The sequence below is a fragment of the Phyllostomus discolor genome, chromosome 4, assembly GCF_004126475.2.
Source record: "Phyllostomus discolor isolate MPI-MPIP mPhyDis1 chromosome 4, mPhyDis1.pri.v3, whole genome shotgun sequence".
In the NCBI taxonomy this organism is placed as follows: domain Eukaryota; kingdom Metazoa; phylum Chordata; class Mammalia; order Chiroptera; family Phyllostomidae; genus Phyllostomus; species Phyllostomus discolor.
In genome coordinates, this window is record NC_040906.2 from 50066699 (window position 1) to 50138787 (window position 72089).

The window sequence follows — 72089 nt, forward strand, 5'->3', positions numbered from 1 at the left end:
AAATAAAGCCCTGGCATAGCTCAGTGCATTGAGCGCGGGCTGCTAACCAAAGCATCGCAGGTTCGATTCCCAGCCAGGGTACATGCCTGGGTTGCAGGCCACGGCCCCCAGCAACCACACATTGATGTGTGTGTGTCTCTCTCTCTATCTCCCTCCCTCCCCTCTCTAAAAATAAATAAATAAAATCTTTTAAAAAAATAAAATAAAAAACAAAAATAAAATACATTATATAATGTGGTCTTAAGACCACAACAGTTCTCACCTTCATGACCATGAGAAGCTCATGAGCTTTGTGAGGAAGCCAAAGTTTGCAAGTGGGCCTTGCTAGGGAAGTCAGAGGCTGTCCTGACGTGCTGTGGGCCTTCCAACAGCAGCCCGTTGCCAGCAGCCTGACACAGGGGCATTTGAGCGGGTGACGAGCCCTTCTCCTCAGCAGTGGTCTTTTCTCACCTTCAGTTCTCGGGCAGTAAGATTTCCTGGATTCAGGAAAGGATCCAGAATTTTGTCGACTTCTGTGTTCACCTCAGAGACAGAGAATTCTTTCCATTTTTATCCCCATATTTCAATGGCCTAAGTTAAATACTAGCCTCTCTTCCTTAATATTCATTATTTTGCCATGAAATGATATATGCGAGTTAGGGTTCAAGTCTGAATTCTCACCAGCTAGAAAAGGCTCATACTGTATCCTTGGGTCAAAGACAGGAAACTTGCGCACAATTAGCCATGGCAACTGCATCAAAAGACCACTGGGTTCTATTTCAAATAAGCCTGCACTTCTTGTTACATCTGCGGTTCGCTGCAGGACTGAAATCTGTAGCTTTTCAACATAATATATGTCTAGATCAAACAGTATTAAATAATCATTAAAACCTGCTTTGTCCTTCCTGAAGAGCTGCTCATAGCCTCGCATTGTGCTGTGGGTACCCATGGAACACTGGGTATCATAGAAAGCGTGAATGGCAACAGCCTTGTGTGGTAGACAGTTTACTAAAGTATTATCCAGAACACATGCTATCTGATTTACTAACTTATTATCCATTAAAAAAATCCCTGGGTAAATAAATGTGTAACTAAAAGAATTGTTACTCTATATAATCAGATGAATAGATACAAACAGGGAAGATTGCTGTCATTATGTTGTATATTGTGCTAAACAGATGCGCATGATTTTTGTCAAAGAGTGTGCTACAGCAAACTGCTTCCTTCCGTCTAGGCTTTGCTTTTATCAATAAGATGTTTTATATTTCAAATCAATCGTTGTTCTCGGAGAAGATCGTTCCTCTCCCCCTCTGCTCCTTCTCCACTCTCCTGCCTTGCTGCTCCGCCCCAAATCCCTCAGCCAAGGGGCTTGGTGCAAAGTAGAAATGACTGGAAACATCAGGACGTGACTGTGTTGCTAAGCACAGGGTCTGCCCTTGCCCTAAAGAACATATCATGCCACCTGGCACAGCAAATACTCGATTCTAACCACGGTGACCAGAAACTGAGTCCTTGGAAGGTTGCCACTGCCCCAGATATCTGCTGTGACAGTAACGAGCAAAGTGTATCAACATCGTTTGTGTTTGGGATCTTTCCGTGGATAAACACGGAGCTCTACTGACCCAACCAGTCCTCGTTTTTGTTCTCTCCATTGGCACGAATATTTTGCGTAATTGGTAGCATTCTAAGAGCAGTCCGGAGTTTGGGGAGAGACAATCGCTGGCCTTCTCCTTCCATCCGTACCCCGCCTCCCATCCCATTCATGCCAGAAACCTTCTTGGGCGCCTACAGCATCAGGCAGCATGCGAGGGATGGAGGTGGAAGGCCCCCAGAGACCTGCCAGCAGGACTTCATTTATGACATGGAATGATGAGCAGTGCCTGGCTCCTGTCTGAGATGCTTTCGGAGCGCAGGGCAGGGGCACCGGACCCACACTGAGGCCCAACCGCTGCGCTATAGTCGGAATCAAGGGAAGGAGGTAAACACCAAAGCAAAAGAGGTGGAGAGGTCAGGGTGAATTCCAGAGTCTGGGTTTGGCAAAATGAGTACAGAGTGGTGGCATTTATCAAGACAGACAGTTGAGGAGGATACGTCGTCTGCCACGTCTTCACCCCTCCTACACCGCTCAAGTAGCACGAGTAAAGCAGGGAAGAGCCTGGAGGACGGCAAGGTAAACAGTGGCAGCCGGGCCAAAAGCACACCAACACCTGGTGTCAAGGTTGCTACAGCTGCTCTGGGTCCCACTTTCCGTGACCCACCGTGGTTTCTCTTCTCCCGAAGCCTGGCTTTGTTTTATTTATTTTTTTTGTTTGTTTGATTGTTTGTTTCAGCTTTAACAGGTTTTCTCATATGCATTCTTACATAAAACTGCCATTACTTGAAATGATTCAAATGTACTTAAAACAGAACGCAGCTAAGAGGGACAGAGGAACGATGCTTCAGTACAGGGTGTGCTATGGTACGAGGAGTGGGGCTTCCAGCTGGCGTTGGGAGCAGAAACGGGCTGCAGGAGGGGAGTCGGGGCTGTGAACAGAAGCCTGCAGAGGAGAGAGTGAGCAGGGGCAGCCCAGGAGCTGGGCGCAGAGCCAGGAGACAGTGACTGTGGACCGAGTCACAACTCTGGTCTCGTGTTCCAACCTAGACGCCAGCAACCTTTGCGATAAGGCTGCCGGTGTCTTCACTTATTTCTTCCGCCTGCTTAGGAAAGCAAACTGATTTCCCCACTCTGAACTCTGATTTCCGTTTAACTCAATGAACCGTTATTGAAGACCGAAGTAGGCTACAGGTAACATCAACATGAGGGTGGGGGTGGGGGTCTTGATTAGGTCCCTAGACTCAGGGTAAAGGAGAGGAGTCCTAGTGTTTACTGTGAGCTTACCAGGGGTCAGTATGACACCCCACAAGATACTTGTTTATTTCCTTACTTAAATTTCTCAACAACTAATGCAGAAACTGTGAGCAATCATGGGCTAAAAATAGACAAAACATGGCTTTCGACACAAGCAGCATCAATCAGTGATTGAAAAACCCTGCTCTAAGCTCCACTGCAAAGTGGGATAATAACAGATGTCTCTGGGGTTCCTGTGAGTATTTCGTAAGTTCTGTAGACTGAATGATCTTGTTGCCACACAATTCATATGTGGAAAACTAATCCCCAGAGTGATGAGCTTTGGAGGTGGGGCCTCTGAGAGGTGATTAGGGCATGAGGGCGGAGTCTTCACGAATGGGGTCTGTGCCCTTATGGAAGAGACCCCAGAGAGCTCTCTTGCCCTTTCAGCCACCTCAAGACACACCTGGGAAGACAGCTGTCTGGCTATGAACCAGGAAGCAGGTTCTCGCCAGACATGGAACCTGTCAGTGCCTTGATCTTGGACTTTGCAGCCTCCAGAACTGTGGGAGAGAAATCTCTGCTGTTTATAAGCCACCCAGTCTATGGTATGTTGTTATAGGAGCCTGAACAGAATAAGGCACTGAGATAATGTGTGTGCAATTCCTCATACACACCAAGCACTGAACACACAGAGGCTGTTGCTATCAGCATCACCACTGCTTGTAAGGGGCAGACCTAGTTTCACCCCCGGTTTCCAGACCGAATACTTGTCCACGATGCCGTAGTGCAGGCTGTGAGGATGAGGGACGTGTCCACCAATACCTACAACACAAAGCAGAGGGCAGGGCTGGGGGGGTCAGAAGAACCAGCTCTGGCCCTGCCACCACTTCTGCACACACACTGACACACTGTGCAAGTCGTCTGCCCTGCCTCCCTCCTCTCCCCGACTCCACCCAGTTATTTGATGGCTCTGCTAACACTGTGCACAACAGCATTTTGTGTATTGTAAAATGTTGTGCGAAGGTTACAGTTTGAGAGAACTGGGAAGGACCTCTGCATAGTCAAGATCAGTTTTTCATGCAAGTGTATCCTTGGGAGGGGTCCCACTGTAATATTTATCAGCCCCCGCCTTACATAGGCAATAACCTTGTAGGAGGGAACACCCAAGTTGGACTCCAGGATGAACGGAGGGGCAAGGATGCCAGGAGAGGAGGGGGAGGGGGCAGAGACCAGCGTCCACACCCTGGGTGCTCACTTCCCTGCCTGTCTGTCTAAAGGAGCCCAGGCCCCACAAATCCTCTCTAGGCCACCTGGGGCGTTGGTGCCTTCTGTGGCCACATGGAACTGACTGAAACTCTCATAATTAGCCACAAACTAGAAAAACAGAAAGCCCAGAAAAACACATCAGTGGAAGTTGCCTTTGGAGATGAATTCAGACCACCCAGAAAGGCACTTAATTCTGTGGGGTTCAACACTTCTCAGTGCTCAACATATCAATAACAAGTAGTGAGAAGTAAGCCCCAAATCAGACTCTCTAGTTCCGAAATGGACAGAAACTAACCGGCACGAAAATACTGGACACAGCAGACAGTTGTGAGCACATGCTGCACGAGACTTCCCATCAGCTCCAAACACACCCTGTAACTCCGAGGTGTGCAGACCTGTCATCTGAGGGATTCCCAGAACCCTGCTGTGATTCGCTGAGATTTGGTGAATTGTGTTCAGAGAGGCACCACAGGCAAAGAAAAGAGTGTTAGGGCGTAACCCCTGATTTTGTGAATATGAACCCCAGCAACAAGGCAGGAGGATATAATGAGTGCTAAATTGTGTGACTTTCAACACTAAGAGTTCACCATTCAGCGGGTATCAGTGAGGCTGGAAATGTCAGGGAGGGCTCCAGAGACGAGCCAGAACTTGAGTCAGGGTTTGGAAGGAAGATTTTCTATTTGATGGGAATAAGCGCCCAGCATATTGTAGGTACTCAATTAATTTTCATTGTATTTTCTCGATATTGTTGAACAAGGGCATGCAGATGGCCATAAGCAAGATGGATGTCCAGTATAATGTCATACTGCAAAACCCAGTCCCCCATTTCCGTATCTTCTTCCTGATACAACTGATCAATAGCCCCAAAGAAAGGCATTCAAGGTAATTCCATTCCCAGGTGAAGGAGAGGTGGGGATTTGGGGAAGAAGCAGAAAGGCCCTTCTAGCACAACAGATCTGCTCACTCTAAGCACAGTCCCTCAGAGCTACTTAGGAATAAACCTTCAGGTGTACGCTTTCTAACTCACACCCGTTCCTTAATGTTGTTCTCACTGCCACCAGCAGGCACTTGTTCAGAGGAGCCTGTAAGTCCTTACAGTCTGTGGAAGCCTGTTAGAATTCTGGGTAAATGTCCTCAGCAAGTTAAGTTCATGTATTTCATGAATGAAAACAAAACCCTTGAAGTCTTGCACAGGAACAGCAGAGAACCAGGCATGCAACTATGCCACAGAGTAAGCAAAGGGGACAGATAAAGACAGAGGAGGAGTCACAGGACTAGTGCGCTTTATAAACCAAGTACAAAGAGAGAGAAATATTGCTTCCTCGCATCATATGGTTTTTGTCCATGTTGTCTGTTCATAGACCAACTCGACCACTTACTTTCAATATATATGAGTGATCAATGTCCATCTTCAGAAGCACAGGTTTTAGGAATTCGATGTATCTGAACAGCCAGGAACCATGTGGATGTGTAGAACCAGGGGACTCTTTACTTCACAGAAGAGGAAACAGGCCCAGAGAGGCTAAGTGACCCTTCAAAAATCATAGCAACAGTCAGATTCAAAGTCAATCCACAGAAACACGCAAGTTTCTTCACCCCTCGTATCTGCGCTCAGCATTTCTCAAAGTGTGCTCCAAAGAGCACAGTGCCGAGGTGTCAGCGCTCCCTGGAGAGGAAAAACACTCCATGGTCAGATAAATTACCGAAATACAGGGTTAAAGAAAATTAAGTGGTTTTTTTCCCATTTGTTCATTTAAACTGTAGAATTCCTAGGACTTGTAACAAACTTTCTGGCCACAAAAAAATTGGGGAAGTGGGGAGAGACTGTACATGGATAATACGTACAACCTCTTAAACTGTGTGACCGCAGAACTTTTAGCCGGAGATACCTAGGGGTTCCCTTGGGACCGCAATGCTGCGTACAACACAGCTTGGAATCTGCTGCTGCAGACCCTGCTGCTTCGCAGGTATTGCATAGGCTGCAATGGTCTGTGTGGCGCATGGCTGGTGTGGTGGAGCTTCCTGCAGAACCGTCTGTACCAAGCACAGCAGAGATGGGAAGTGGAGTCTCTCGGCCTGGTATAGTTACTGTTTAAGGGTTTTGCTTCACCTTCCAGGAAACCCGCAGTGAAAGCAACAGGGACCCAGAAGTGACCTACAGCTGGTTGAAGGCATAGAGAAACCTGGTTCACCCCAGCCACAGGCGGCTCACACAACCTGGCCTGGATCCCCCGGTAAATGCATCTTCAGCGCGTCCTATCACACTGCGGTCCCTGGTGGAGAAACAACAGCGCCTGGCGGTGGAGGAAGAGAAGAGAGGAGGCAGAAGGGGCTTCTCCGGCCCTTCTGTTTTTGGAAGACTTTGGTCACTCACCTCTAAAATGTCTCTTTTACACATCCAGGGGCCTCAGTTTCTACAAAGGTGTTAACTGCTTTCCTCGTCCAGGGACAGTGCAATGAGAGACCTTTATTTCTGGTTCAGCAACATCACCTGTGGGTCTTGTTACCGACCTCTGCGACCTCAGAGCTCTGACAGAACTATCAGGTCCAGAGCCGGTAAACAGCTTTCATTGACCACGGACGCGTTTCCAGAGTTAGAGCTCCCCCTGCTGGCAACTAACGCACTTCGTAACCTTGCCTGGAATCCTTTCATTTCTGCAAGAGCGGGAGAAAGCCCTGATTGAGTGAGTTTTCAGTCAACCACTTTATTTTCATATATTGACATTTTCCAAAGACTCGAACTGATATCAGTATTCAGCCATCTGATATTCTTACTATTCCTTTGCTATTTCCCCTTAACTGAAAGATACTCATTGTTTCCAGCCCGGGCTGGGAATTTAGGTTTGGGCAATTTCCCAAATTAAAACATGGAAGTCCTTGTAGGACAAGTTTCTCAATAGTAAAATTACGTTTCTCAAACATCAGAGCCTTTGCATTGCCCATCTAGATGGAAAAAGGAAGGAAGGAAGGAAGGAAGGAAGGAAGGAAGGAAGGAAGGAAGGGAGGGAGGAAGGGAGGGAGGAAGGAAAGAAGCCTTGCTTTTCTGTCAAGGGAAAAAGACATGTCTAAAAAAAAATGTTTCCCTTAATTGGGACCCAGGGGATGAAGGGTGGAAACATACCTCGAGAGAGTTTCCCTTTGGAGTGAGGTCTCCAGCACAAACGCTGGGAATCTGATTTCACTCTGCTCTGATTGCTAAGCCTTTCCCTGCTATGGGACCCTGTGGTTTCTGCCGAGAAGAATAAACAGTAAACCTTCCCTCATTTCCAACTTCATCGTCAGAGACCAGACTCTCCAGGATCCCTGGTGGCTGAGTAATTTCATGTTCCTTGATGTGGGGAATTCCTGCTAGATAAAGCTTTAATAAGCACCATCCTATTTAAAATTGAGAACTCTGTGCCTCTTTTTATATTCCAAAGGAGAAAATGAAGGGCAAGAAGGAAGGGATGGTCTGAAATGCCTACCTAGCTTGATGGTGCGGGGCAGGAGCATGGATTTCTACTGCATATATGTGTGTTTTTAAATCAGATGATGACGTATTATTGGTAAGCATTTGAAGTCTTGAGGACCTGAGAATGGGAGAGCGTGTTTGCTGTGTTTCCTTCCTCTGAAGGTGTTCCATGTGCCCATCTGGGGGCTCATTGAAAATAGGAAATGGAAAGACACCAAATGCAAAAAACCTAAATAAAAACATACCTCCTTCAACCCAATGAATAATTATTCAGATTTACAAAACTGAATAATAAGGGAGTAAAGCTTCATTTTACAGAAGGCTGCACCATGGGATTCCTTTACATTCCAAGTTCCCCTGATGCATAAAACATATGATTAGATTTACAAAAACTTGATTTACATGGTTTTTTAGGAAAACATCTTTGCAGAAAGATTAGGTGTGATTAGATGCAAGAGCTCTTCTCTCAGGAAGGAAAACAAATGAGCTTAGTTTGCAGGAGATGGTTAGGAAAACTCTTCATGCCATTTTGGAGAGTTGATTTCAATTTTGTGAAAAGTTCTTAGAGATTTCTTAGGCACCTCTTATGGCTGTTTACAAGGATAAGACTAGGACTCCTCTAATGGACTGCCTCATGCACTAGGTGGTGTTCAACCTTTCTGAACTCGTAAGTTCTAGAAAAGTATGAACATTGCAGCTGAAAAATTGTGAAGTCTGTCCCCCTGTGAGACAAAGAACTCTGCGCATTGTCCGTGATAACTGACATACTCCCCTCTCCTTCTGAACTGTTGTTCTTCCATTGCTGTGAGGCAACACATGAGAGAGAGAGAGAGAGAGAGAGAGAGAGAGAGAGAGAGAGAGAGACTGACTTGTGTGGCTGAGGCTAAAAGGAGAAATCTGTTATTCTAAATTAACCAGTTTGCTCCAGGGAGGTCTCAGATTCTCAGAGCTTGCAGAATAGAGTTGGGTTTTCTAGTTGCAATTTCCATTATTTCCACAGACCAGTCTTCCCATGAAGTCCAGCCACATAAAGGGCAAACAATATGGCCAAGCGGGTGATACGTATGTAGGATGATCTCTCATCTTGCTCCTTGGATGGTCAGAATCCACTTCATTTTTAAATTTAAATTCAGGATAATTAGCCATTCTAACCTTAAAGGAAGAAAATATTCAGTTCAGATACTATCTTTCTAGTACAGAAATACTACCCTGAAATTCCTGTCACATGGTGGTCTGTACTGCTTTTAGCCTTCCGGTCTGAGCAGGAGCTGTGAGAATCTATATCCAGGTTTCTTTTTCTCCTTTTATTCTCCCAACGGCAGCACTTCAGGATTGTTAGGAAAGAGAGTGTCCTCTCCTCTCTCTCTCTCTCTCTCTCTCTCTCTCTCTCTCACACACACACACACACACACACACACACACTCCAGGCCACAATAACCGTGAAAATTAACTCGGACGTCCGTTAACTCCATCCCTGTCCATGCCGCAGTGCCTAGGATTTTGCAGGGCTCCTGGTGATGCAGCACAATTGCAGCTCATGAATATTTGATACCGAATTATACCATTTGTCATTCTATTACATAAAGAACACAACTTAGTTCAGAGCAAACCATTGAAAGAGAACTCATTATTATGATACCACAATTTTATTTTATTTTATTGGAGTGTTTTGATTGTTAAATAGACAATATGCCTTTTCTCTCTTATAATGTTTTTTTGTCTAAAAGAAGAAATCCTGCCTTTTACTTTGCAAACTACATTACTTGTTTTCATTTAAATAAGAAAAAGTATTTTCTAAAATATTGTTTGACTTGGAACAAGTGGAATAATAATGTTTTGCCATGAGACAGTGCTTCAAAAATTAGAAAGGGAATATGTGCCTCCTTTCAAGAGAAAGGCCATGTATTTAATATCAATTCAGCTAAAAGACAGTTCAGAGAACCAGCAGCAGCTGAGTCAGAATGTTTGTCAATGAAGAATCCATAATTGAGTTTTGTGCATGTTGTTCTGATGACATGGATTCATTTAGATGTGCACGGACACATTATAAATGTTGGGTCATTGTCAACGTGACTGCTACAACAGAATCACTGGCTTGTGCATCTGATCAGGACACCTACTGTGAGCAATGATGAAACTAGAGTTTTGTTAAGTGAGCTGGACAGGCAACAGGTTCTTACCCTCCCCACCCTGCTTTGTGGTAGCTTCTTGCAGCTGACCTAGGTGCATGGATGAAAGACTTCATCAGGAGGACCTGACCCTGCATGCCCTGCACCCTCAGGCAGCGATTGACGTCCTGACAATGACATTGAGTAGCCTGTTCTACAGCCTGGGTACCCAGCATTGGTGAGAGGACATCACAGGCAGGAAACAGACATGCTCAGAGACAAAGACCCATAAACATGCAGAGATGGAAAACTGTTCGCAGCCCTGACCTGTGTGGCTCAGTTGGTTGGGCGTCATCCCACAAAGCCAAAGGTCGCTGGTTGGATTCCCAGTCAGGGCACATGCCCGGGTTGTGGGTTCAGTCCCCAGTTGGGCCGTGTGAGAGGCAAGCAATCAATGTTTCTCTCTCACACCGATGTTCCTCTCCCTCTTTTGCTCCCTCCCTTTAGCTCCCTCTAAAATAAATAAATAAGTAAATAAATAAATAAAAATCTTGTTTTAAAAAAAGAAAATTGCTCACAAAAATGGCAAGGCTTATGTGTTCGTTGATGATGGTCATCGATTTCATTTAACATAGCTATTTCCTTGTGTGCTTCTGAATTGATCGAATATGATGCCCAGATCATTACAATTGGTGTTTTTATATTAGTTGCCCATTACTGACCAAAAGGTAGATTTTATTTTTTAAAGACTAGTAATAACAAAAGCTGAACTCATGGAGTTGGTTAAAACGAAATATTGTGTCTGCACTCTTTGACTGTATTTTTTGTTTCATGGTTTGGTTGGTTGGTTGTTTGGTTTTGAAAATTCGAGGGCTCAGAGTCCTCAGCTGCAAAATGAGGAAGATGTATTACCTCAGCTCTGGGTTTCTTAGAATTCTGTTTCAATTTAAGGACCGGCTTATAAAGCAGAGCTTTTTAGGGTAAAATAAATAACCTAAGCTTACTCCTCTGTGTGCTCTCAGCACCCGCCCGGCACCACTGTCAGATCGCCCAGCGAGTGGGGCCGGCCTCACAGAGTGTGGTGCAGGGCAGGGCTCTGATCTCTCGGCTTTGATGTTGTTGCTCACTTTCGGTTGTTGCCTTTTTTTTTTTTTTGCTTTTCCACTCATCATTTGATTAATTTGATTTCTTTCCTTGGCCTTCTTATTCATTCTCTCTGTCTCTCTCTCTGTCTCTCTGTCTGTCTCTCTCTCTCAGTACCCAGTGCTGGGTACTCAGGCTGAACAGACTTTCTGTTCATTCACCATTTTCCTCAACTGCCTGTTTCTAAATTATTTCAGATGTACACCCTCCTGAAATTTTCCTGGTTTGCCTCACTGCTCCTGAGGGCTAAGTGGTCTCATATCCTGTAATGGCATCAGGATGCTGCCAGGGTAGAAAAGGTAGAGATGGATTGTATTTGAAGAATGTGGCTGTCTCTGGTCGCGAAGGGGAAGAGCAAGAAAAAACTAGAAGATATCATTGTGATGTCTTCATAGGAATTCAGACATATCCAAGAAGACTTCATAAGCTAAAGACTGGCCCCAAAGAGAAGGAGTCAGTTTTTATCTCAGAAGTCACCTAAATGTGGGGAAACCCAGTATCTGCTCTCCTCTGTGGGCTGGCTAAAGGCTTCCCAGCGTCTTTGAAGGCACCAGATTAGTGACTATGTCATCTGATTGTGTCCTTCCCGCTGACAAGACACACAGATGGAGCTTGTCTCATTTTTCATGAGACCCAGGCTCAGTCGGAATCCTGTTCTTCTTCTTTTTTTTTTTTTTTTTTTGAATCTTCAGGGATCAGTCCCACAACCCTTTGGTATAGAGGGCGATGCTCCAACCAACAGAGCCACCTGGCCAGGGCCAGAATACTATTTTTGAGATGCACACTGAACAAAACCTCCAGTGCCTCTGGATTAGCCATGTTCAGCAAGCATTTGTTGAACGCACACTCCAGGTGCAGACCCAGAGGAGAGCAGCCTGACCCCAGGCTCAGCAAATGCAGCAGACCCTAGAAATCCAGAACCACCTCTACCCAGGCCAGAGGAGCCTTGTCACCTGCTAGATGTTGTCCATTTTGCCATGGGCAGGAGACCCTACAGTGTACTTTGAGGGCACTGGGAATGCTGCAAGAATGCAGGGTCAGCAAGGAAACAGCTGCTACCTACAGGTGCTATGTGGACATCAGTTGTCTGTCAAATGATTTTCATCTCCAAATGCAACCTGTGCACTATACATCAACTGCCACAATATAGCTCTGGAAAAAAGCCTGCAATGACGACCAGAAATCACTTGAAATTGGTGTCATCCCCACAACTGATGAAGGGTAACAGTGGCTGCAGTTGTGGGTAAAGTCTCCCTGGGGTCAGTTTCCCATTTGGATACACTCCTGTTCCTCCAGTTTGTTTCAGAACTCCATAATAAATGCCCTCTGTGAGTCCAACACACAACGCCATTCCTGGGGCTCTGCCAGACCCAGACCCCACTCTGGGTGTTGTGGGGACAGTAGGTTTTTGCCAGTTCCGTTTTGCTCCATTGTAGACTGTGTCTTCTTGTGCAAGTACCAGTAATCAGTGGTCACAGCAAAGCAACTAGGGAAAAGGAACGAAAGCGGGGGAAGGCATGTTAATAAGTCCAATGTCTCTCAAAGCCATTGACAACATGGGTTAGAGAACTGACACTGTCATCTGAGATATCTGCGGGCACTTTGTGGTTCAAGCAGCTCGCCTTCTCAAAATAAACAAGCCTCGTCAATTGTGCCCGCTGAGGTTTTCTCGGCACTTCGTGATTTAGCTACCTTATGTGTTTTTATGGCAACCTCCCTCTCCCACCCCGACCCCACCATTTATCACGTCATCTTATCACAGTTGCTCTCCCTGAGACACAAATAGCACACTAATGTTTCCTTTTGTTAGGGTGAGTTGTCAGTCTCTTCAGAAAAGGAACAACTGCAGACAGCTCGCTTTGGATAATCTTCCTGACACTTGCTTGAGCCCCAGCTGATCCATCGCAAAAAGCCTGGCTCCATGGAGAGGCACATGCCCACAGTCAGTCAGCATGGATGGCACAGGGTGTCCATCAGGAAAATATGGAATGTGAACTACTGTGCATTTTGTTATAGTAAATAGCCCCCTAAACCTTGTGTGTTCCCGTGGGCTGACAGCACAAACACAACACACACAATCTGCCCTTCTGATGTGCAAGTGCAAAAGCTGTCCTCTCTGTGCAGTTTCCAGCTTATCGACGTGCTCTGTCATTTTCGATGACAACGGAGGGGGAGCACAAATGGGAAGGTTCAAAATGCCATGGGCTGGGCTCACAAGCACCTTATTGGAACTGGGAAACCTGGGTTTGGTGTGAAATTGCTGCAAAGCTACATCACCAGCCATAACCCATCAGCCACTGGAAATCTTCTCCTAGACAACAGTTATTGCTTCCCAAATGCGAAACAATCCAGAGAACTTGTAGGAGAAAAGGAGAAATATGAGGCCAGAAAAATGTAGCACAGTCATCTCTCCAAACGAATTTGTGTACATCACCCTCGTGCAAGTCCAAAACTTTCTCTTAAAACCTTTTTTTTTTCCCATCTGACAGGTGGAGGAAGGAAGAAAGCACCTAGGAGGAAGGAGCTGGGGGAGCCAGATGGAAAAGGAGGAAGAAAGAGACAGCACAGGCGCTTGGGCCCAGGAATGAAAAAATAGCAGGTGGCCCGGAAGCCAGGGTAAGACCAGGTGGCCAGAAGATGTTGAAACCACTGTTCCACGTGCACAGCTGGTCGAGGTTTGGCCACTGTGTGACCACCCTTCCTGGGTGGTGATGAGCAGTGCCACCACCTCGCCCCCACAGGGAAGGCCTGGAGATAGTTGGCAAGCCTCGCTACAGAAGAAGGATTTAACACCACCTTGAAATGGAAAATTCCACTCCCCAAACTTCACAAGCCCCACTTTTTGCAAGACCGCTTCATCCCCAGCTTATGAAAGCAGCCAGGCAGAGCCAGCCCCAATCCCGTTCAAAGGACCTGCCTTTCCTCTGTGTTGCCTCCTTTGTGCTCAAGCATGAACTTGATAAAATCTGTCTGGAAATTTCTCTGGAGTTTCCTCTCAATTTCTGTCTTGAGAAACCCAAGAACCCTCATGCTGGTAACAGGAAGAGGTTTTATATGTACATGTGTGTCCTGGGTAGGCAGGCCAATTGCTGGCTGTGGATTGTCCCACTCCTTCTTTCCTGGGAATAGAAGTGGATGAAAACAATCACCGACCAATCTTGACTATCCCCACCTGGCTGGGATCTGTGGCTAGAACTTTAGCTGGACCTGTGAGATACTTAGATTCAATAAATAGGCTTTTAAATAGAAAACTCTGTAGCAAACCTAGATGTCCACTGATAGAAAATGATTTTAAAAATTGTAGAAATTCGCACTATGGAAACTCCTGCTGCTGTTCAAGAACGAAGCAAGCCTTTGTGTTCTGCCACAGAACGGTATATAGTGGAGTGTGGGGTGAAATGGCTTTTGGTGCTGTGCTGTGGATAATGCAATCCCATCTTTTATTTCTAAAGCATGACACAAACATCAGCTATTAACAATGATTAGCCCTGGCTGGGGTGGCTCAGTGGACTGAGCGCCAGCCTGTGAACCAAAGGGTTGGTGGTTCAATTCCCAGTCAGGGCACATGCCAGGGTTATGGGCCAGGTCCCCGGTAGGGAGCATGCAAGAAGCAACCACACATTGATGTTTCTCTCCCTTTCTCCCTCCCTTCCCCTCTCTCTAAAAATAAATATATAAAATCTTTAAAAAATAATTTTAGAAAAACAATGATTAACCCTGAGGTAATGAGACCATAGGAGGTAAAGTTTTACTTTTTAAATTTTACTTGAAAAGATGTTTGTTTCAATTTTTTTAAAAAAGAAATTTATTTGCTTGCCTCTTTCTTTTACGCCTGTAAAAACTATTTTCTTTCTTTCACACAACAGGCCAGGAGGGGTTTTAGGAAAGAAACATCATGTGCCTTTATTGCTTTGGAGATGTCTTTTTTTTTCTGGACATACACCCACAAAAATTAAAATAATTTTTAAAATCCATGTTTAAAAAACTCCCAGGCAGATTTTGCTCTCCTTGGCTGAGAAAACTAAGATTTTAGCGTGCTCTGCCAATGCGGGTGGATTGAATGGACCTTGCTTAAATGGAAGAGAAACTGGTTCTCTCAGGCCTCCCACAAAGATCTAGGGATCCCATGACAAAGAACTAATAACCCCTGTGGCTTCCAAACTAAAAAGAATTCTGTAGAGTTGTAAACAAGCATCCTAATAAAAACCCCTTTTACTTTAAATACATATCTCTAAGAATTATTTTTACTTGTCTCTTTGACTGAATATAAAAGATATCTTTTAAAAAATCAGTTAAATAACTGACCAGGAAAATGAACCACTGATTTGAAAATTCAGCAGACATGCCAGCATTGAAACAACATTGCCAGCAGACGAAACAACATTGGAGTTTCGTACAAGAGAATGTAACTCCTTCTAAAGATCATGCAATATTGCGCCAAAAGCCTGGGGTGGGGGCTGAGAACCAGGGGCAGTGATATTCATGGATGAGAACAGACAGAAATGCCCTGGGCGCATTCATGAAGGTGCTTTCCAGTCAAGCGGAAGGGGTGGCATTACAATAATTTGCAAGTATCAGAGGATTTGAGTCAGTGCAGGATTTTTTTTGTTTGTTTTGACCCTGTGTATTGAAAGAATAGAATAATCTGTGAAGAAATGAAATGGAACCTAATGAAAATTTTTAAATGACTTTTGAAGCCTCATGACATGGTGCGTGGACCCAAACCCACTTCCTGTCTCCTGCTCCAAGGCCGGGCTGCTGGGGGGTCCTCTGGCGGAACGCAACAGCCACACTCACCCTGCCCTGCAGCGCGCGCTGGGAGAGCCGTGCCTGCTGGACAAGGAGCAAATGCGGGGAAAAGAGGTGCACGGTACAAAAATGCAGTTAAGAATACTCACCTTAATAACCATTAAATTAGGATTATAAAATTTTTGGAATGGATTTGCTCAGAGATGTTGCCCTAATGGTATTTCTTAAATATAATCACAAGGGAACAATGCTGCATCCCCATCACAGGAAAGTAGTTTACAAGCTATGCTACATGTAATAATGGCATGCAGCCATTACAAATGATGATACAGTTTTATATTTACTGACATAAAAAGTACCATATAAAGTAACAATTATATAATTATACATTCCTATATAATATAAATGTTACTATAATATAAAATATAAATTTTATTGATGTTACATAGTGATATTATATAAATATTTATCATATAAATATTACATAATAAAATTTGTATTTTATTGTATTATATAAAGTGGGACCAGATTGCAATATTCTATGAAGAGTTCAATCCACTTTGGCAAAAATGTATGGCATACATAAAACAAATATGAAAGGTACAATACAGAGAGAACAAAGTGTAACACTGTGATCTGTATACTACGTGTGTCAGGGGAGAGACCTCTGGGAGGGCACTGACCGGAGGGGACAGGGCGGTTTGCTGTGGTATGCGACACTTGATCAAGGGGGTGGTGACATGAACATACACTACTTAAAATGTTTTAAAATCCTTACATGTGTACTTATGATCTGTGCACTTTTCTATATGTATGTTATACTTTGATGTAAAAAAAAAATGCATAGGACCAAGATAGTAATGATACTCTCTTTGGAAAATATGGTTGATTTGTATTTTGCTTAGTCTTTTTCTGTTAAATGTTTTATAACTGTTACATCTGGAAAAAACCTATAAAGGGGTTACTTAGAAAACAAATAAAGCTGTAAAGACCAGGATTGTAGTGATTTTTCAGAATCAAGGTAGAGTACCCCTCTACCAGTCACCTTTCTCATTTGTGGTAGGTATATATTATCCAAATCATGTTGTCCATACAGTGTACAAATTGCCTCCAATCCCAACTAAATCAACTGTTTTTCCTTCATGGTGGAAAGTGTAGGGAACATGGAGACCTAATCCTCCTGCCTCATTAGGAAAATATCCAACCAAAAGAGGTCATAAACCAGAGCAGTGTCCAGCCCGGGAGGGAAGTGAATGAGAGGGGAGATGAAGGAAACCCTGTCTCAGCTTCCTGCAGCTCTGGCCTCCAAGTTGAAGGGCTCCGTTGAGGTATGTTGCTGTGTACGTGCCAGGTTATGTTTATTTCATGTTCTGAATGATTCCTTTTTAACCTACCAAGTATTTATAGCCCATAGAAACTCAGAGATGAAAGTTTTCCAACGTGCAAAAACCACAAATGACAAAATCTTGTTAGAGTGGCCGAAGCCAGGAGGGCTCTCAAGCTCATGTGTGTGTCTGTCCGTCTGAAGCCCCGTTCATTACGACTGAGCTTTTCTGGGCTGGTCCTCAGTGGAGAATGGGTGACCCTAGGAAACCATTGCAACCACTGTGTTGTGAGCTGAAGGAGAGCCATTGAACACAACAAAAAGAATGCTTCAAGGACGCATTGCAACACAATCAGAACCATGCCACAGGCTCTGATGGCTAGGAGGTGACAGCAGGAGTGACACAATTAGGGACAGGAGTGGTTCAATTTAGGGGGGAAAACCAATAGAAGTGTGCTGTTTGCGGGACAAAGAGGCTGAGTTCTAACGTACCCCCAATAAGCAGCGTCCACAAAGAGCTGACCATGAGCATGTGGCAGCTCTGCAGATGGCTCTTTCAGCCACACTCAGACCTGGCACTCTCAAAAGGGTTCAGGGGCAGCAGGCTTGCAGGCAAGGGAGAGTGGAGCTGCGTGAGAATGTGCGTGTGCCCTCGCATGCCACAGACAGTCTGGGCCAAACAAAGCCACACCTGGCAGGACTGGGGAGTCTCCAGCCTGCTTCTGCTCTCCTCCTGCTTCTTCCCATCCTCCCCTCCCAGAACTCCCTGGTTTGTGCATTTGGAAGTGATAAGCCAGTTTAGAATTCCCACATCTCATTTGTTCAGCCATTTTGGCTACAAATCTCAGTCAGCCCATCAGTGAATGCTTTTCTTTTAGACAAAAATTCTTAGAAAATAAAAGCTTTATCATCTTCTGGAAAGACAGGTTGGACAAAGCTGCATCTTACCAAGCATGAATACTAATGATGTAAATGATACCCTCAATGACAGTGACTAAATATCAAGAATAACTAGGGGGCTAATATTAATGAAAAAGGCAAGCAGGAGCCCTGGCTGGGTAGCTCAGCTGGTTAGAGCACCATCCCCCTGCTCCAAGGTGGCGGGGTGGATGCCTGGTCAGGACACATGCCAAAATTAACCCATGGATGCATAAATAAGTGGAACAACAAATCCATGTTTCAATGTCTCTCTCTCTCTCTTTCTCTCTCTCTCTCCCCCTTCCCCTCCCCTTTCTCTCTCACTCAAATCAATTTTTAAAAAGAGACAAATGGAATAAAATATGAGCCTAATCAAATTCTTCCCCTAGAATACCAGGCCCAGGTTAATCTTATAAATGTGTCCACAACCCACCTGCTCCAAATGGATCTCCCCAGCATATCCTGTGCTTCAGGGTAGGGGCAATGAGGAAACTCTCTAGCAGTTGACCCTACCACACGGCTCCTGAGTTTGGAGTGGCAAAGAGCCAACTCTACGTACTCTAAACATCGATATCTTTGACCTCTGGGAGGGCTGTGGGTACAGGTTTTTAACTTCTCTTGGAATTCTCATGGGAAAATTTCCTTCTTCAATTGTGCATGCAGTTTACAATAACACTACTGAGAGAAACGCACATGCATCTTTGAGAAAAGTTAGTCCCTGTAAGCCCTATCAGTTTCAGGAAACAGACTTTCTGTATTGGTAGGCACAGGAGTAGTCTCCCTTAGGGAAAAGACGGACTTCAAATTTACCACTTTGTCAGCATTCGAAGAACAGGATATGGGACTCGAGGCTTCTCAGTGTGGTTGCACAGTTGGTGTTCGGAACAAATAAACTACAAAGTGCAAGTTGACCTGCCATATGTGGAGGTGTTGCTTGATGCAGACAAAGTAGAAGAATGTTCATTCTGGGATATTGTTTATCCTGAATCAGTCCTAGTACTTGCTCTTCTGGTCTCTTCTGCATCCTCACTCAGGTACAAGGGCAGTGCCATGCCTCCGCATGCCTTTACTTTGTCTATCCTATGCCCCCAAAGTCCATCTACAGGAGGATGAGTGCTGGGCGTCTTCACATTGCCACACAGCAATAAGCTCACCAGCTGCCCTGGGTGATGGTAATGATACTCCCTGTGCACCGAATTTCCATGATCTGCACGACATGCCAGGGCCTGTGCTGAGGGCTTTACAGATGATATTGCTTGGTCCCTTGCAACTCAGAGAGACAGACTGACCCAGTTTCAAACTCAGGTCTGTCTGCTCCCGGGGTCACATGCTTTTACACAGTGACTGTGGGGCCACTGCTTCCCTTCAGTCCCTTTGACCGTCCATCAGTTTCCACCGGCTCTAAGCACTCTCCCACCCAGGAATGCAGCCTCCTGTGCATCAAATGCTCCTCTACCCTCCCTCACCTTCCTCTCATCATTTCCCTCCTCTTTCCTATCCTTTGATTTTCAGCTTCAATATCACTTCTCCAAATCAGTCAGGCTTCTCCCTCCCCAGCACTTATCCCAGATGCTGGGTGTTAGTTTGCACTTGTGTTTATTCAGCGTCTGCACTGCTGCTCTCACATTGGAGCCTGGGGCCTGGAAGGTGCCTGGCACACACTAGGGCTTATTGACATCTGATGAATGAATGAATGAGTGGCCAAGGAAGACTTAAGCAAGGCAGACGCTGAAAATAACACTGCAGCTTGGACTGAGTCCTCTACAAATTGCTTCTAGTTTAGCCACATGTGATTTTAATTGTGAAGAAAACTCACAATTATCATTTACTCTTTCCTTCAAAAACCATTTCCTGAGCACATATCAGTGCTTCAATCAACCTGCCTGAGGAGCTCCTGCCTTCCTTCTGCTCCGGCCTCCCCTGCACAGCCCTTGGCTCTCCAGCCTCGCCACTGTGGCACCAGCCTCTCCAAAGAGGGCTCTTGACCTTCCCTGGATGGTGAAATTCCGGTCTCACGTCCGGAGCAGCCATCTTTCCTAGGTTTTCCTGGTGAAATGCAAAACTGCTCACGATTTTTACCGTTAATGTGACTCAGTCCCACCACTAAGTACAATATTACTCATTAGTTTCGTGTACAATGATCATATTATAGTGGTATAATACACTGTGACAATCTTGATACTTTAGTCTGACAAGCCAACAAACCTGACAATCTCATTTTAAGGCATCTGCAATTTAAGGGAAAAATGTACACTCTAATGTCATCGCGCCCTCCCCACGAGAGGAGGGGTCGAACCCACTTGGAGTACGACATTCTGAGATGCTGTCAGAATTCTTAAAGTTAAACAAAAATCCTCTTGGTGTTAGAAGTGAGAAGACAATAGCAGCCACCACCTGAATAGATAGCTGTCACTTCAGACGACAGGTTGCCTGCTGCTCAGACATGTTGCTTTCTGAGGGGGACGCGATGCTGAGGCTTGGCGGGAGTTTCTGCAGGCGACCAGATTCCTGCTGCCGGTGGGTGGGAGGCCCTCACCTCCTTGACCAGCCAGCCAGCTGTGGTTCTGCCTGGGAAACAGAGGCTGCCTTGTGAACTGACAGTGTAGCCCTGTTATGGGGTAAGGCTGCTATCCCCCATCAATATTAATGCAGAAAACTGTAGTGTGAAGCCGTGTTGAATCATATCTTGTCAAGGTTTAATGTTACCACTTAACTCCGTGAATGTATTTTTTAAAAACTCTGCCTGCCCTCAAATCAATATGTTCTGACTTTTTACATATAGGCTCTCAATCAAAATTAATTATAATAGCCTAGCTCCATGCTATAAATAGAAGAGCAAAAATCCTAGCAGGTTCTGAGCCTTCAGCAGAGGAAGAAACCAAACTCCCCAGGAGCTTGGAAAAACCATCAGCTGAGCTTGCATTAGAGCAGGCACCAAGCTCAGTGGCGGTGTTCAAAGTGTGAGCCGAAACTGCACCTCCGTGGTCAGAGAGGAGCCCCCAGACTTGAAGGGCCGTGTGTGTCTGGAATCATTTCCCAGCCTTAATAAGGAGCTCTGTCTTTCCCCGGCATCAGATTAGTGCTCCTCTGTGACCCCAGCACGCCGGCAACTCCGAGGCACTAAGATGACGCTCACCTTTGGGGAAAAGAATGCTCTAATCTTGGTCCTGTTCCAAGAGTACCACCCTGGTCGCCTGTCCTTGGTCTTGTTTTCTAGTTTGCTTTTGTGGTCTGGGGATACGGATCCTTTCCTGCCTGGGTGAGAGAGCTGTGCGGGGCCTGTGGGGCTCCCTCCCTCGCCTCCTCATCTGGGGAGCAGGCTTTCTCAACCCCCAGTCCTTCTTCACAGGTAGGAAGCACATCACAACTCATTAGTAATTTACTGCTACAGTAATTTTTATAATTACTGCCAGGAGGCCTCATTAAATTTGATCTAATGAATAAATATTGTATTTTTCAACGTGATTACCAGAACAGCTTAAGCTGAGTGCCATAAACAATTATTTTCCTCACTACTCAGGATGTTGGTGACTATTGATTTTTATTTCAGAAAGAATTTTACCGTAGTAATACCAATAAAAATGACTTCAGGAATAGACAATATACCCCACGTCAATTCATAAGCAGCATTGCGGCCCCAGGAAGCAGCCGAAGGGGAAGGCTGGATGTCAGAAGGAAAGACAAATCGGCCTGGAATGAAGGTCTGCTGAGAGTCTGGGGACAAGGGAGGCGAGGTAGGGACAGGCTGGTGCTGTTCCGACTTGTCATGAGCCGAGATCAAGCTTGTGACTCTGAACACGGTGGTGGCGAGCTCCAGGGAGGAACAATAATTCTGGCAGTGGATTTCTTTTCTGCATTTTTGTAAAATAGAGTCACTAAATTCTGCTCAGTTAGAAATAGCCGAAGTAAAACATGAAAATTGGACTATAACAGAAGAGTCTCACACCAAGCCTGAGTTATGCTCTTGTGCTTCTTCACTTCCCCGAACCTGTGCTTTCCTGCTTTCTCTTTTTTTTAGCTTCTAATGTCGGGTAATGGACTTTCACCTCTTAACTAGTGAGATGGGTATTTCCCTACATCTTCTGGTTTTTACTGCACTTAGCACTCCATCCTCTTCATACCTAAGCTACTGTGAAATGTGAAGGGATTCTCTGATTTTTTTCTCTTCCTCTAACCAAAGCAACACTTTGCTGCCCCAGGTGACCCTGACTCCCCCGGCTCATCTCTCCTCAGACCTCTCTTCCACCCCAGAGCAGTCACCCTCAGCCCTGGCTGCGTATCAGAATCACACAGGAACTTTTGAGACATGCTGATGCCTATGCCCTGCCCCATGGATTCTGAGTTAAGTGATCTAGGACGGGGACCGCAGCAACCATTCTTTTTTGAACTCACCCAGTGACTCTGATGTGTAGCCAAGGTTTGATCCTACTGCCCTGGAAGGTAAGTAAGTGAAATCAGGGGGTAGATAAGATGGGAGCCAGAGCTCCAGGCCCAAAACAACCAGAACTGGCCCGAGGGTAGTTGTTACAGGCTGAATTGTCCTCTCAAAATTCCTGTTGCAGTCCTAAGCCCCCTGTACCTTGAAATAGGACTGTATCTGGAAACAGGGCCCTTGAGGAATGAGGTAAAATGACATCATATGACTGGGCCCTAATCCAGTATGACTGGTGCCCTCCAGAGAAGAGGAGATTCAAGCACAGACAGGCACAAAAGGAAGACCCTGTGAAGACACAGTGAGAAGGTGGCATCTGCAAGCCAAGGAGAGAGGCCTCAGAAGATATTAACCCTGCCAGTGCTTTGATGTCAGACTTCTGGTCCAGAATTGTAAGAAATTACAGTTCTGTTGTGCAAACCACCAGTCTGTGGTACCTTGTTATGGCAGCCCCAGCAAACGGGCCTGGTGGCTAAAAGCAGAGATTCTGAAGGTAGGCAGAGCTAGGTTCAAATCCAGTCTATCACTTACCAGTTGTACAGGGTGGGCAAAAGTATGTTTACAGTGGACCTGGCTGGGTGGCTCAGTTTGTTGCAGTGTTGTCCCATATACCAAAAGGTTGTGGGTTCCATCCCTAGTCGGAGCACACACCTAGGTTACAGGTTTGACCCCTGCTGGGGCATGTACGGGAGGCAACTGATGGATGTTTCTCTCTCTCCCTCTCTCTTCCTTCACCTCTCTCTAAAATCAATAAATGTATCCTTAGACAAGGATTTAAAAAAGTAGGTTTACAGTTGTGAGTACATGAAATACAGAGTTAATAAAGCTATTATAATAATCAAACCTGCATGTTTTTTTTAAATTTTGCTTAAGAATATATTTATTTATTTTTAGAGAGAGAGGAAGGGAGGGAGAAAGAGAGGGAGAGAAACATCAATGTGTGGTTGCCTTTCACACACCCCCTGCTGGGGACCTGGCCTGCAACCCAGGCATGTGCCCCGACTGAGAATCAAACCACCAACCTTTGGGTTCGCAGGCCAGCACTCAATCCACTGAGCCACATCAGCCAGGGCTGCACATCTTTTTCCATATGAACAACAGTAAACCTAGTTTTGCCCATCCCTGTATATGCCTTGATATTCTGGTGATCTACACTGTGTATTGAATTACCTCAAAGCTTAGTGGCATGAAACAACTCTTTATCATGGGTTCTGTGGGTCAGGAATTTGGACAGGGCATAACAGAGACTATTTGTCTCTGTTCTGAAATGTCTGGGGCCTCAGCTGGAAAACTGGAAGGATGACTGGTTCTATGGCTGGAATCTAGAATCACCAGACAGCTTGTTTTCACACATGTTTGGTGATTGATACAAGCAACTGGCCAGGACCTAAGTTGGCACTATTAGCCAAAAAACCTACATGTGGGCCTCTTCATGGAGCCTGGGCTTCCTCACTACATGGGGTTGGATTCCACGGGCAAGAAGCCACAGAAAGAGAGACACTAAGAAGCTGTTTCACCTTTTAAAGCCCAGCCTTACAAGCCGTGCAGCAGCAATATTGCTGCAGCGTTCTATTGGTTGAGGCAGGCAATTAGGCTTCCCAGTCTCTAAGAGAAAGGAAATAGACTCCAAGGCAAGGGGGAATGGCAGCGTTCTGGAAAAGTGAGGGGGACCCAAAATACTGTTGTGGCCATGTTTTGGGAAATGCTATCTGTCACACTTGGACAAGTTTCTTAACCTCTTTGAACCTCTGTTTCCTCATCCTTAAATTAGAATAATGTAAACTGACTCCTTTGGTTGTTATAAGGATTAACAGGGCAACTTGAGAGCAGAGCCCCTGGCACGTAGTTAAGTGCTCAGGAAATTCAAGCTGCTCTCAATACCTGGGGCCAATGTGCTTATTCTGGTCAGGCTTTGAGGGGTGATGAGAAAGATGGGGGAAAGGATCAGGGGGTCAAAAGATAGTGTGTAAAATAAATAAATCAAGAAGTGTCAGGAAAGAAATATTCAGAATACGGGGGCTATTCCCCAAAAGCAATAAAAACTTGAGTTAAAATTGTTGTCCCCTGGTAAGTAGGACTGGGGCCCTAAGATTCTAGAAAAGTGTGTGGGGGGGGGAGATATCTGTGCTTTTGATTATGAATCCTTCAGAACTATTTGATTGTTTTAACCAAATGCATGTGATACTTTAACTTTAAAAAAGAAAAAGAAGGACCCATAAAAACGATATGTCAAAGGTGGCTGTCCCAAATAAATGTAAAGAAATTACTACTAGTTCTCATTTTTGTAGTGTATTTAAATTCGTGCTTTCTAACAGTCACTGTAATTTAGATGTAAATAAAAAGGTTAAAAATTATATAGAAAGTATAATATTAGTAATATTAACAATACTTAGGTGCAGCACTTACAAGTAACCCAGTTCTTAACGGTGGTTATCTGTGAGTAGAAGGATTATGGGTGATTTTAATTATGAAATTCAAACTTTTTTTTAATTCTTTTTTTAAAAGATTTTATTTATTTATTTTTAGAGAGGGAAGGGAGGGAGAAAGAGAGAAACATCAATGTGTGGTTGCTGGGGGCCATGGCCTGCAACCCAGGCATGTCCCCTGACTGGGAATCGAACCTGTGATGCTTTGGTTCGCAGCCCACGCTCAATCCACTGAGCTATGCCAGCCAGGGCTCTGAAACTCAAATTTTTCATAATAAGTAATCAAAGATATTTTATAACCATCAAAATATATCAAATAAAATACATAAAAGTTTTATAATAATGAATATAAGCTTATATCTCATCCTCTTTTGTCTCCTCCCGACATCTCAGTCAGCACTTTTTTATTGTTTATTTTTATTTTTTTAATTAAATTCAGTCAGCATTTTCAAATGAAGTATTATCTGTGTTTAATTTAAGAGCAGGAACTTCTCGTTAATCAGGAAGTGTTGAAATGCTCATATCAAGATGAGTAAGACTAAGGAGGGTGATAATGTCTTTTAGTATTTGGAAAGGCTGAGAATCAGAAAGCAACTGTTACCCCAAAGAATTACAAAAAGTTCTCAAGGATTCACTGGTACAAAAACAGTTTCCTTAAAAGCAATAATAACTTCAATATACAAAAATGAGTTTTATTTCTATATATAAGCAATAAACAATCTGAAGTAAAAATTAAGAAAACCTAATGAACAAAAATAAACTAATAAGCAAAACAGAACCACAGATGTGGAAACATGGAACAGACTAACAGTGACCAGAGGGGGGGGGGGGGGGGGACAATGGTGGAAAGAAGGAGAAGCAACTAGTAAAAGAGCATGCACGAATGACCATGGACATGGACAGCAGGGTGGGAATTGACTGTGGGGTGGGTGGGGCGGATGGGTGAAGGAGGGCCAAGAGGGAAAAATTGGGACAGCTATAATAGAATAACAATTTAAAAATCTTAAAAAGAAAAGAAAAGAAAAGAATTTCAGTTACAATATCATCAAAAATTGGGAGGTGGGTGTGGATAAATTTAACCAGGGAGATGTAAGATTTGTACACTAGAAACTACAAAACATTGTTAAAGGAAATTAAAGACCTAAATAAATGGAAAGACATCCTGTATTCATGGGAAGACATAATGTTGTTAATATGTCAGTACTTCCCAAATTGAACTACAGATTCACTGATTACAGTGAATCCAACTGTATCAAACTTATCAAAATTCCAACTTCCACTTTTGCAGAAATGGATGAAATGATCCTAAAATTCACATGGAAGTACAAAGTACGCTGAATAGTCAAAAGAATCTTTAAAAAGAAGAAAGTCAGAAGGATCACATTTCCCAGTTTCACAACTTATTACAAAACTGTGGTAATCAAAACAGTGAGGAACTGGCGTGAGACTAGACATAAAGATCAATGGAATAGAACTGAGAGTCCATAAATAAACCCATACTTTATGGTTAATTGATTTTCTTTTTTTTTTAAGATTTTATTTACTTATTTTTAGAGAGGGGAAAGAAGGGAGAAAGAGAGGGAGAGAAATATTGATGTGAGAGAGACAAACATCAATTGGTTGCTTCTTACACATCCCCAACCATAGAACCAAACCCACAACCAAGGCATGTACCCTGAGTGGGTATCGAACCAGAGAACTTTTAGTCTGTAGGACAATGCCCAACTCACTGAGCCACACCAGTCAGGGCTAATTGATTTTCAACAAGGGTGCCAAGATCATTCAATCCAATGGAGAAAAAAAGAGAGTATTTTCAACAAATGGTACTAGGACAATTAAATATTCATTTGCAAAAGAATGAGGTTGGATCCTTACCTTACACTATATACAAATTAATCATTGACCTAAATGTAAGAGTTACAACTATAAAACTTGTAAAAGAAAAACATAGGAATAAATCTTCATGACGTTGGATTTGTCAATGGATTTTTGGATGTAACACCAAAAGCAACAACAACAAAAATATTGATAAATTGGACTCTATTAAAATAAACTTTTGTGCACCAGAGAAGACAAGCAAATGCAAAGACAGTCTGTCAGTTACTCAAACAATTAAAAATAGTTATTATATGACCCAGCAACTCCACCTACGTATATATCAAATGGAATTGAAATGAGGTGTCCAAACAAAAACTTGTAAACAAATGTTCATAGCAGCACTATTCACAATAGCCAAGGGTGAAAACAACCAACATATCTACCAACTGATGATGGATAAATTGTGGTATACCCATTACAGAACATTATTTGGCCATAAAAAGGAATGAAGTACTGGGATCTACTACAAAGAGGAACCTTGAAAACATTATCCTAAGTGAAAGAAACCAGATACAAAAAGCCACATATTGTATGTTTACAAATGTCCAGAACAGGCAAATCCTTAGAGACTGAAATCCATAGGGGAGAGAGAAAAAGGGAAGTTAGTATTTAATGAGTATCTGGCTTCTTTTGAGGGTCATGAAAATGTTCTGGAGCTACATAGTGGTGCTGGTGGCAAAGCTTTGTGAATATACTTGAAGCCACAGAATTATATGTATGGTAAATTTTGTTATACAAATTTCACTTCAATTTTTTAAGTTAAGAAACAAAATATCAAAAAACTAAGTAGTAGGCAAAGAACTGGCAAGCTTGACATGGATTATTTTCAAAACCCAGTTCCTCGCTAAAGCAAACTAACTTGCAGTGGAAACTCTCCCTCACCAGAAGCAGCTCTCCAGTTCTTGAGTCCCACGTCTTGCTTTGCTGAGATCAATTAATAGAGTTCTTGGTGTCTGCCCTAATCATCACGCAGACAGATAAAATATAGTTAATATCCTTTACTCCCTCCCCAACACTGAAAAACAAGATAAATGGAATCTATCTCCATAATTTTACTTAGTCATTTATTTCAGTAGCATCTGTTTATCATGATTTACAAGAATTTGGCTGGCAACAAGAGTTGCAGGAAGCATTTGCATAAAGGAATTTTATTTACATATTTTCCTCCTTAAGCACTATGGATACTCAAAATGATCATGCCTTGGAAATTCAGGCTAGTTCTAGTGATGATTATTACTTTTTTAAAAGCCATACTGGATCGTCTCCAAGAAGTGAAAAACATTTACAGCTATTCAATTTAGAAGACAAACTTGAGAATCAGTCTATTAAAGAATGTGTAATCAAATAAAAATAAGAGAAAACTGAAATACTGGTTCCCGCTGATATGGCTTGCTCACTAAGTGTGTAAGAAAAAGATTTAGACTTCCTTGGCACAAGCTTACAGAACAGTCTGTCCTTGGGTGTTTGAGTAAGAGAGAAAACCGCTTTCCACAATATCTTTTCCTCTAAAACTTTAAATCTTAGGTCCAGGATAATATATGTGAGTATAATTTATTATTCTTTGTATGGTCATATCAACTATGTGTCTCTCCCATATACTGTATATAATATAGTTAAGTAAAAAAAAGGCATAATAGAGAAAATGTAGCATGTATGATGCTGCCATTTATGAAAAGGAAAGAGGAGGGTACAAATATATACACACATTTTCTTACAGTTTTTGAAAATCAAAGTATAAGTCAAAAAAAATTTAAATGTTCACCTATGGATGGGGAGAAGGATCAGGGTGGAAGGATGGAAATATCATCTAGACTTCTCTAAAAAAATCTTATCCGTAAGCTTCACTTTGGAAATATGTAACTTGTTTTACATCATTATAAAGCAAAAGTGAATTCTAACTTTTAAAAAAGCAGTCTTTAAAATCAAATGCAAAATAGAACAAATGAAACTAACATCACATCAAGTTGGTAACTTAACCACACAGAAAGGAACAGTTTGAAATGATTTTAGAAACAGTAATTTATACCAAAGGACTTACACTAATGACTAAAACAAAAAAATTCTAAACTATTTTCTGTAATAATACTAATATTTTAATAATGATATTAGTATTATTTTGAAGCCACCTACATGCATATATAGTAATATTAATATATTTAGATATAAACACTATTATATAATTGCTTATATATAAGCATATTTATGTAAGTTGTATATATGTACAGGGGTCTAACACAAATAAGATCCCTTTTTTATTAAAAAATCTCATTGCAAAATCATAAGCAAGTAATTCTGTGACATGATATCACACTCAAGCACATCATATGACATTTTTGGTGAAATGTTCAAATTAAACCTATAAATTATTATACCCATCTTATTACCCTACCAACCACACTCAAGTAGGCATTACTTCTGCTGGGCCTGTAATATAAAATACACAGAAAGATAATATACATGAAAGAAATATGTTTTGAAAACAATACACTTTGGAGAAATGGTTGATTCCAGTTTGAGGCATAAAATGCATACACTGAGCCTGGAACATTTTGTCTTAGCAGAAACAAAGGAAACTATCAAAGACTCCTAGGGACATATCAGAAGGATGCAAGAGACTACATGAAGAAGCTCCCATTCGGCCAAAACTGGGTCTCACTAATAATAACAACTGGGACTTCTGGCCAAGATGAAGGTGTAGGTAGATACACTTTGCCTCCTCGCACAACTGAAGGACAACAACAAATTTAAAAACAACAAAAAAAAATAACTAGAACTGCCAGAAAATTAAACTCTATGGAATTACGACAACCAAGAATGTCAAAGAAGAAACATTCATCCAGACCAGTATGGGGGTGGAAACAGGCAGCAGGGATGCAGAGGACACACAGTAAGGCAAACACTGGAGGACCGGGGCAGGCGAGGCAGTGGCTAGCAGAGCAGGTGGTCCCACATTCGTGTGTGGATAAACCAGAGGAACAACTGGGGAGCAAGACAGACAGCGCAACCCAGGGTTCCAGCGTGGGGAAATAAAGCCTCAAAACTTCTGGCTGTGAAATTCTGGGTTGCAGCAGTGGGAGAGACTCCCAGCCTTACTGGAGAGTTCCTTGGAGAGACTCACAAGGTCCTAGAACTTACACAAACCCATCCACCCAGGAGTCAGCATCAGAAGGGTCCAATTTGCTTGTGGGTAATTGGGAAAGTGACTGAAAGCTGGCTGAGAGCTGAGCAAGTGGCATTGTTCCCCCTCAGACCCCTCCCCCACATACAGCACTACAACGCAGTGACCTGGGTTGCCTCACCCTGGAGAATACCTAAGGCTCTGCCCCTTACTACATAACACGAGTGCCAAGACAAAGAAATATGGCCTAAATGAAAGAACAGATGAAAGCTCCAGAAAAAATACAACTAAGTGATAAAGAGATAGCCAACCTATTAGATACAGACTTCAAAACACTGGTCATATTAGGATGCTCACAGAAATGGTTGAGTATGGTTGCAAAATAGAGGAAAAAGTAAAGGCTATGAAAAATGAAATAAAGGAAAATGTACAGGGAACCAACAGTGACGGGAAGGAAACCAGGACTTAAATAAATGGTTTGGAGCAGAAGGAAGAAATAAACATTCAACCAGAACCAAATGAAAAAAAAAAACAAGAATTGTGAGGAGAGGCTGAGGAATCTCCAGCATAACTTTAAATGTTCCAACATTCAAATCCTCGGGGTACCAGAAGGAGAAGAGGAAGAGCAGGAAAACTTACTTGAATAGATAATGAAGAACTTCCCCAAACTGGCAAAGGAAATACTTTCAGGAAGTCCTGGAAGCTCAGAGAGTCCCAAAGAAGTTGGACCCACCTGGCTGGCATAGCTCAGTGGATTGAGCTCAGGCTGTGAACCAAAGTGTCACAGGTTCGATTCCCAGTCAGGGTACATGCCTGGGTTGCAGGCCATGACCCCCAGGAACCGCACATTGATGTCTCTCTCCCTCTCTCTCTCTCTCTCTCTCTCTCCCTGTCTCCTTCCCTTCCCTCTCTAAAAATAAATAAATAAAATATTTAAAAAAAAGAAGTTGGACCCAAAGAAGCACACACCAAGGCACATCATAATTACATTACCCAAGATGAAAGATAAGGAGAGAATATTAAAAGCAGCAAGAGAAAAGGAGCTGATTACCTACAAAGGAGTTCCCATAAGACTATCAGCTGATCTCTCAAAAGAAATCTTACAGGCAAGAAGGGACTGGAAAGAAGTATTCAAAGTCATGAAGGCAAGGACCTACATCCAAGATTACTCTATCCAGCAAAGCTATCATATAGAATGGAAGGGCAGGTAAAGCGCTTCCCAGATAAAGTCGGGTTAAAGGAGTTCATCATCACCAAGCCCTTATTATATGTTAAAGGGACTTATCTAAGAAAAAGAAGATAAAAAATATGAACAGTAAAATGACAACAAACTCACAACTATGAACAACCAAACCTAACAAAAACAAAAATGAACTAAGCAAACAACTAGAACAAGAACAGGTTCACATAAATGGAGATCACATGGAGGGTTATCAGAGGGGGGAGAATGGGGGAAACAGTACAGGAAACAAGAAGCATAAATGGTAGGCACAAAATAGACAGGGGGGAGGTTAAGAATAGTATGGGAAATGGAGAAGCTAAAGAACTTGTATGTATGACCCATGGACATGATCTAAGGTGGGGGATGCTGGTGGCAGAGGGGGTACAGGGCGAATGAAGGGGAGAAAAAAATGGGATAACTATAATAGCATAATCAATAAAATATCTTTTAAAAATAAAAAAATAGTCTGAATCTATTTAAAAAAGAAATTGCTACACAATATTCTCTAGCATGAATACACATCAGTTTATTTATTCATCTCTGATTGATGAACATTTTATCTCCCAAATTTCATTATTGCAAATAGGTTGCAATGACTATTCTTGCATATACTTCATTAAGCACACGAGCAAGGATTGTTGGGTAGACACAACGTAAGAAACTAAAGATTCATAGAGTATGTATATTTACATTTATTGGAGTCTGTCAACTTGATCTGTAGAGGAAAGTTGGACTCACTAACAGCCACTCACATTATTATACACCCACAAACAGCCTGTTCAAACCATTGTCTTGACATTGTCAAATATTGTGTAAAGAATTCTGATGCACTTCTCAAGTTCCTTAGCAATACTAAACATTTTACAGTCATTGGGCATTTGTGTTTTCTTCTTTTAATTACATCTTCATGTCCTTTTCTTTAAATCATTAATATTTTACTTAACTTTTTGATACTCCTTATACTCAAGATAGTAATTCTTTGTCTATTACAAATGTTATAAATGTTTTCTCCCAGTGTCTCACTTGTCTTTTTTTATAGTATCTTTTATTGTGCCCAAGTGTTTTATTTTGATGGAATAAAATGATCGATTTTTAACTGAAAAAAAATAACAACTGCAATGGACTAGAACAAACCAAATATTTGAAAAATCCCAGAGTTAATATGATACTTTAGGGAAAAAAACCTTGATAGGCACCATTAAAGGATAGTAGAAAATGTATTTTTTTAAAATTCTGAAAACCGGGGGAGAAATGAGTCCTTAATATGTCTTTTCTGTACAAGTTCTATTTAGGATAAGTAAATAGTTGATGAGGGGAAGTTTCCAGCTGGTTAAGGAAGAGGGAAAGAATTTTCAGGAAATGTTCACCAATGGCCATAGAAACACAAACAGGGAGAGAAGAGAACAGTAGGAGGTTTTGGACGTTAGCACATAGCACTATGGGTGGAGGGTTGTTGCTGCATGTGAATCAGACTGAGCTTCCAGATCTAAAATGACACCATGGAGTTACAATTCATAAATTGTGGGAAACTGTACAGGAAAAATGACTGGTTTTTCAACAAATGAACTGCAAGGGGTGTAGGGTGGGGGGGAAAGGAGTGAAAACCAATTAATTAAAAGAGAATTGCAAGGAAGGAAAGGAGGGAGGGAGGGAGGGAGGGAGGGAGAAAAAAAAGAAAAAGAAGGAGGGAGGGAGGGAGGGAGGGAGGGAGAAAAAAAAGAAAAAGAAAGAGCAAGCCCATCAGTAAATGAATGGATCAAAAAACCATGGTACATTTACACAATGGAATTCTATGCAGCAGAAAGAAAGAAGGAGCTCCTACCTTTCATGACAGCTTGGATGGATATGGAAAACATTATGCTGAGTGAAATAAGCCAGGTGGTAAGGGACAAATACCATATGATCTCACCTATAAGCGGAACCCAATCAACAAAACAAGCAAGCAAGCAAAATACACAGAAACATTGAAATAAAGAGCAAACTGACAGTAAACAGAGGAGAGGGATAATAGGGAAGGGACATCAAGGAACACGTATAAAGGACACATGGACAAGCCAAAGGGGATAGGTAGGTTTGAGGGGGGAGGATGGGATGGGTGGGGCAGGGGGACATGGTGGGGTGAAAATGGAGACAACTATACTTGAACAACAATCAAAAAAGACAAGACAAGACAAGAAGAAGAAATTGAGACTCCTAAATTCAAATAAAACAACTATATGAATAGAGAGTGAGGAGAGTAGGATAGTGAAAATTTGAATAGTGACTAAATATTTGATATTAAGGAGCTTTTGTTAATTTCAGTAGGTGTAATAATGATATTTTGATTATGGTCTTCAAGTCATCATTTTTTAGAAATACTGAAGTGGTATGAATGTCATAATGTCTGAGATTTTCTTCAAAATAACTTAATGTGTCGGGCAGTAAAGGGGTACAGATGAAACAGTATAGACCATGAGTTGGTCACTGCTGAAGTTAGTAATTGGCACATGGCTGGGGGTGGGAGGTGGGGACGTGGGGAGGCTTTTCTCTTTAAAAAAGATTCTTCTGAGGTCACTTTCCATTGGACAGCAGAGTCAGGCTGGAGTTGTGAGGGTCAGGGGCACCATGGGGGCCACTGGCAACGCTGAGCAGCAGTGGGGACCCAGCTGGGCAGAGATCAAGGGTTCCTGAGAGCTAGGAACCCTTGGAACATAATATAAAGCACTGGCAGGTGCAGCAATGGGGCCCCCTTTCACAAATGATGAGTTTCATAGATCCTGCCATTTCCATGGACTGTGCCACAGCCTACCATCAATGAGGACATGCAGACTGTCCCTAACAAGTACCTGAAGTTCTTCCAGAAGGCAGCACTGAATGTGCAAGACAACCCTGGGGAAGATGTGGATGCAGAGGCGCTGATCCAGGAGGCCCGTTGGAGCTGCCTGGAGCAGTCTCAACTACTTTTCCAGATGGAGAAAAAGTTACACCCAGATTGACCCATGAGCTTCCCAGGATAAAGCGTGGTCAGCAGGCAGAAGAGGAACACACCCACCCAAGAAGCCCAATTCCCAAAATGAGAAAGGGACAGCCTCCTGGACATATCCCGTCAAATGGCAGGGCAGCCACCGGCATGGTGTGGAAATCAAAATCCTGGAAACCAATCAACCAAGAAGGCCCCAGGTGGGACCTGGCTCAGCTGAGTGAATCTACCACCTTTGCATTGGAATCTCCAGCCAACAAAGCCCTGGGGATGAAGAATCTACATCAAGCACCCATACCTCTTCAAGTATGCAGCTGACCCCCAGGACAAGACTGGGTGGTCAGGCAGCATCACATGTAGGCAACGGGGGAAGATGGGCTACCTCCTCATGGAGGAGGACACCTGGGACCTTGCTGCCAGCAATGACTTCAGAGGATGCCTGGATCTGAAGTTAGAGGAGCTGAAATCCTCCTTCCTACCCAGTTGGATGGTTGAGAAAATGCAAAAGCACATGGAGACGCAATGGAGAGAATGAGCATCGTGCTGTTGAAGCTGGGTCCCCTGGCTACGCTGAGCAGCCCTCCCCCAAGACCCTCTCACCCACACGGCGGAGGCCACCTCTGAGACTGCTCCTGGGCAGATGACAGTGGCATTAAGCTGTGCTAGTCTGTGGTGACTCACTAAGCACTGTCAGAATGCCATGTAGTTCTGTATTTGTAAATTTATTAGGGCAAGAAGTAATTAAACAGTTTGTAATAAAAATTTTAAAAAAAGAACTTCTATACACTAAATTTTTGTCAACAAAGTTTTCCCCCAACAAATGGATAACTCTTGGAGCTACTACATGTAAAATGATCTTTGCGCAGCTCATTTCTAGCTCAGTAATATAAATGAGAATAGAGGTATTCCTTTATAGTTAATATGATGAACTAAATTGTATTTTCCCGTTGAAAAATATATTAGAAATACATTTTTAAGGAATTGACCATGGCAGGCTCATAGCAGGCTAGGCATTAGATCACAAAGACAGGCTTACACCTCATGAATCAGTATCTTCAGTGTTGTGATCTACCATTATTTCTCCTCCACCATGTTAGTTCTCTACCAAGTCCCAGGAACTTTCCTACCCAGGACAATCAACTTACCTTTTGCTAAATATTTAATAAACCTTTGTTGAGTATCCACTATATGATAAGAGTCTTTAGATCAAAGATAGTCTTGCTTTCAAGGACTTGATGGTCTAATGAGGGGAAAAAGCTAAAATAAACTATAAGTGGCAGATATATGTGTCATGATCAAGGTATGTAACCAGATCTATCAGAATACCTTAGAAGGCTCTGGCTGGGTAGCTCAGTTGGTTAGAACATCATCCCAATACCTCAAGGCTGCAGGTTCAATCTTCAGTCAGGGCACATACAAGAATCAACCGATGAATGCATAAATAAGTGGAACAATAAATTGAAGTTTTTCTCTCTCTCTGTGTCTCTCAAAATTAATAAATTAAAAAAAAGAAATCCTCAGAAGAGTGTTTGGCTCTTACATGTCTCTTCTCAGGCTAGGAGATAAGCTCTTGAGTCTTCAGAAATTACTTAACTTCTTTGAGTCACCTCATCTCTAAAATCCCTGCTATGAAGGACTAACATACACTGTGCCATAGGAGGTGCCCAACTAACTCGCTTCCCTTCTCTGTCAAATATTTATAATGTTGGATTGAGCACTGATGCAGTCATGCATTATCAGCAGGTACTTTCATCTGACAATGAACTTCCAAAAAATTCAAGTCACAGGATTACATAAAACAATGTTTATTTGGCCAGCTATGCCATTTGTAATCTTACAGGATGAGCGCACCTACAGTGAGACATGCCTCCCATTTTGGTTTCTAGTTAAGTAGCTCCCCTCCTCTCCCTCCATCCTTGGGCTGCAGCCAAGTTCACCTAGAACTCTGGGCAGCTTAGGTCTAGAGACCAGGCTCACATTCTGGAAAATCCCAGACTCACCTTGCTCCATCCCTGTAATTAAGACTTACTGCACTTTCTAGAAATCTATTTTAACCCAAGATTTAGGCACAATACTAATTACAGTGTTACTCATAAAAGCAAGACACTGTTAACAATCCAGATACCCCAAGATTAGAAATTATTTAAGTAAATTATGAACCATCCACATAAACAAATACCATATAGCCATTTAAAGTATTTTGACATTCTTCATGCTACAGAAGTTGAACATTGTGCCCTGGCTGGTGTAGCTCAGTGGACTGAGTGCAGGCCTTCAAACCAAAAGGTCACTGGTTCCATTCCCAGTCAGGGGTATGTGCCTGGGTTGTGGGCCAGGACCTCAGCTGGGGGCATGTGAGGGGCAACTACACAATAAAGTTCCTCTCCCTCTCTTTCTCCTTCCCTTTCCCTTGCTCTAAAAAATAAACAAAATCTTTTTTTAAAACAAAATGTGTACATTGTACATATAATATAAATGCTACCATGTAAAATAAAATGCAGGGGAGGTTGATAAAACCCAAATGTTAGGGACTTTAACCTTAAATGGTGTTTCCTTTGTTTTTCGCTTTTTCCTCCAAACAAGTCTTGCATCATCTGCATGGATCAAGTCCTCTACCTGGGACATGTCAATTTCTCCGCAACCAACCCATTCCTTACACATCCCCAAGCAAAGATCTCCAGCAGCCCACTGTCACTCCAAACTTTAGACCCTTCTCCATTCACTCATAGCAACACCACCTTTGAAGATCTTGCCCTCCTCTTAGCCTCCCCACTCCTTCCTCAACTTTGTAGCTAATCTAAGGAGTATTCTCCTACCCACAGGACTTTCCTGCCCCAGTTAAAAAGCCTGAGGGGTTCCAACATCTATGCTGATTATCCAATACTCCAGTTTCCTACTAGCCCAGCCTCAGTCCCTCCTGACCACTCAGCCCTCGGCCCCCTCCCAGCCTTGCCCGTCTTCCTACTCAACAGCATTTCTACAGCTCTCCAGCCAGGCTTGCTCCACACCCAAGTCCCCGCTGCCTGCCCCCCACCCCCACCCCATTCCTGACTGGTATGGCAGGCAAGTTCTGGTTAGTTTAAAAAAAAAACAAAAACCTGCCCTGGCTGGCATAGCTCAGTGGATTGAGTGCAGGCTGCGAACCAAAGTACCGCAGGTTCGATTCCCAGTCAGGGCACATGCCTGGGTTGCAGGCCACGGCCCCTAGCAACCGTGCATTGATGTCTCTCTCTCTCTCTCTCTCTCTCTGTCTCTCCCCTTCCCTCTCTAAAAATAAATAAAATCTTAAAAAAAATACAATTGGGTCCTGGAATTATCACCTCCCTGAATTAAAAAAAAAACAAACTAACAAAACCATAACATACCAGTTTATCTCTGCCACTCTATGTAACATCTGACAGTTGTTACCTTCTCTGGACTTATTCCATCTTTTAGACATTATCCCAGAAATGTGTGGTTAACATTAATAGAACAGCTCCTGTGACTTTCCTCTCAAAATGTAACTCTCCAGCCCGGCTGCAAGGTAATCAACTCCAGCATTCCTCTGGTCTGCAAGTAACCAGCTATCTACCTCACCTGGAGCCATCAGGCGCTCCCTCTTTTTCGTTCCAAAAATAAAACACAGTGGATAGGGCCAAGTGTGGTGACTGGTGGGGGAACTAAATGGTAATGGGAAACAAACAGAATAAAGATTAAAAAATTTAAAAACAAACACAAACCCTTCCTACAGCAGCCTCTACTGCCTTTGCCCCTCTTCATTATGAAATTACCAAAATTATAATTTCTATTTTATTTCTCAAACCCGTAGTAATGGCGATAAAAATAGACACCGTATCAACCTCAGAGAATATGGGTGGAGACAAGTATAAAGGCAATTATGGGTCGTTTTGGAGCACCACCGCCATGATGCTAACTTCTCACATCTAATTGTCAGAACTTTTGAGCTCTCTCAACTCTGAGGCTGGTGTGCGGAGCTCTGCAGTGGGGTGTGTGGAGGAAAGCAAGAGGCTCCCACGGCCAAGGCTGGGACTGAGCAAGCGATCTGCAGTTTCCTCCTCAGCTGGGAGTCATTACAGAATCCATGGGCCCATCAATGCTGGAAAATGCTTGGTAATGAGAAAATCCCAATTACTTTCCCTCCCTTCATGTCTACTCAGGTTGTTTATAGGTTTATGTCTTAGTTCCACCACTAGATTGTAAACCCTGTAAGAGTAAAGGCCCTGGGAGTCAACTGTTACTAATCAGTATTTCTAATGAAAACCACTATTAGTTTCAGTAGCAAAATACAGTACCTCTACCATGTTCCAAACCACCACCAATTTTGAATAATCCTACAGACTTAAGCTTCCCAATTATATACCTAAAAATTTTGGTTAAGATTCCAGTTTATGAAGATATCCATTTCTTTTACATTTATACAGAATATGAAACTTCAAATGACTGTGTACTGGGTAAACAGGGTTTCTCCTGTAACTCTAGAGCAGGCCATGCTGCCTGTCATATTTTTTTTACAACCCTCCAAAAATGTAAAATAAAAACATCCTTAGTTCATGTGCCACACGCAGTAGGCTACAGTGGGACCTGGCGCACAGGCTGCAGTTTGCCAGCCCTGTTCTAAAGAACTGGGTTAAGAGCTTTCAGACCATGCCTTGGTCTTCTCAGTCCTGGAATAAGCTTCAAAACAGTGTGCCTTTAATAAATATTTGAATGGTTGATAAAAGCAAGTTAGGTATGGTGAAATTACCATTAGTTCTTTGGTTGGCAAATGCTAAAGGAAACACTGCAACGCTTCATGGGGACACAGTATTTCCCATCTGGTGACCTGGCTGTCTTGGTTGATTTTCTGATCATTGCCACTAGTCATGTAGCCGAGCTCAGCCCTGTTCAAAAGAGCTGGTCTTTGACCTTCTTTTGATCTTCAGAAACTTAACACAAAAGGGAGACCCTAGAAAAAGGCAGAAATGGTCTGCTGTTTAAATATGAGAAAAATCAGAATTGAGTCCAGTAAGATTGAGAGTTAAAGATTTAAAAGGCAGACAATCTAGAACAAAAGGTTTTATTATCAAAATAAAAACTTTGTATAAAAGCATTACAGATCAAAAGCTCTATTTACATTTATTGATCCAAGTTCCAATCCTGCATCTAACACTGAACAGAATCAGCAACGGGATGCACATGCAAAGGAAAATGGACAAACACCTAAGACTCCACCTCTACCGTTAGCCATTTCGTGATTAATGCAAAGGGTGGGGGAGGGGGAGACGACACACACAATCTGCCCAGAAACTTAAGGGGGCAGAGATGTCAAGTTAACAAACTGGAAAGTCACCCATCTCCAAAAAGGCACTTCTCATTGTTTTAAAAGTGCTTAAAACCTGAACACGAACGCCTGCCTAGCTTATTTCTTCAAAAAAGCAAAAACTGCAAATTGTAGGTTAATATTGGTATCAATTTTCCATGCAAAATGATCAAGAATTTATTTTAAATACCTTACATTTATGAACGGAAATAAACTTGGCAAACTACCATTACACCAAAGTTTTATACCGTGAATTCAGACCCACCTACATCTGAAGCCTCGCCATCCTGACTCCCTCGACTGTCTCTTCTCTGACGACTGCCAAGTACAGGGCTGCCCACAGTCCTGTGGGTCACCACGGTGGGAGCCCAATGCACCACCCAACCGCACGGTGGGAAAAATCAGCAACTAAATCTCTTCGATGACAACTTGTGCAATAAACACAAGACATGGAATATTCTCACAACAGGTGTCCAAATCCACATGCCCCATTTTCCAACAATTACCTCATCTTTCCACATGGCTTTAAGACCTTTCCACCTCAACTCTGTTAAAAATGTCAACTAGTGTGACAACTGTGCCTGCTGTTTTTGTAGAGACCAGTTAGAGGGCTGGTCTCAGCAGATGTCTTTAGTAACGCCACTACTGTGTCTCTAAGTGCTTGGTTTTATAGGTGAATTCCAGGGCTATTTCAACACCAATTAAATCAAACATGCTTTCACGAGACTGTCATTTAAAAATTCAGAAACTAGATGGAGAGAGAGACCCCCCCCTGTAAAAAGAGGGAGAGAATTTGGGATGAGGGCAGGGAAAAGCAAAGGAGAAACAGCAAGAGGGCAAAGCGTAGCTAACAATAGACCTCTAGGTTGCTTGGAAACTCGTCTAATGAGATTAACTGGATTTGAGTTTCCTATAAAGCAGGCTGATCATCAGAATTCTTAATTCAGGTTTCCACCACAGGACAAAATGGAAAAGTCGAAGAAGGAAGACTGGTGTGGTGGAAGGCAGGCAGCAGATCTTCCAGGTATCATGCTTGCATCTCAAACTCGTGCTTCAAACTGAAAAAAGAAAAAGGAATGCGTCAGGGTATCATTTTCAAACTAAGAAGCCTCTTTTGAAAGCCTAATGCACTCTTTAAAAAATGTTTGTATTGCCCTGGCCAGGTAGCTCAGTTGGTTAGAGCGTTGTCCTAATACACCGAGGTTGCAGGTTTGACCCCCGGTTGGGGCATGTACAAGAATAAACCAGTGAGTGCATAAATAAGGGGAACAAACTGATGCTTCTCTCTTTCTCTCTCTCTCAAAAAAAAGTTTTTATTGAGTTATAACATGTTTTAAAATAACACATTAAGTGTGCAACTTGAATTTTTATACACACACACACACACACATGCAGGTCACCACCACCCAGATGAAGATGTAAAATGTTTCCAACTTTCCAGAAAACTCTCCATGTACCCCTTTTCCCATCAAAACCTTCACCTCCACCCAGAGATAACCACTACTCTGACTTCTACCATCCTTTTAATAAGACACATAAATGAATGTGAGACTTGAGTGTGGAAAAGAGAAAAACCCACCATTACCTTTTCAGGTATGCATGCACATTCCCAAAGCCATGGTACTTGGCCAAGTACACAAGGACCCCAGTCGCACACCGCCCATCTCGCTGACGGCAGAAACTGCAGTTGCAGATTCTTCGACAAGGTGGGCAGTGCCAGTTCTAAAGGGCAACGTGAAAGGCACAATTAAATCCAACTTACTTCCTCCCTCTCCTGCTCCTGCTTAAACTCTAAGATGGGTATCATGCATTGCTTTTAAATCTTTATTTTTTTTAATTAAAAAAATCTTAACATGGTTAATGTCCATTAGTTATGCCTAACATTCCCTTAGGAAATCCAGCACAGAAAGTCTCAAAGCAATTACCAGACTGAACGATGAATCCGATTCCCCTGAACAGTAAGGTACCAAGCACTGTGGAAGGGGCTCACACCTCCCAACCAACATTATGAATTCCCCTGCTTTTCAGGGAATGAAAGCGCCACGACACTAAGGGCTCAACCCTTTCACCGATGGCATCTTTCTGGCCCTATCAGCTGGTGCCTGACCTTCAAGCCCATAGAACCACCCCTGGAAGGCACCTACTGGGTCCAGCAGAGCATCCTTGACCTCTTCTCCATAACGGTTTCGAAGGCAGGGACCACAGAACTGGCCTCGGACACCCCAGCACTCTGGGTTTCTGCAGTTCGTTTTGGTATCAATGGTTTTCTGGCGGCACTGATGACAAGTAGACCCCTACAAATAAAAAACAGCATGGCTTTTTGTAAAGAAAAATGGCATATTTAAAGACTGTCCCTTATGGATACAATCTGACACATTTAATCTTATTTCATATCTTAGGTACACATGTACATGCCAGGGCATACAAAGTATCTCAAGCATGGTGGTTTCACCGGATTGGCAGACTCAGTATTATCAAAACTACCTTTCTTCAAGTAAAGATCTTATCAGAAACCCCGGCCCCAAGTCCTTTGTCTTCAGCACACCATGTCCCCAGCACCCATCGAGGCAGACACACAACACAGACACACAGTAAATGCATGCTGGATGAACCAATTTCTAAATTAAGAGAAAAGATTTAACACTGCAGAAGACTGGTTTAGATCGTCGGCCAGTCTCTAATTAAGGACAGAAGCCACCCTTCCTCTCCCACAGACCTTCGCATCATCAGACATAAGGCAGAGGCTTTTACCAATGAGCGGCTGTATATCTTCTCCCGAGAATTGTTGCAGATGTTGTCCAGCTCCTCCTCGGTAATTTCTTCCACCGGGCGAATGACGTGCGGCAGGGTCATGGATCCGGGCCGGCGACCTCTGCGCACATCGTCTTCCTGCAAAACCGCAAGCACGGAACAGCGCTCTCACTGGCCCTTCCCAGCTCTGAATCTCAGACACCTGGTTTATGGTTCCTTCAGAGAATTCAATCTGGAAATCTTTCTTATGGAGAGGAGCCAAGTCCAAAGTTTACAAGACACTAACATGGAAATGATTCCTCCAACTACGACAAACCAATGAAAAAGAAAACTTCAACTTCCTCACCTGCTAACAAAATCCATCAAATATTCCAGACATTCACAACTTGGAGGCACAAGAAAATCATGTATAGGAGAAAACTAAAAAATGTAGTGAGTATGGTAAAATCTTTAGACAGAGTTCCAATCTACTCAACATGAGAAAGTCTATAGTGGAGCAAAACCTTCCAAATGTAGTGTGTGTGTCAAAGCTTATACCCGATTTCCAAGGCTTACTGAGCATCAGACTACTGAATAGAAACATCATAAACCTAATTTATATGACAATGCTTTTATTCAAAGCTCAAGCTTTGGGGCTCATCAAAGAATTCAAACAGAAAGAAACCTTACACATATGATGGAGATAAAACTTATGCAAGTGCTCAAGCCTTACTCATCATCAAAGACTCTGTCATGGAGAGAGACCATGTACTAGGTTGGCAAAAAAGTTCATATGGCTTTTTTCATAAAATAAAAGACACGTTTTTCATTTTCACCAATAACTACTGATTTGGATTTCTTGAGTATGTTGGCTATCTCTCATGTGGTATAATGTTGATTATTCTCAATTAATGTCTCAATTTGATTGCTTCAACTTCAGCTGGTCTGCCTATGGAGCATCGTCCAGCAAGAAATCTCCAGCATGAAACTTCACAAACCACTTTTGACATGTTTGATCAGTCACAGCACCTTCTCCATACATAGCACAAATCTTTTTTTGCGTTTCAGTTGTGGTTTCACCTTTCTTGAAATAATAAAGCGTAATATGCCAAAAATGTTGCTTATTTTCTTTCATCTTCACTATTAAAATGGCTACACAAAAATTCACCAATTTTGGTAAGTTTTTTTTAATGCATGCTGATAGGACAGCTGTCACCATACAAACTAACAAAGTGTTTTGAATGAAGTTAAAGACAACTAAGCACTACTAGAGTATTGCACAAAAGAAAACAAACTGTTTGGCCAACACAATACAACTCATGCATGTGGCAAAGCCTGTATGAGGGCTCATACCTCACTTGGTATCAGAATATACATCTTTGAGGGAGAATATACACAAATGGTGAGGCTAATCCAAAGTTTATGCCTCATGGAACATAACAGAATTCTTACTAGGGAGAAACCTTACAAAGGTATTAAGTGTGACCAGCTTTATCAAAAACGTACAACTGTGGTCACAACAGAATTCATATAAGATGGAAACCATACAAATGTGTCAGGACCTTTGGCAATGACCTGGATATATATACCAAAGAATTCCTACTGGACAGAAACATTACAAAGGAAAATTAAAATGATGAGTTTAATTATTCTCTCAATGAACAACACAAGAAAATTCATACTAGGGAGCACCAAATCTATTACTTTTCACCAACAATGGATTTTAAATTCCACAGAGAATTAAAGGTAAAATTATTTAAAACTCAGGAGAATGCTGTGTGTCAATGGAGCAAGGAGAGCTGTATGTGGAAAGGTCTAATTATCTTCAGTTTATAAAATGTTTTTGTTTTTACTCAATCATTTGAGGTTTCTTGAAAAGGCTACATTGTTATTGATGGCATGGAAAAGAAAAAACCCATCAAGCCCTGGTCAGTGCAGCTCAGTCCGTTGGAGTATCATCCAGTGGCCGAGCGGTTGTGGGTTCGATCCCCAGTCCAGGCACCTATGGGAGGCAACCAATCGGTGTTTTCTCTCTCACACTGATGTTTCTCTCTCTCCCTTCCTCTCTCTAAAAAAGCAGTGAAAAGATGACTTTGGATGAGGATAAAAAAATTTTTTTTTAAATCATCAAATAAGTTGGTGTGACATTAACAATTCTGAATGGGTTGAGAAGAATGTTGAATGCGAATCATTTGGAGTTGAGGCTGGGTGCGTACTTGTGTTGTGTATGTGACCGAGCCTCCAGAAGACGAAAAACAGAGGAGCCAGCATGAATGTGTTACAGAACTCACGTTCATGTAGCCGTCCGTGGTTTTCCTCTTTCTCACCAACATGTACTTGTCCTCCTCTTCCTCCTCCTCCTCCTCCTCCATGGGTAGGGCGCTAACGGACCCAAGGATCCGGGACCTTGACCTGGTAAGAGGACGCCCTCTCCGATCAGGGTTTCTCCTAAGAGTAACACCTGGGAAGGTACGCCTTCGGGGTGTCTTCGACCGCTAAACAAAACACACGTTACAGAACCCATTTATGCCAGAATGAAGAAAAGTGGCACCTTCTCCTTATGTACGTTTTTAAGTAAAAGCAGAGCTCCATTTTCTAATCCTCTCTGTGCTTTCTACAGCACATAGAAAACGAGCCCCCCAAAACAATGCAGCCCTTGTGCTTTTGCTCTTGTGACACCAAGCCCAGTTTCTCTCAAGTTGAGATATAATTTACCCATTCATCTACATAATAAAGATATAAGAACAAATCTCATTTTCCACAACAACCTTTTTCTACACCTCGAGCCCTGGCACATACTCACTGTTTCTACATTGCACAAGAGAGAAATGTTTGTGTGGCTGTCCTTCTTCCGTTCCTTGCTCACTTCTTCCCTTTCTCTCCTCAAGGAGGGATGGGGAAAGAAGGGCTTGGCTTTTGTACCACAGCAGAAACATCAAACTCCCTGAGTTGCATCAGCTTAGTTCCTCAGGATATAATCACACACATGCATTAGGCTATGACTTGGCTAAAAAATCTTTTTTCCTTCTCGAATTTTAAAAACATCTGTTACTACGCATCTACCAAGAAAAAGCAATGTGCTAATGCTGGGAATAAAGAAAAAATGTTTTCCTATCTTTATTCCTTGCCCTTAAGAGATTCAGTCTAGTGAGCAAGAGAAGCGAACAAAAGGGCGTTGAGACTGCACAAACACGGCTCAGGGAGGCCACACCTTCCCCAGGACACAAGGAGACGCTCCCAGAGGCTACCCGAAGGTTTCCTCTACTTCCTCTGTGTCTGTAAGACCACACAAAATCAGGAGACTGGATTTTCTCAAACATCGTAACAATCTTCTTTACACCTGACCAAAATATTACTGCTGAACGAGCGAGGATTTGCACTTACGGAACTGGGGCCTGGGAAGGAATGCCGTCCAGGGAACGAGCCTGGCAAACTTTCTAATTCCGACATCAGTTTTGCAAGCTAAAGAGGGAGGAAGTGAGGCAGAAATTATTGGTTTAGAATAACTGCTGAAAATGAGGAACTTCTGGAAATTGCGGTAGTACATCTAAAAGAGTCTCCGATTTCCCCTACACATTTACCAAGACTTTAACAGATTTCTTTTAAAAAGTCAGGCCCCTGAGGCCTGGGTGGCTCCCGGTGGCCCCTCCCACCCTTACCCTCGGCCTTCCCGGCAGGGCACAGTCCCCGCTGGCCGCAGGCTGACGGCCCCCAACGCGGCCGCCTTCCCCAGGCATGGCCCAGGGCCTCGCCTCACTATGGCAGCAGCACGGCACAGCACGCTCCACCTCATGCTCGGCGCCAAAGCTGACGGCGAGACCATTCTTAAAGGCCTCCAGTCCATTTTCCAGGAGCAGGTAATGACCGAGTCAGTGCATACCTGGCAGGACCATGGCTATTTAGCGACCTACATAAACAAAAATGGCAGCTTTGCCAACTTAAGAATTTACCCACATGGACTGGTGTTGCTGGACCTTCAGAGTTACGACGGTGATGCAGAAGGCAAAGAAGCTGAATGACTTTTGAACAAAATAGAAGAATGAAAGAACTGAGTCAGGACACTACAGGGCAGGTGAGGCGGTTACCGCCCATAGTTTGAGGAGGGGCCACTGATAGGTACTGGCCCACTGCTGATGGCCGCCTGGTTGAATACGACATAGATGAAGTGGTACATGATGAAGATTCACCTTATTGGAACATTAAAATTCTGCACTCGAAGCAGTTTGGAAATATTCTCATCCTTAGTGGGGATGTCAATCTGGCAGAGAGTGATCTGACATATACCCAGGCCATCATGGGCAGTGGCAAAGAAGACTACACTGGCAAAGACGTGCTGATTCTGGGAGGCGGAGATGGGGGCATTTTATGAGAAATAGTCAAACTGAAACCAAAGATGGTCACTATGGTACAGATAGACCAAATGGTGATTGATGGATGCAAGAAACACATGCGGAAAACGTGTGGTGACATCTTAAACAATCTTGAAGGAGATTGCTATCAGATTCTAGTAGAGGACTGTATTCCAGTACTGAAGAGGTACGCCAAAGAAGGGAGAAAGTTTGATTATGTGATTAATGATTTGACAGCTGTTCCAATCTCCACATCTCGGAAAGAAGATTCCACATGGGAGTTCCTCAGATTGATTCTTGACCTCTCCACAGGGGAACTGTGTCAATTTGACTGAAGCCCTGTCACTCTATGAAGAACAGCTCGGGCACCTGTATTGTCCTGTGGAGTTCTCAAAGGAGACCGTCTGTGTCCCTTCATACTTGGAACTGTGGGTGTTTTACACCGTGTGGAAGAAAGCTACACCTTGAAGATCAGCTTCCCTAATCATGTGTGCTTACGAATAGCCTTCCTGACCATCACGTGCTGTACATGACATCCAAACAAGTCAGGCAATTGATTGTGAATCCCTCCCAAGTCTTCTTGTTTAACTATTAATTTTAATTTAAAAAGGCAAATGGAAAATGTTTATTTTGATGACCTAGGGTGTTATTTTTTGAAAGTCAACTGAAGGATGGTTAGATAGCATAGCAAAAGGCTGCTAAATGCACAGAACCCCTAGAATGTGATTTTCATTACTTGCTTTCCTCCCCTGTGTAGGCTGTTTTTGTTTTTATTTTCGTAGACTTTGAATTTGGTTGTTTGGAAGAATGAACACCATTGTTTTGTTCTGGAGGGGAGTTCTTGATGGTGTTTCTTTCCCCCAAAATTGACTTAGATGATTAAAATTTGGTGCTTACATGAAAATTGCAAAATAATTAGAAATGCTTTGATTAAAATAACAAATGAGGAAAAAAAGTCAGTGTAGGGAAAAAAACACATTTTAAAGGATACCTTGGTGAAGACTTAATAGCTACACAGAAAACAATTCTTGGCACAGAGAAGCAACAGGTGGCTTAGAGAAAAGCTGGGAAGAGTGCACTCTAACACGTTCCAAGTCAGATACCTACCATTGCTTTGTTTTGCTTTATATTTAAAGCCCTTTTCTCCAAAAAGTTCATGCCACTTTCATCTTCTGAATCAGAATTGGGATCAGTCACAGATTTCTCTGCAGGTGCAGGGGCGGCTGCGCTTTTGCTGGCTGCTCCCCTGGTCCTTCGAGCCGGAAATGCCATGGCCACCCGGAGAGGTCCAGACCGCCTGCACTGACTGCGGGTCCTACAGCCTGCAGGGTCTGACTGTGACCTCTAGTTAATCAGAACAATTGAGTCGTTAAGGACTTGTTTGTGGAACAGGCTACATCAGCAATGACTACAAAATCCTTTGAACAAAAGACATTTGCATCAAATACAGTTTAACTGACCACTTTAATTGTCCATCTTAATTGATACCTCTAGGTAACAAAATCAGGAATTACAAATACATACAATGATCTGAGTGTAATTTAACTCAGGTAGCCTATCTGGGACACACTGTTAAAAGCCTCTTCACAGCCCCTAGGCCAGTGGTTCTGGGCCATTTTTTTAAAAATGTGAAAATTCCAACTCTTTTTAATTTAAAAATAGGTCTTTATGTATTTTAAAAGAATTCCTACAGGAACATTCTTCCATAAACATGGTTTCGGTGCTTATGGCAATATTAAACTATATTAAAGATGCCTTGCCCTGCCTGGTGTGGCTCAGTGGATTGAGCACCGGCCTGCGAACCAAAGGGTCATTGGTTTGATTCACAGTCAGGGCACATGCCTGGGTTGTGGTCCAGGTCCCCAGTGCGGGGACATGTGAAAGGTAACCACACATTGATGTTTCTCTTCCTCTCTAAAAATAAATAAATAAAATCTTTTTTTTAAAAGATGCCTCAAGGCTTTAATCTACTCTTTTAAAAAATTGTGGTGAAAACATACGTAATATAAAATTTACCATTTTAACCATTTTTTAAGTGTACAGTTCACTGGCATCAAATACATTCATATTGTGCAACCATCATCTCCAGAACATTTTCACTTTCTCAGACTGAAACTCTGAGAAAAATGAAAACCATTAAACAACTCCCATTCCGTCTCCCTGGAGCCCCGGCAACCACCACTCTATTTTCTGTCTCTCAGAATCTGACTACTCCAGATACCTCTCTAAGAGACTTTTTAGAAGACTAAAATTTTTTAAAAGTTAATATTTTAAAGTAATACAGATTTCCATCATTAAATATGTACTAAGATTAGTCATTGGGGAAATGCAACTATGCATCACAAAACACCACTTCGTACCCACACACATTGCTGGTTGGAATGTAAAATGGTGCAGCCACTTTGGAAAAGTCTGTCAGATCCTCAGAAGGTTAAACAGTTACTCTATGACCTAGCAGTTCCACTCCTAGGTATATACGCAAAAGTACATGTGCAGCCTTGGCTGGTGTGGCTTGGTGAATTGAGCACAGGCTGCGAACCAAAGGGTTGCTTGTTCGATTCCCAGTCAGGGCACATGCCTGGGTTGCGGGCCAGATCCCCAGTGTGGGCCACGTGAGAGGCAACCACACACTGATACTTCTCTCCCTCTGTTTCTCCCTCCCTTCCCCTTTCTCTAAAAATAAACAAAACCTTAAAAAAAATGTTTTAAGTGTATTCACAAACAAAAACTTGTACATGAGGGTACATAGCAGCCTTATCCAGAATGCCCAAAAGGTAGAAACAGCCCTAACACCCATCAGCTGTTGAATGGGTAAGTAAAATGTAGCCTAACACAAAGGAATATTATTCAGCAATGAAAAGGTACGAAGTACTGGCACATGCCACAAAACGGAAGAACCCAAGTAAAACGAGCCAGTCAAGAAGGACCTCACACTGCACGGCACACTCACACGGAACGTCCAGAACGAGCACACATCTGCAATGACAGGAAACACGCCGGTGGTTGCCAGGGACTGAATGTGTTGGGAGAGGGTGCAAAACAACTGGTTTCAGTTTGGGGTAATGAAAATACCCCAGAATGGATTGTGGTGATGGTTGAGAAAAAAATAAACAAGAAACAAGAAAAAATATCCCCCATAAAGTCCCAGAGAGGCAAGACCCATTTTTAAATTCAAAAATTTCTAAAATCCCCATAAGCTTTTACTATTCTTCATATACTTTCAGTGTGCATGGATTTAGACTACAAAATGACAAAAAAACTTTTATGAGTTCTGAAGACTTTTAATTGATTGGCATTGTATTGATTGCAACAATCAGCCTCCACAAAGAACTGAAACAATGCCCAGAAGTGATTCAGGCTGTACACAATGTTTGGGTCACATCCAGATTTTCAGGCCAGCCCTTGCATAGCTCCACCATGCACTGATTTAGACCAACATTACTTATCACAGGAAATATTATTACAGTACCATGAAGTTAGATAGTGATAAAAACATTCCCTGGCCAGGCACTCTCACTTATGTCAGTGTCACTCAAGTATGGTCCCAGGCAGTCAGACCACATTGACCAGAAGAGCATGCACCTGACTGCAAATCAACACACTGCTTCCTTTGTCAGGAAAGTCTTGCTAACCAGAAAACATCTGCAGAACGGAACAGTATGTTCAGGGAGAGTGTGGGACTGAGGTGCAGCAGCAGCAGCAGCAGCAGCAGCAGCAGCAGCGGCCTGAGCAAGAGAGGTTACAAAGGTAAAGAAAGCAGTGTGCACAGGAAAAGCAAGACCCAGGAGCCAAAGTGGAAGCGGGAAGGGCCCTAATTGTCATTATCTGCAGTCAAGTCCCTGCACATGCGTTATCATGGGTTTTCCCAAACACATAGGTCCACATGGGAACATTTACCAAAGGCCTGGTCTATGCCATGCAGTGGACTGGGACTTAAATGCAAATATAACTCATCTTGAAGACACGTTGCTTCTTCTGATTAGGCTGAATTTCTGTAATGGAAACCTGGAGGATGGCCAATTTTATCTTACCAGTTTCCAAGATTTTCAGAGCCTACAAAATGTTCAGGCTTTACAAGTAGGACTACTTTAGTAAAAATTGCTTTAAGACATAAATACTCTTTAATTCTAAAAAGATCCACAAAATCTCGGGCATGACTAAAATGAAAATTACAAGAAAAAAAAGCTTTTTTAAAGCAAGGATGTCATGCCTCAAAATGTACTTTACTTCTTGATATTGGTGAAATTTTCAAACTCACCATTCCATCTTGTATCTCACTCTCTGAGAAACCGCAAAATGATTCATCGTCAGAGTCGGCGTGAAAAATACTGGCCAGTTCGTTAGTGACATCTGGCCTTGGTTTCTGTAAAAATCCACAATGGTCTAATACATCTTGCACCTCACTTTCTGAAAAGCCGCAGAAAGATTCATTATCAGAGTCCTCATAAAATACATTTGCCAGTTCTTCACTGATATCTGACCTGAATTTAGGTTTCTGTAAAATAAATAAATAAATGTGGTTGTGCATTTCCCCCCTTTCCAAGAACCAATTTTCCATAAACCGTGCAGAGAGCAAATCACGTTCACAAGTGCACTACAAGAGAATAGCTTTTGTTACAAAGAAAAATGGTTCAGAGGTTTACAAATGATTTCTGAGTTGTTATGGCAAATCATCAAGCATGTTAGGTTAGGCGACATTTCAAAAGGATAGAATAAGTAGCTAATCTACCTCCAACAATTACTACCTAGAACCACAGCAAAAAGTGAAATGAAATTACAGTGCATACTGTATTTTCATAACGGCTGTATAGAAATGTAGGCAAAAAGCAAGCAGTTTTAATCACGCACAAAGCATTTGGGGCATTTTGAGCACCGCAGACTCAATTCTGTTTATTCTCAGGCAGCACTTACCGTGTTTGCAAAATTATCAGAAGCGAAGCTGTCACAACTGTCATCAGAGGATGACAAGGTTTCCATGGAAATCAACTTCACATAGCTGAATTTCTTGAAGTTCTTTACTCTGCGACCCTTTTGCTGCAAATGGAAATGGCAATACTATTAAGTGGATGCTCACTATAGTATCTAACTAAGGGCACCATTTGTTAGTTTAGTAAGTTCAAACAGCAGATATGTCCACTTCTTACACCCTATATAGAAAAGGAGGAATTTGCAACTGCGACAAAAATTTTTTCAAAACTAGGTACAATCCTAAAAAGGGATCCCTTTGAAGGAAAACTGTAATATTTATCAACTTATTCAAACATCTGTAGAGCTACCCCTGTACCCACCTGAAGAGCCCCCAAGCTCTTAGCATTATACTGAGCTCCCATGGAATTTAATGCCAAACTCCTCAAATCTGGCCTTTAACAAAAAATTAGACTGTACTTCTAAAGTACAAAATGGTGGAATGATTTCTCTCCCTCAGCCAAAATCAAGTTAATGAGGTTTTTTTAATGTAAGCTGTAGGCTATGTACTGTGACGCTAAATTCCCAAACTACAAAAACAGGACAGTACCTCTACTTCAAGATGGCAGGCTTTCAAACAGGCCTTGTTCGTTTGAGGTTGGGGGGGGTAGTGATTTCAGTACAAGTCCTTACAAATCATATCTATCAACCCAGTGAACAAATGTACAAGGAGCCAAGTTAAAGGTCAAACAGCACTCCAAACCCAGGTAGAATGCCTGATCCTACTCCAGCACTGCATTAGCCTGGTCCGACTTTCAGCTCTTACACAGTCCCCTTGCTATACAAGTCTTAAGATTTTAGAAGTATTTTCATAGGGCACAAATTACTTGTAGATATGAAAATACTTCTTTCATACATAAACACTTTACAGCCTGGCACTGCTCATCAGAAAATGCAACTGGTATCTATCTCATGTAAAAAACATAGCCGTTTCTGGCATTTAAAATGTAGTGAGATTTCTTCATGTTTTATTAGTTCCTATATTACTATTTTCTTAAATATGGCCATGGAATAGAAATGACTCTCCACAATGAGAACTTTGAAGGGCAAGCACTGCTATGGGTCCCATCAAATAACACCAAGACATGAAGTTTGGACACAACATTCTTGACCTTCCTTTTACACCTAACATTATGCATTTCATTGCAGTCTCTTACAAATAAAATTATTTCCATGGTGGTGGTACCCAACCACCACCCTATGCTCCTAAGTAGACTCCATTCTTCAGTCATCTTAGAAAGTTTATGTCCTTTGTCCTTTCTTCAGAAAGGTAAGAAAATTTGATAAAAGGTAGAGCTACACTAACTACTAAAGGGGATCTCAGACCCTGGCTGGTATAGCCCAGTGGATTGAGCACCAGCCTGTGAACTGAAATGTCACCAGTTCAATTCCCTGTCAGGGCACATGCATGGGGCCAGGTCCCTCTCTTCCTCCATCCCTTCTCCTCTCTCTGAAAATAATACATAAAGTCTTTTTTAAATAAATAAATAAATAATAAAAAGGGATCTCAGAAACCCCCCATTTTCCAGATGAGGAAATTAAAGACTCCAGGGAGATGAAATAGATTATCCAAGATCACAGGGGTGGAAGAACTCAAATCTGCAATCTCCTAAAGCGAAGTGTTTTTGCATTACTGCAAGAAGTATCACCACTTACTCATCAATCTATCTGCAGAGGCCCAAGGCAGATCAAGGGAGGCATTCTACTGGAAGCTGTCAGGGAAATACTCATATATGCTGGGCTTTTAACGTGTCAGCACATGCCAAGAGTTAAGTTACCAGGCAAGTGTTATATTTGGAGGAAAAGTCATAGAACAAACAAACAAAAGTCATGGTTGAGATAAATTTTTTTTGGCAGGCAGGTAATAACTAATAGCGCTTCACAGGTGTTTTTTGTGGCAGGCATTAAGTATGCTTTCACATTATGACTAACTCCTTGCAACAAAGGTGTATCATGATTCCCATTTAACAAATGGGAAAACTGAGGTTCAGGGAGCTGCAATGGATTACTTAAGTCACACGATGGCCTAAATTTGAACACAGGCACATCAGATTCCAAACTCAGGCACACATGGCTTCTTCATCCAGAAAGCCAAAGCCTAGTTCCAGCGATTTCTGAAAGCATGCCCCCAACACGCTCTCCCCAGCCCCCAGCCCCCGCACTAGTGAGTCTTACCCTAGATATTTTAAGCCTGTCAAGCTCTTCCTTTTCACCCAACCCCCACCTTCTAACCTCTCAAGGGGCAGACCCTTCGTTCCGGTTTCCGTTAAGAGCAAAAAAGTAAGGTTCCATTCAGGCAGCATCCTGCAGTTTTGAGAATAAGGTTGGGGGCTGGGGAAGGGAATGGGAAAAAAGCGAATGGCTGAAAACAGTTCGAACCGCCAAATCCTTCAACTTCACTTAATCACCGCCTGGGACTAGAAACACCTCCAGCTACGTGCGCAACCAAAGTGTTTGCAGGACCTTTAAACTTCAAACTCATCAACTTGAACTCTTAGAAGCGGCATGGCTGAAGCAAAAGCGGATGGGGAGCTCGCCAAGGTCCCCACAGTGAGCGCGGGTGGAGCCGCCCACCCTCCCTGAGCCAAACGTAGTAAAGGGTTGGTGATGCTATAGGGTAAACTCCCAGGGAGCCCTCTGTTCCACAGGCCAGGATCGGGCCCGCCGACAGTGAGGACCTCGCGAACACACTGAGGAGACCGGCCGACCAGGGCTGCAGTCCCGCGCGCGTGCATCTTGTGCACCTCGAGCACACATGGCCTTGGTTTCCCCAGCGCTGCCTATTGTGCTGTAAACCCCTCAAATCTTCAAACCGCCGGCGCATCGGTTGCGCACGCCCCCAGACCCTGAATTATTCCAAGTGCACAAAATCCGGGGCTTGCCTAAACGCGCGCCGTCCAGGCCGGCCACCAGTTGATAAACCCTCAAGTCCTAGTAGTTGGAGGGAGTCGACCCGCGCCCAGCACCCACCATGCCCGCCCCTCGGGTTTGCCCGCCAAGCCCTCACCGGCACGCGGCGAGTATCCATGCTGGCAGCAGGGGCCCAGGCCCGAACTTGTGGAGGAGAGACCAGAGTAGCCGCGCCCGCGCTGCGGTCCCACCAAGCTGCAGCCGGCCGGGCTAAGCTAGCAGACCCTGGCCCCGAAAGGCGGGGCTCAGACCGGCTTTCCCGCGGTGTGGCGCAGGTCCTGCAAGCTGTGGTAACGGTCTGCCCGGGCGCGCGACCTGCTCAGCCTCTGACATAAAACCGACCCCAAAATATTCTGAACTCAAGTGATTGCCTTGTAATTCCCTAAAATCAGTCAGGAAAGGTGGCGTTTTTAGAGCGCCAGTACTTCCTTCTTTTTTACGTTACTGCACGGTCCTGAACGAACGGCGCGAAAGTGGTTCGTATAGCCCGGGGGTTAGCAAGCTGATTTGCATGAATTCTGGGGCTGGGAGAAGAAAAGTGAAAAGGAGGGTAATGGAAAGCACCGCAAGGGTCCTGTGGGTCTCTGCACTTAGCACTTTCATTGCGGCCTGTAGCTTACATTATTAAAGATAAATTTCAAAAAAATCAAGCATGAACTCCACCTTTTATTAGCTCAGCCACTGTCTGTGGGTGTAGCACTTATTATCTGGTAGCCACGCCATTATCTAAAGCAACAAAATGTGTTCAATCCTGATCTTTCTTACAACAAAGTACAGGAAGCCGCGTTGTTTTACCTGCCTTGAGGTTGATTAAATTAGAAACCTGGCGCTGTTGTTAAGACATATCTATGGGACAATTACCTCCTTAGAGGTAATCTGTTGTGGATAGAAGCTACAGACAGTATTAGTGTGGTTTGGAGATCTTCCCCCCCGCCCGTCGGAATTTAGGATTACTCAATTGAGAATGAACGTGAGCCATTTTTCAGTGGTCTTTTACTCAAATCTGACATTACAACGAAATCAAGTGTGAGACAAATGTTTGTAAAGGGCAGGGAAAAAGTTTTTAGAAGGAAAAGTAAAATAAACTGGATTGTTTTAAAAGACTCCAATTATAACCTTACATTTAAAACAGGTGCTTGAAATGAATGCACTCCTTTTTCTCCCTTCAAAACTTTTCTCTGGAATAATTCCTTTGCAATAAAAGAGCACGCGTGAACACATAGTGTTCCTTTTCCGATGCAATTAATACAAAAACTTGTGAACAAGTAATAACACATGAGAACAATGGATTGGAAGAATTGGAAAGAGCTTGCTTCCACCCTTTCTAAAAACACCTGCCCAGGATCCTGGTGCCACAGTGCAAGGGACAAAGAACTCATGGTCTCTAAAGTAGGTGCCAGGAGAGGCTGTTGGTCTGTCTGGTGAAATTCCTGACAGTAGCAGGAGCCCTCAATATTTACTGAGCAAATAAGCAACTATCTAAATGGTGAATGAACTAAAATTGTTAGTGCTATGTCCTTGGGGATACAACCTTGTGCCACTGTAATTAAATATATGAGAATTTGAAATTGTGAATTGTGTAAAATGGGAGATTAAGTTACTTTGCTTATGAAAGATTCTGACAGGAAAATTCTTAGCCCTTCAGATGCACTAGAAAATAATTTAGTTTACATACTTTTTAAAGGACCAGATCTGACAGTCTTTTTAGTAATCAGGCAAATGCGAATTAAAACTAGGAGAAATTTTCACTCAGACTGGCAAAAATTTAAAAGCCAGGTGTTGGCTAAGGATATGAAGAAATTCTGACAACGATGTTAGTAAAGTGCAATTCAAGAGTGATTAGTAAAACCCCCAAAAACACTTCCAGAGTTCTTAAAAAATATTTACTTATTTTCGGAGAGAGGGGAGGGGAGAAAGAGAGGTAGAGAAACATTGATGTGTGAAGGAAACATCAGTTGGTTGCCTCTCACCCGTCCCTAACTGGGGACCTGGCCCACAACCTAGGCATGCGCCCTGACAGGGAATGGAACGCGGACCTTTTGGCTTGCAGGCCTGTGCTCAATCCACTGAGCCACACCAGCCAGGGCTAAAACAAAGGTTTTCATACTGCAGGCTCTACTTAGTAGTTGCATCTAGCATATTTTTTTCTTTTATCTTCCTTTTTCAAATAAAATTAAAAATAAGAGTAGTGTGAGTATTGTTTCCTGAAACATTGGCGTCACTTGCATGTCCGTGTGCATACGGTATAAAAACTGTATTTCAGGTTGTGCTTCACCATCAACAGAGTTTTCAATGTATTGTCCTGGAGAATGTGCATAATGAGTCTCGTACTGATGTTCTCTCATTCAGTCAAGGGTTGCCGAGTGGCAGTTATTCGAGGTACAGTTCCGAGTACCAGGACTCGAAAGCCAGGCAGTTTTACATGCTAGTAGAGAAGCAAAAATAAACAAATAAGATAAATTCAGGTGTGAAACCTTCTGAAAAGAAACAAAAGCTGCCTAACGGCACAGGAAATGAAGGAAGTACCAATTTAGATTAGAAAAACAGGAAAGACTTTTCTGAGGAATGTCTGGGTCAGAAACCTGAACAACGTAGGAGAAGAAGACGAAGAACATGCTGGCTTCAGCATGAACAACTGGTTCACAGCCCCTGCGGTAGTGACCAGGAGAAGCCCCGTATGCTGGACCAGAGAGAGCTAGGGAAAGGGATGGAGAGGGGACAGATGATGTGGGGTCTTCATGGCCATGGGAGGACTTTTAGATCTTACCCCAGGTCAGATGGGAAGGATTCTGATGAAGGGAAGACCCGATCTGCCCCCATGAGCAGTGTGAACTGTAAAGTGAAGGGGAGCAAACGTGGAAGCTGGAGAAGCTTAGGAGCCCCTGGGGGAGAAAATGATGGCTTGGCCTGGGGTCCGAGAGGGATAAGGAAAAGTGGTCAGATTTAGGATATATTATCTTGAAGGTAGAGCTAATCGGACCTAAGGGATGGATGGTTCATTCACACTACATTGTGTATCAAGAAAATATTGCAGACAATCTAAATGCCCTCAGAAGGGAAACGGGTTCATGACCGGTGGTATATTCGTGCAATGGAATTTGAACAGTGGTTCAAATGAATGGCATGGCTTACTTGCATCAGTGTAGATAAATATCTTTTTTGGAAGTTCTTAGTTTATTAATCCTCTCATGAAAATCCCACACAGTTCACCACAGATAAACTCACTGAAGAGCCTTTACTTCTTTCACCAGCACCACCCCTGGCCTTTGCAGTCCCCCCGACTTTCTTCATTTCTTGCCTGTGTTCCTTTCACTGTTTTCTTGAGGTCTTCATCTCAGACAGGCCATGCCATGCAAGTTTATGTTTGGGTTCATTTTTCTTTGCATAACCCAAGGAATCATGCCAAAGCCAGTTGTCAAAATGCCACCATCAAAATGGGTTCTGATTCCAAATACAAAGATGATGTCTTGTACATTTTGGCTAGTTTTTTCCAAATTTCTGTCTTAGGTACTGTTGCCTTCCCAAGATGAAGGCTGTAGATCACTGTTTCTGTTGAGGTCATGTGTTGGTCACGAACTTCCTGGTTCAGACAGTTACCCTGTCATTCGTGAAGCCAGCCGACCCTTAAGCAGCTGGGGCGGGGGGCAGCGGGGCGGGATGAAGGTGTACATTACTCTCGACAATGTTAAATGAAAAAGCAAATTGAAAATATGTCTGTAAGGTATACCCCTTAGGCAAAGTTTAAAAACACAGTACATACATAAGTTGTGAAATTACAAAAACATGGACAAGCCCTGTAGGGTGGAGGTAAACTCCGAGGAGGGGAGGTGGAAGAAACGGGAGGGTAATGTCAGCAAATCTGTTCTTAATGTTTTCTTTAAAAATAAATGGTGTGAAGCAATATGGCAAAGTATTAAATGTGTTAAATGTGAGGGGTCTTTTATATTTTTACTTTCCATGGGTTGTGTTTTTTTGTATGTGTAACATGTTATAATAAAACATTTTTAAATTTTGAAAGATTTGTCCTGTCAATCAAGACCATATACATATACATATATATATATATATATATGTGTAGTGTTAAATATATAATCCCTTCATAGGGTCCTGTAAATGGGAATACACGTTTGTCCTGCAATTTTAGGTACCCCATAAAGGTTTTAAGTTAATTAAAACTATGTTAATCATAGGCTGGTAAATATGTTCATTTTGAAGGAAAGATACAGAATGAATAAGAATGGAAATTCAGCATGCGGGGAATGATGGGGGCCCAGGCCACAGCCACAAGTAGCAGGACGTTTCATAAGAACATACCTGACATACACTGACAGCATTTGAGAGGAGGGCTGTCAATACAACAGTACTCAGCAAATACTGACTATCAGCTAAAATGACTGAGATGGAATTTGAAATCTGGAAAACATTTTAAAATATCAGTCTGCTGTTCAAGAGCTTTGAATTCTTCAAAATGGTATGAACTTTAAGGTTTGTTGTGTTGTCCTGTAGCTTTTACTCACCTTGCACAAAGAATTCCATTTCCTTCCAATATTAAGTTTGAAACTTGGCCCTGAGGTTCTGAGAACCCAGCACTTACATAAACATGTGAGCTGAAGTCAAACTTGAACTGAAGATGATGGGTTTTACAACAAAGAACAACACTAGTAAGATGTGTCCTTTTCAGATGCTATTTCAAAGCAAAGTTAATGTCCCAGTAGATGTGCGCTCAGCCCCACACACCCCTCCAATCAGACAACATCCCATGTAACACGAGCCCAGGCAGCTCTGCAACCCTCAATAGACCATACACACCCCCAGACAAAGGGCTGGAAGGAGTTTCCATTGTTTATGGATACAGACAGATTGCAGTCTGTCAGGTCGCAAATCTCTATTTTAAATAAACCCCTAATTATAGATTTACCTCCCCGTGCCGGCTTTTCAGGGTGCACAAAGGCAAGAAACCTAAAAGGCCTTAAGTTACCCAGCCACTGTGTAGGAGGGTGCAGCCCCTTACCACCCGGGGTTCCGTCTGGTGTAAAAATCCAGCCTCTCCAACTACATGGGTATGTTTGCTTTTGACCACGTGTCCATAGCCTTTTAAGTAGGTCAGTTTGCCGACATCTGATACTTGATTAGAGAAAGAAGTATGGAAAGATGAATGCAGTTGTAGTCATTTTGAACAAGAGAAAATATTTGTTTTTTCCTGGATCAGTAATGTTCATTGTGAAATATTTAACTGCTACTATTAAAACATCATTAACACTGGAGGAGATAACATTGAATTTTAGTTACCAAATCAATCAGTTCCAACTTTATGGAAGCTAAATTATAACTATAACCTAGCTCTGCCTCCATTTCACTACACAAATTTCCCCCCCAACTTCTTCCATAACATTTTTTTAAAAGTTTGCACCTGGCAAGATTTTTTTATTGCAGTGCAGATATCTCTTTAAGATAGTGACTTCATTTCCTTTGGATATATATATGCATAAGTGGGGTTGCTGGGTCATATGGTAGTTCTATTTTTAATTTTTTGAGAAATCTTCCTTCCAATTTATATTCCCACCAGAGTATACAAGGGCTCCCTTTCTCTACACCCTCACCAACACTTGTTGTCTCTTGTGTTTTTTCTCTTGTCTTTTTAATGATAGCTATGTAACAATAACTTTTAAAAAAATACAATGCAAGGAGGTAAAAAAAAGACTAGAAAGATACATGACAAAATGTTAGCAGAGATTTCTTCTGGGCTGAGGGAGTGATTTTTCTTTTCTTTTTCCCCTTTCTGTTCTTTCCAAATGATCTAAATTAGCACAAATGATTTTGAGACATAGGAAGGAGGTACAAAAGAGCGGCCCCTGTCCTTAAAATAATAAAAACAAACAACGTGGTGGGAGAGAGGCTGAGGTGAGTTAGGGTGACTTGAAGAGGATGAAGAATTAGAGGGAGCAGTTGAGTAGGGACCAAGACTGGAAGATTGGGTCAGGGAAGCGAGGGCCTGCTGCTGGGGGCAGCCAGCCACGAGGTGCTTCCCGGTAGTCCTGGGGGCTGCACTGAGCAGGCTCTGCATTGCCATCCGTAGGCATCTGGCAAGATTTGTGTTTGCTTTTACCCAAGAGCTTTGTGTTTGTTTTTAATTTGATCATGCTCCCCTTTAGAAACAACTATGGTATAACCACCCCCCCTTTAAAAAAAAAAAGGTGTGAAAAATCTCTATTCATCAAACAGGTGAATTATTCTAAACTGTCCTAGTTGTGAATTTCTCAGGTCACTGATTTCATCAGATCTGTTCCCTTTAAGCAGCTCTTCGGAAAGATAATTGTTGCAGAGAGAGGAAGTTTAATATTAGATGAAAGGAGATTTACGGATTGTCTGTAGACTGGTTAATTTCTGGAGTGAACAAAATTCAAGATGTTAGTGGGGGCCCGAGAGAAGAGCTTGGTCTGCACTTGACCTGCAGTATGCAAAACCAGTCTACAGCAGTCCTCAAAAAATTAAACAGAATTACCAGGTGGTCTATCAGCTCTACTGGTCAGATGGCTGGATTTCAGCCTTTCCTTTGTTTTCTCTCTCTGAGAGTCCCTAAAGGTAACTGTGAATAGCAATGGTTCATCTTAATCTAATTGTTTTGAAAGCAGCTTTCCATCATCTTCAAATATAAAGCACACAGACAGCTTTACCAGTTGCTCTGGGATTCCATATATCCCAACCTACAGAAATCATTAAACAAAAGAAACTGTCCTGGCTGGAGTAGCTCAGTGGATTGCGCACGGGCTGCAAACCAAAGTATCGCAGGTTCGATTCCCAGCCAGGGTACATCCCTGGGTTGTAGGCCATAACCCCCAGCAACCGCACATTGATGTTTTTCTCTCTCTATCTCCCTCCCTTGCATCTCTAAAAATAAATAAATAATTAAAAAAAAGAAAAAGAAACTGACAGACACCAGAAAGTTTACCTTTCCTTAGACTTTCAGAAAAACAGTTGGTACCATGCCCAGAACACCCATAGTGTAGGTGCCCCCCCCCCAAATATATATGTCCTTGTCCTAATTCCCAAACTCTGTAAATGTTATCTTCTTTGGAAAAAGGGTGTTTGCAGATGCTATTGAGGATCTTGAGATAAGACCATCCCAGATTACTGGAGTTGCCCTAAACCAATGGCAAGTGTCCTTATAAGGGACACAGAGAAGTTTATGTGAGGATGGAGGCGGAGGTTGCGGTGAGTAGCCACAAGCCGAGGAATGAAGACAGCCACCAGAAGCTGGAAGAGGCAAGGAAGAGACTCTGTCCTTGAGCTTCTGGAGGGAGCACAGTCCTGCCAATAACTCTTTCAGACTTCTGGTCTCCAGAATTGTGGGAAAATACATTTCTGGTTTTTTTAAGCAGCCTAGTTTGTGGTAATGTTTTACCGCAGCCACAGGAAACCAAAACAACACCATCAGCTTCCAGTCTGTAATACAAAAAAGAGGAGTCCAGACAGAGCCAACTCCACCAGGGCTCTTATCTAAAGACAGGATTGCCATCACAACTCCAGTGACAACCTAGACTAGGTCTTTAAGACTTTACTCTGAAAGGAAATAGCTAGAATAACAAAGCTTTGCCAATTTCCAACTAGTATTCATGACTTACTGAACCAGTGCTATGGAGTGAATGTCTGTGTCCCCACCCCCAATTCCTATGTTAATGTCGAATCCCTAAGGAGATGGTGTGTGGAAGTGGAGCCCTTGGAGGTGATCAGGTCATGGGGCTGGTGCCCTCATGAATGGGATTAGTGCCCTTAGAATAAGAGACATGAGAGAGACCTTGTTTTCTTTCCCTCTCTGCTCTCCACACAGGAGGATACAAGGAAGGGACAGCCACCTACAAACCAGAAAGCAGGCTCTCCCCAGACTCCAGGTCTTCTGGCACCTTGATAGTGGATTTACTAGCCTCCAGAAATGTGAGAAGTAAATGCTTGTTGTTTACGCCACCCAGACTACAGTATATTTATTATAGCAGCGTGAACAGCTGCTGTAACAGTAAAAACGGAACAGCCAGCTTTACCGTTTCTAATTTTCCCAAGTTTTGGATAGTTCTCCTTAATACTGTCTTACTGGTCCTTTGGTCTCTTGTGCTTCCTCATAACACTGATTCACAGCAAACTTTGATGTGTCATGCACTCAGAGCATCCTTTTGCCTTTGAGCTTACCATTGACCAGCATTATCTCTTAGTATTAACGAGAGATTAACTAACCAAAAGAAAGAAAATGATTGGCATAGTGAGTTCATCTTGTGTATGTCTATATGGGGCCACTAAGTTTTTGTGGATCTGCAGACCCTATGTCAGTGTGTCCATGCTGTGGTGCCTGGGAGCAGGGGACATTACTGCGTGGTGTCAAATGTGGTGCTCAAGCAGTGGGGACTGGGTATTCGGATGCTGTCTGGTACAGTATAAAGGTAAAGAGTTTGAATTCTACCCAAGTGCTAACAGTATCTCTGACATCCACATGTTTTATGACCTCAGGCATGTTAATTTCTCCTTATCTCAATTTTACTCTCCAATCTATGTACTGGAGATAATCATCCAAGTTGCCTCATAGAGCTGGTGTGTTGGCATATAGTAAGTGCTCAATACATCTGAGCTATTATTAGGGCTCTAATCTGCCATTTAAGCTATTTAACTTTTTCCCTTATTTTTATTTTTTTTTGCTTCTGTTTTGTTTTTCTGCCTTTCTGTGGGTTACTTGAACCTTTTTTAAATTCAATTTGTCTTATTTATAATATTTTTAGTGTATCTCTTCATTAGTGTTTGCTCTAGGTATTACATTATCACAGGGCACCTTCAAAATCAGTGGGAATTTTCTACAAGTTTAAGCTATTATTGTGGAGCCTGATGAGCACATAACTTTTCCCATTCTGCTGTTCCAAAGGTATCTTAGACTAACCTGATTCAAACATCACGTTTCTAACCATAAGCTCACATTTCTATTCCCATTATATATGTATATATTTTAAATATTTTATTTATTTTCAGAGAGGGAAGGGAGGGAGAAAGAGAGAGAGAGAAACATCAATGTGCAGTTGATGGGGGTCATGGCCTGCAACCCAGGCATGTACCCTGACTGGGAATCGAACCGGCAACACTGTGGTTCACAGCCCGCGCTCAATCCACTGAGCTACACCAGCCAGGGCTCCATTATGTATTTTTTAAAAGCTCCTAAAATTATATCCAACTACTGTATCTGGATAGTAGAGAGAATAATATGGGGCAATGTTAAAGGTACTTGTCAGTCTTAGAGTTTGCAACCTGCTATCCACACCATCTCTAATTCTATTACAACCCTCTTCTGCCATTCTACAGCCTGTGGAATAAGTGGTACCTTTAACCACCATCAACATTGCTGATATAATATTTATTAAATATTTATTATTAATATACTTATTAAAATATGTGAAAATACTAAAATATTTAAGTATATACATCTTTATTAAATGAATGAGGACATTTAAAAATAAATTTCTGAGAATTAAATTAATTGTAGGATGAGCTCAGCTTACTATGAGCCTTGCTCCAAGAAAACCAGATCCCACATTTTCCTGCCTTCCGTTAACACATTAGCAAAGCACTGGGTAGTCTCCACGGAAAGGGCAGGTACACTGACGCAAGATCGTTGCTGTGTGTTGTTATCACCCCAGTAATTACATAACTTCAACTCAAGACCAATGTTGTACTTTTTTATTTCTAGCTTCTTTTGTTAGAGTCACAGTTTTAGCTTTCCTCATAGTTTTCAAATACATGTATCCAAACTTTCACAGCATTATGAATGTAGTTCTTTGGCTTGTTTTTGAGGACACCAATTAGATTCTCTTCCTTTTAACAACAGCACTCTAAATCTCTTTTTTAATCCTATCATTTTACACTCTTTTCTCACTGGTTATAGTCTTGCTCTCTCTGACCTCCTAAATATCTCTTATATCCAGTTTTATGCTCGCCCCTTCCTCTGAGCCTACCTGAACAATATTAACTTCGACCCTCATCATTTCATGACTGGAATAGCTTCCAAGCTGTTCCCCTAAAGCCAGCTTTCTTTCTCCCTTCCCGTGTATCATCCATCTGCTGCCAGAGTGATTTTTCTAAAACACAAATTTTATATTGTTTCTTTGCTCAAAACCCTGTTGCCTTCAGGTGACAACCCAAACACCTTACTTAGTTAGGCCTTTCAAATTCTAGCCCAAGAGGCTCCTGCGACCTCCTCTGTTTCCATGAAACCATCCCTGGTGCACCTGCCTGCGCCTCTTTCTGCTCCCCTGCTTGGTGGTCCTGATCAGCAGAGCACCTTGCCATTTCCACTCATGACACCTCATCAACCCCTCAGTCACTAATGCGGTTGTTTGGTGACACTTGTAGCTGCAGATGCTGGTCTTGCTGGGGAGGGCAGAGCCTCTTCCCCACCCCCCACCCCCTGTTTTTACAATTCTTTCGTTAAATCACAAAAGAAGCAGCCCATTCTGAGGAACAACTAAGGAGAGACCAGTTTCACCAGGCCCGCTGGGAGACCATCTGAGTGGAATCTTTGTGTTCCTCTCCAAAGCAGCCCTCTGGGCCCCCAGCTTCATGAGTGTCCTCAGAGATGCCTAACCTAGCCTGAGTGTCCTGTCAGAGTCATCACTTTCCCACTAGGTGACATTTACCAAGGGAAAGGATTCAGATCTTCCAAGGCTGGACCTGTGCCCCTGGGCCAGATGACAATTCTGGATTTCTTTTCATTTGGTTCTGACAGCTCATGAAGTGAGTACGTGTTTGTGGCTATAGATATTATATGCCGTGATGGTGAAAAGTATTATTTTGGTTTACTAAGTGTAACTATTAAACATTGTTATAGCAAAAAGGAGCTGTGAATGAAGATGACTGCGTGGACTATTAATAACTCTACCAAATTTCCAACAGCAGTTTCTTCTCTCTGGAAATCTGGGTGAGGGTGGGATGGGGATGTGATTCTCCTCCTCACTTCCACCATCTTTCACCTGACCTGTGAGCTCTTGTGGAACTCAGATTTCTAGTGGGCTGGGTTTTGTTTTGTTTTTTATTATTGCTGTTGTTATTGTAATAAAATATACATAAAATTTACCACTTTAAGTACAATTCAGTATCACTGAATACACTCACAGTGTAGTTCAACCATCACCATTGTCCGTTTCCAGAGCTTTTTCGTCATCCCGAACAGAAGCTCTGTGCTCATTAAATAAAAACTCCCCATCCCCTCCTCCCTTGCCTCTGTGCCCACACTCTACCCTTAACCTCTACTAATGAAATCGAAGGCGTGGTTTAAAACTGCCCACAAAAGACACGTGCAGGCCCACACAGTTTCACTGGAGATTCACCAAACATTTAAAAAATTAAGACAAAATTAATTAAGCTTAAGACAGTTTGCGGGAAGATATTACAAACTACATATGTGATTAAAAAAAAACAGAATCTAAAATATATAAATAAATCTCGAAACTCAACATTAGAAAAGCAAATAATCTAACTTGAATGTGTACAAAACACATGAGGAGACATTTTACAGAGAAAGGTAGATATCTGATATTTTTTAAAAAGCACATAAAAAGACATTTGATGTCATCAACTGTCAGGGAAAGACAAATGAAACCCGAAATGAGATGACCGCTGTCCACCTCGCAGAGCGGCCACATTGAGCATGCGCGGAGCCGCCCACCGAGGGGCGGCGAGGGTGGAGGAGGGCTGCAGCCGTACCCGGTGCCGGTGCGAACACAAAACGATAGAGCTGCTCCAAGGGAACAAAGCTGGCAAATGCCAGGTAGCCCTGCAGTTGTGCTCCCTGGGCATTTACGCCAGAGAAATAAAGACTAATGTTTATACAAAAACGTCTACACGAATTTTCATAGTAGTGGAACACTAAGAAAAAATCCAGGCTTTTTAATGTATTTATTTCCGTTTGTATTATTTTTAACTTTTATGAAATTGTCCTTTTTATGAAATCGATACAGGTAACATCAGACGTCCTTTAATGGCAGAATGATTAAAACAACTGTGGTATACCCATACTTGGGAATATTACTCAGCAACAAAACAGCACAAACTACAGATACGTACATCAACCTGGATGAATCACTCTGAGGTATAAAAGGAAATCCCAAAAGGTTACATGCTGTACGACTCCATTTATTTTTGAAATGATAAAATCATAGAAATGGAGAACAGATTAGTGGAGGCCAGGGGTTCAGGAGGGGATGAGGGCAGAAGGGAAATAAGTGTGGCTGTAAAAAGGTGTCATGAGGAACCATTGTGATGACAGAAATGTTCTGTATCTTCATTGTATCAGTGTCAGCATCCTGAGACATTGTACTAAAGTTTTGCAAGAAGATAACCTTGGGAGAACCTTGGTAAAGGGGCATGGGGTTTCTGTTATTTTTTTACAACTGCATGTGAATTCACATTTATCTCAAAAATAAAAAGTTTAATTAAAAATAAAGCTGTTAGCCCTGGCTGGCGTAGCTCAGTGGATTGAGCGCAGGCTGGGAACCAAAGTGTCCCAGGTTCAATTCCCACCCAGGGTACGTTCCTCGGTTGCAGGCCAGAACCCCCAGCAACTGCACACTGATATTTCTCTCTATCTCTCTCTCCCTCTCTCTCTCTCTCTCTCCCCCTCTCTCTCCCCCTCCTTCCCTTCCCTCTCTAAAAATAAATAAATAAAATCTTTTAAAAAATAAAAATAAAGCTTTTAAGCATACAATTACTGAAGTTCTCTGTAAAGTAACACTTAAAATAAAGCTACTGTTCCTAAAGCAGGCCAATCGATTTTTTTTTTTTTGCAAAGACGTAGAGACAAATCAAATCAAATCAAATAGCCTAAGAATAAAAGCACTTGTGAGGTTCTGCTCCAATATGGTATACAAGCTCCAATAGGACCAACACTCACACACTATATAAAAATCAGTTGCCTGAAGGTACTACAGAACAACCAAAGCCAGCAGAACCGCAGAGTTGAAAGGAGGAAATAGCTCTGTATGAGTTTCCCGTTTTCATGACTTTTCACCTGAGGGTAATCCTTAGTTGGCATCAGACAGGTTGGCTAAAACTCGTACAGAAAACTGCAGTCTTGCTGGTTTGAAGAACCAGAGTTTGAAGTGATCATAGCAGCTGGAAACCAAGGGGAAAATCTCAGCAGGAAGAGAATCATAGAGGGCTAGCCTCAAAGTCTGCACATGCCTTCTGCCCAAATCTTTGCCTGATTCCTCAACTGCGTGCATGTCAGACACATCCAAGAAGTTCATCTATGGTTAAAAGAACTAAGCAGAGATTTCAGCTGCTGCCAACTTCAGGGGAATCTGAGTATGAAGTTCAAAGCAGGCCTAGTTAACTTTTTGTTAAAACAATCAAGACTCTTTGAAAGAATAAAACAAAATCCAGTGTCTCTACGATGATTATTTATACTATCTGGCATAAAGTCCAAAATCACTAGACATTGTGGGAGCAAAAGAAAACATGAGTCATAGGCAATCAATACAGACTGACATCAGGATGCCCCAGATGTCGAAGTTAGTGAACAAAGAATGTAAAACAGCTATTATAACTATGCTCAATAACATAAACAATAATATCTTGAAATTAACAAACAAGAGATCACGAAGAAATCAAAAGTATAAAAACAAATGAAAATACTAAAGCTGAAAAATAAAATAACTTAAATACAATATTGAATGGATAGGCTGAATAGCAGACTGGAGATGATGTAAGAATAAGTAAACATAAAGATAAATGATTAGAAATTATCCAGTCTGAAGAACAGAGAAGAAATGTAATTGAGGAAAAGATTAGAACAGGGACTTAGTGACCTATCAGACAATATAAAACCATTTTACCCTTTGAGTAATTGGAGTACTAGATGGAATGCAGGGAGAGAATAGGGCATAAAAAACAGAAGGAATAATGGCTGAAAATTTCCCAAATTAATAAATTCAAGAAGTTTAGCAAACCCCATACAAGATAAATATAAAGAAAACCACATCTGTGATATCCTTGGTAAGTTTTCTGAAAACCAAAGAAAACGAGAAAAATTTAAAAACAAATTTTTTAAATACATTATATACAGAAGAATATAGTGCAAACGACCATTAACTTCTCTTTAAAAGTTTTGTTATTCAAGTATTCCAAAATATGGGTTTTAGTGTCAGTCAATTTTTGCATATGACCAGCCAAAAAAAGACAGTAAGGACACATGTTCATGAAACCAGGCTCTGAACAGCATTATTAGGAATTTTTTTCTTCAGTCCCATCCTTCAAAATAGATCAAAGAACAAGTTACTCCACAGTGGATTGACTAAACCCTAGCTACTTGAGAAAATAAAATGTTGCCTTCATTATATATAAATAAGTATTTGCACCATGTTGTCATACCAACCCTTGAAAAGCTGGGGTAGAAAGAACTGGTAGCAGAGCCTGCGAAAAGGATAGCTGATTAATTGGATTATCGCCCTGACAGCCCCTTCTTCTAATCTCTAGTCAAGCTGTCTCCCTAGGGGTGTATTTTCTTTATGTTCTTTGGATAATAAAAGTGTTACTATTCAGGTTATATTGACCTGATCCAGGACTAAAGTCAGATGACTTAAAAGAAAAAATTTGTAACTCTCCTCAGGATCAAGATCAATGTAGAAAAAAAGAAAGGTATTCTTTTATATAGATATACCTGAAATTGAAGTTTCATCAGGCACATTCAAACAAATGAACTTACAGTGGTGTTTTAAAGCTACCTCCACTATGGTTGGAAATAGAAAGCAAAAATGAAATAAAAAACATAAATCAGAAGTGGAATTGAACAGGTTATATTGATTCTTACAAAATTTGACAATCTCTAAGGATAAAAACATCTCAGGGAATCAAAGACAGAAGAACATAGAATGGCTGTATTCTCAACAACGTCCACATTAAAGTTGTAAAACCTGACTCGAACAATGGCAGTGGGCTGAGGGCTGCAAGGCTTTGAATTCTCTAATCTCTATTTCCTTCTCTGCTCAGCTCTAGACTGCTGCTCACCACTGTCCCCTGGTCAGGGGAAGTCTGTTACTGAACAGTATTTTTCTGACTTCAGTCATCCCATCACTGTTGTCTCATGTTTTGCCCCAACTGTATAACCCTTGTATTATTAGTTCTCAGTAGATTTCTTTATACTGAGAAGAATGTTTCATGTTTACCTAGCCTTTACATTATATTCTTCACATTTAACTTTTTTTTACTTGTATAAAACTTAAAATTATAGCTATACCTGGAAAAGCAGTATAATTAGCCATCAATAAAATGACAGATGGACAAAATATATAAAACATGAAAAGGCCCCACATAGCAAGAATGATCCTGAGAAAGAAGAACAAAGTTGGGGGAAATCACGCTAATATCAAACTATACTACAAGGCTATAGTAATCAAAACAGCATGGTGCTAGGATAAAAACAGGCACATAGATCAATGGAACAGAAGAGAGAGCCCAGAAATAAACCCACACCTTTACAGTCAATTAATATTTGGCAGAGGAAGCAAGCACATACAATGAGATAAAGGTAGTTTATTCAATAAATAGTGTTGGGAAAATTGGACAGACATGTGCAGAAAATGAATCTAGACCGCTTTCTTACACCACACAGAAGAATAAAATCAAAATGGATCAGATACTTAAATGTTACACCCCAAACTATAAAAATCCTAGAAGAAAACATAGGCAGAAAAATCTCAGACATTGCTTACAGAAATTTTTTATTGGATGTATCTCCCTAGGCAAGACAAACAAAAGAAACAATAAACAAACGGGCAACATCAAACTAAAAAGGTTTTGCACAGCAAAGGAAATCATCAACAAAATAAAAAGACAACCCACAGAATGGGAGAACATATTCACTAATACATCTGATAAGGGATTAATATCCAAAATGCATAAAGTACTTACAAAACTCAACACCAAAAAAGTCCAAACAACCCAATTAAAAAATGGGCAAAGGACCTGAATAGACACTTCTGCAAAGAGGACATACAGACGGCCAATAGAGATATAAAAAAATGCTCAATGTCACTAATCATTAGAGAAAAGCAAATTAAAACCACAATGAAATATCATCTCACACCTGTCAGAATGGCCATCATCAATAAATCAATGAACAACAAGTGCTGGAGAGGATGTGGAGAAAGGGGAATCCTTTTGTGCTGTTGGTGGGAATGCAGACTGGTGCAGCCACTGTGGAAAACAGTATGGAGATACCATACTGCTTTTGACCCAGCAACCCTGCTTCTGGGACTCTGTTGTACTCCTGAAACTAATATAGTATTGTAGGTCAACTGTAATTGGAAAATAAACTAATTTTTAAAGATTTATTTATTTATTTATTTAAGACAGGGGAAGGGGGAGAGAGAGGGAAAGAAACATCAGTATGCAATTGCCTCTCTCATGCCTCCCACTGGGGACCTGGCCCGCAACCCAGGCCTGTGCCCTGATTGGGAATTGAACCTGCGACCCTTTGGTTCACAGGCTGGCATTCAATCCACTGAGTCACACCAGCAAGGACATAAATTAATTTCTTTTATAAAAGGCAGATAATTTCACAGGTCACAGGATAATTGCAAGTGGGAGTAAATGATACCTGGGAGCAGTGCATTTGTTCATACACTCTCTCCGTGTAAGCCAGGCTGCCCTAGAATTTAACTTGCAAAGGCTCTCCAGTCTTTGCAGTGGGCCTCATAGACTTCATGGCCCAGCAACAAGTGTCTCATTCTGACCCTGTACCCCTTGTACTTAGTTAACCTAGGGTAACTCTTCTCAGAAAGTAGACCAGAAATAGCGGCCAATGAAAAATAATATGTACTCTTTGTTTTAAATGGTTTATTTGCATTTTGAGAACTCCCTTCTTAGGAAATACTGGTGTCAAAGAGCTTTTGCTTCACAAAGGAAAGTGCTTTGAAAGGACAGTTTCTTTCTTACTTTTCTAGGCTTTGTAACTGCTCAGAAACCTTGTTTTCTTTACTCTGCTCCCCCCTTTTTTTGTTGTTTTCCTTTGACTCAAACTGTCTTTACCCAGTGCCCTGACTCACCCACCTCCCTCTCCCTTGTTTAATCGTTAAGCCCTCAGCACAATGAGGCTCATGTCGGCATCTACTAGTCTTAGAAACAAGGTCCTGGGTCTACTGACTACAGAGGCACAGTTTTCTATCAAACTAAAGATAATATCTTGGCCTCAGTTGCGTTTTAGCTCCAGATCCAGGAAGGCAGAACAATCCTACTAAACAAACCCTGGCAAAGTCAGAAAGGACAGCTCCATGGCTGACATGGGGACCAGACGCAATGGTCAGTTACCCCCTACCCTGGCACCAGCCAATCAGGTCAGACCACATCCCCAACTCTCTCAGTCACCGTGATTAATGATTCCTCCCCCATCCCCCGTATGGCCCTTCCCCTGGAAGCCACTGGGGAGCCAGGTCTTTGAGCATCAGCTCACCCATGACTCTGGGCACACTGCCATCTCCTTCAAGTCCTTACTTTCTTGGCTGCAAACTCCTGTTCATGTCTTACTGGGCTTTAATGCACACAGGCAAACAGACCCGTCAGTCCAGTAACAAGTTCATTAGTGTGGACAGAAAAGGGCTTTGGAGAAAGTAACCGCACAGGGTGAACTGATGAAAAATTCCTAACTGGGGAGCCCACGGTGGGTAGCCATGCCCAGGCATATAACATTTTAGTAAAAGGTTGATCTTTGCCTTAAGCAAGCCCTGTCAGTTGTTTCTGTGCAAAGGTTAACTCGCCCTTGAAATAAGCTGTACCTCCCCTCAGTGGTGCACACCATCTTGCTAACTGTCCTGTCATCCAGTCCTCACCTTGCCTTCTCCTACCTCCATATAATCTTCTTTACGTTCTCTCCTTAATTTCTACTGCATAAAAGAAACTGTAAAACTGTTATTCTCCAGGGCATTTGAGATTTTGCTCCCCAGCATATGTAGCCAGTTTGGCTCCACAAGCATGAAAATTCTCTACAGGTTTGGCCGCTTCTTCCAGCTCCAT

General features: G+C 42.4%; 1 protein-coding gene and 2 pseudogenes across 3 annotated transcripts; 2 read left to right on the top strand and 1 right to left on the bottom strand.

Moving 5' to 3' along the window:
- Positions 1 to 15478: 15478 nt before the first annotated feature.
- Positions 15479 to 34447, top strand: LOC114494828 (annotated as a pseudogene).
- Positions 34448 to 38840: 4393 nt separating this feature from the next.
- On the bottom strand, positions 38841 to 54304 carry CDCA7 (cell division cycle associated 7). Of its 3 annotated transcripts, none has more exons than XM_036023281.1 (10): positions 54154 to 54304; positions 51093 to 51215; positions 50440 to 50544; positions 47289 to 47525; positions 45217 to 45294; positions 44124 to 44327; positions 41854 to 41991; positions 41247 to 41396; positions 40688 to 40824; positions 38841 to 40160 (listed from the first exon to the last, which is right to left on the bottom strand). In XM_036023281.1, the coding sequence occupies exons 1-10, from the start codon at positions 54172 to 54174 to the stop codon at positions 40130 to 40132; spliced, it is 1224 nt and encodes a 407-aa protein (XP_035879174.1). In that variant the 5' UTR covers positions 54175 to 54304; the 3' UTR covers positions 38841 to 40129. The 3 variants fall into 3 exon arrangements, with proteins under 3 accessions (XP_035879174.1, XP_028365825.1, XP_028365826.1); XM_028510024.2 differs by having other exon boundaries at positions 50440 to 50676; XM_028510025.2 differs by lacking the exon at positions 50440 to 50544.
- LOC114494721 lies at positions 45554 to 47103 on the top strand (annotated as a pseudogene).
- Positions 54305 to 72089: the final 17785 nt, after the last annotated feature.

What these genes read in the sequence shown, in the direction of transcription:
- CDCA7 (XM_028510024.2), bottom strand. Translation starts at nt 54,174, where the DNA reads ATGGATACTCGCCGCGTGCCG. An exon ending in TGGATACTCGCCGCGTGCCG is followed by an intron (nt 51,216 to 54,153) that starts GTGAGGGCTTGG and finishes TTCCATTTGCAG; the next exon opens with CAAAAGGGTCGCAGAGTAAA. An exon ending in CCTTCCCAGGCCCCAGTTCC is followed by an intron (nt 44,328 to 45,216) that starts GTAAGTGCAAAT and finishes TGTTTTGTTTAG; the next exon opens with CGGTCGAAGACACCCCGAAG.